Genomic DNA, 72,089 nt, shown 5'->3' on the forward strand with positions numbered 1-72,089 from the left:
ACGCCAGTGCTATTGTTCCTGAGATTGTTCATCCACATCAACACCAGGGCTATTGTTCCTGAGAATGTTCATCCACATCAACACCAGGGCTATTGGCCCTGAGACTGTACATCCACATCAGTACCAGGGCTGTTGTTCCTGAGAATGTTTATCCTCATCAACACCAGGACTAATGTTCCTGAGATTGTTCATCCACATCAACACCTGGGCACTTGTTCCTGAGACTGTTCATCAACATCAACATCAGGGCTATTGTTCCTGAGAAGGTTCATCCATATCAACAGCAGGGTTATTGTTTCTGAGTCAGTTCATCAACATCAACACCAGGGCAATTGTTACTGAGACTGTTCATCCACTTCAACACCAGGGCTATTTTTCCTGAGAATGTTTATCCTCATCAACACCAGGCCTATTGTTCCTGAGACTGTTCATCCACATCAACACCAGGGCTGTTGTTCCTGACAATGTTTATCCTCATCAACACCAGGACTAATGTTCCTGAGATTGTTCATCCACTTCAACACCAGGGCTATTTTTCCTGAGAATGTTTATCCTCATCAACACCAGGCCTATTGTTCCTGAGACTGTTCATCCACATCAACACCAGGGCTATTGTTCCTGAGACTGTTCATCCACATCAACACCAGGGCTATTGTTCCTGAGAATGTACATCCACATCAACAGCAGGGTTATTGTTCCTGAGTCTGTTCATCCACATCAACACCATGGCAATTGTTCCTGAGACTGTTCATCCACTTCAACACCAGGGCTATTGTTCCTGAGACTGTTCTTCCACATCAACACCAGTGCTATTGTTCCTGAGAATGTTTACCATCATCAAAACAAGGGCTTTTGTTCCTGAGACTGTTCATCCACATCAACACCAGGGTAATTTTTTCTCTGATTGTTCATCCACATCAACACCAGGGCTATTGTTCCTGAGATTGCTCATCCACATCAACACCAGGGCTATTGCTCCTGCGATTGTTCATCCTCATCAACACTAGGGCTATTGTTCCTGAGATTGTTCATCCACATCAACAACAGGGCTTTTGTTCCTGAGATTGTTCATCCACATCAACACCAGGGCTATTGTTCCTGAGATTGTTTATCCAGATCAATATCCGCGCTATTGTTCCTGAGACTGTTCATCCACATCAACACCAGGGCTGTTGTTCCTGAGATTGTTCATCCACATCAACACCAGGGCTATTGTTCCTGAGAATGTATATCCTCATCAACACCAGGACTAATGTTCCTGAGACTGCACATCAACATCAACACTTTGGCTCTTGTTCTCAGAACGTTCATCGACATCAACACCAGGGCTATTGTTCCTGAGATTGTTCATTAACATCAACACCAGGGCTATTGTTCCTGAGATTGTTCATCCACATCAACACCAGTGCTATTGTTCCTGAGAATGTTCATCAATATCAACACCCGGGCGATTGTTTCTGAGATTGTTCATCCACATCAACACCAGGGCTATTGTTCCTGAGACTGATCATCAACATCAACACCAGGGTTATTGTTCCTGAGACTGTTCATCCACATCAATACCAGGGCTATTGTTCCTGACAATGTTTATCCTCATCAACACCAGGACTAATGTTCATGAGATTGTTCATCCACATCAACACCAGGGCAATTGTTCCTGTGACTGTTCATCCACATCAACACCAGGGCTATTGTTCCTGAGATAGTTCATCAACATCAACACCAGGGCTATTGTTCCTGAGATTGTTCATCCACATCAACAGCAGGGCTATTGTTCCTGAGAATGTTCATCCGCATCAACACCAGGGCTATTGCTCCTGACAATGGTTATCCACATCAAGACCAGGGTAATTGTTCCTGAGTCTGTTCATCCACATCAACACCAGGGCAATTGTTCCTGAGACTGTTCATCCACTTCAACACCAGGGCTATTGATCCTGAGAATGTTTATCCTCATCAACACCAGGGCTATTGTTCCTGAGATTGTTCATCCACATCAACGCCAGGGCTATTGTTCCTGAGAATGTTCATCAACATCAACACCAGGGCGATTGTTCCTGGTATTGTTCTTCCACATCAACACCAGGACTAATGTTCCTGAGATTGTTCATCCACATCAACACGAGGGCAATTGTTCCGGAGACTGTTCATTCACATCAACACCAGGGCTATTGTTCCCGAGATTGTTCATCCACATCAACACCAGGGCTATTGTTCCTGAGACTGATCATCAACATCAACACCAGGGTTACTGTTCCTGAGACTGTTCATCCACATCAATACCAGTGCTATTGTTCCTGAGAATGTTTATCCTCATCTACTCCAGAACTAATGTTCCTGAGATTGTTCATCAGCACCAAACCAGGGCAATTGTTCCTGAGACTGTTCATCCACATCAACACCAGGGCTATTGTTCCTGAGATTGTTCATCCACATCAACACCAGTGCTATTGTTCCTGAAAATGTTCATCCACATCAACAGTTGTGCTATTGTTCCTGAGAAAGTTCATCCGCATCAACACCACGCCTATTGTTCCCGGCAATGTTTATCCACATCAACACCAGGGTTATTGTTCCTGAGTCTGTTCATCCACATCAACACCAGGGCAATTGTTCCTGAGACTGTTCATCCCTTCCAACCAGGGCTATTGTTCCTGAGAATGTTTATCCTCATCAACACCAGGGCTACTGTTCCTGAGACTTTCATCCACATCAACACCAGGGCTATTCTTCCTGAGACTGTTCATCCACATCAACACCAGGGCTATTGTTCCTGAGACTGTTCATACACATAAACCCCAGGGCTATTGTTCCTGAGAATGTTTTCCATCATCAACACCAGGGCTATAGTTCCTGAGACTGTTCATCCACATCAACACCAGGGTAATTGTTCCTGTGATTGTTCATCCACATCAACACCAGGGCTATTGTTACTGAGATTGCTCATCCACATCAACACCAGGGCTATTGTTCCTGAGATTGTTCATCCTCATCAACACCAGGGCTATTGTTCCTGAGATTGTTCATCCACATCAACACCAGTGCTGTTGTTCCTGAGAATGTTCATCCACATCAACACAAGGGCTATTGTTCCTGAGATTGTTCATCCACATCAACACCAGGGCAATTGTTCCTGTGACTGTTCATCCACATCAACACCAGGGCTATTGTTCCTGAGATAGTTCATCAACATCAACACCAGGGCTATTGTTCCTGAGAATGTTCATCCACATCAACAGCAGGGCTATTGTTCCTGAGAATGTTCATCCACTACAACAGTTGGGCTATTGTTCCTGAGAATGTTCATCCGCATGAACACCAGGGCTATTGTTCCTGACAATGTTTATCCACATCAACAACAGGGTTATTGTTCCTGAGTCTGTTCATCCACATCAATACCAGGGCAATTGTTCCTGACACTGTTCATCCACTTCAACACCAGGGCTATTGTTCCTGAGAATGTTTATCCTCATCAACGCCAGGGCTATTGTTCCTGAGATTGTTCATCCACATCAACACCAGTGCTATTGTTCCTGAGAATGTTCATCAACATCAACACTTGGGCGATTGTTCCTGAGATTCTTCTTCCACATCAACACCAGGGCTATTGTTCCTGAGACTGATCATCAACATCAACACCAGGGTTATTGTTCCTGAGACTGTTCATCCACATTAATACCAGGGCTATTGTTCCTGAGAACGTTTATCCTCATTAACACCAGGACTAATGTTCCTGAGATTGTTCATCCACATCAACACGAGGGCAATTGTTCCGGAGACTGTTCATCCACATCAACTCCAGGGCTATTGTTCCCGAGATAGTTCATCAACATCAACACCAGGCTATTGTTCCTGAGATTGTTCATCCACATCAACACCAGGGCTATTGTTCCTGAGACTGATCATCAACATCAACACCAGGGTTATTGTTCCTGAGACTGTTCATCCACATCAATACCAGAGCTATTGTTCCTGAGAATGTGTATCCTCATCAACACCAGAACTAATGTTCCTGAGATTGTTCATCCACATCAACACCAGGGCAATTGTTCCTGAGACTGTTCATCCTCATCAACACCAGGGCTATTGTTCCTGAGACTGTTCATCCACATCAACACCAGGGCTATTGTTCCTGAGATTGTTCATCCACATCAACAGCAGTGCTATTGTTCCTGAAAATGTTCATCCACGTCAACAGTTGGGCTATTGTTCCTGAGAAAGTTCATCCTCATGAACACCAGGCCTATTGTTCCCGGCAATGTTCATCAACATCAACACCAGGGTTATTGTTCCTGAGACTGTTCATCCACATCAATACCAGGGCTATTGTTCCTGACAATGTTTATCCTCATCAACACCAGGACTAATGTTCATGAGATTGTTCATCCACATCAACACCAGGGCAATTGTTCCTGTGACTGTTCATCCACATCAACACCAGGGCTATTGTTCCTGAGATAGTTCATCAACATCAACACCAGGGCTATTGTTCCTGAGATTGTTCATCCACATCAACAGCAGGGCTATTGTTCCTGAGAATGTTCATCCGCATCAACACCAGGGCTATTGCTCCTGACAATGGTTATCCACATCAAGACCAGGGTAATTGTTCCTGAGTCTGTTCATCCACATCAACACCAGGGCAATTGTTCCTGAGACTGTTCATCCACTTCAACACCAGGGCTATTGATCCTGAGAATGTTTATCCTCATCAAAACCAGGGCTATTGTTCCTGAGATTGTTCATCCACATCAACGCCAGGGCTATTGTTCCTGAGAATGTTCATCAACATCAACACCAGGGCGATTGTTCCTGGTATTGTTCTTCCACATCAACACCAGGACTAATGTTCCTGAGATTGTTCATCCACATCAACACGAGGGCAATTGTTCCGGAGACTGTTCATTCACATCAACACCAGGGCTATTGTTCCCGAGATTGTTCATCCACATCAACACCAGGGCTATTGTTCCTGAGACTGATCATCAACATCAACACCAGGGTTACTGTTCCTGAGACTGTTCATCCACATCAATACCAGTGCTATTGTTCCTGAGAATGTTTATCCTCATCTACTCCAGAACTAATGTTCCTGAGATTGTTCATCAGCACCAAACCAGGGCAATTGTTCCTGAGACTGTTCATCCACATCAACACCAGGGCTATTGTTCCTGAGATTGTTCATCCACATCAACACCAGTGCTATTGTTCCTGAAAATGTTCATCCACATCAACAGTTGTGCTATTGTTCCTGAGAAAGTTCATCCGCATCAACACCACGCCTATTGTTCCCGGCAATGTTTATCCACATCAACACCAGGGTTATTGTTCCTGAGTCTGTTCATCCACATCAACACCAGGGCAATTGTTCCTGAGACTGTTCATCCCTTCCAACCAGGGCTATTGTTCCTGAGAATGTTTATCCTCATCAACACCAGGGCTACTGTTCCTGAGACTTTCATCCACATCAACACCAGGGCTATTCTTCCTGAGACTGTTCATCCACATCAACACCAGGGCTATTGTTCCTGAGACTGTTCATACACATAAACCCCAGGGCTATTGTTCCTGAGAATGTTTTCCATCATCAACACCAGGGCTATAGTTCCTGAGACTGTTCATCCACATCAACACCAGGGTAATTGTTCCTGTGATTGTTCATCCACATCAACACCAGGGCTATTGTTACTGAGATTGCTCATCCACATCAACACCAGGGCTATTGTTCCTGAGATTGTTCATCCTCATCAACACCAGGGCTATTGTTCCTGAGATTGTTCATCCACATCAACACCAGGGCTATTGTTCCTGAGATAGTTCATCAACATCAACACCAGGGCTATTGTTCCTGAGAATGTTCATCCACATCAACAGCAGGGCTATTGTTCCTGAGAATGTTCATCCACTACAACAGTTGGGCTATTGTTCCTGAGAATGTTCATCCGCATGAACACCAGGGCTATTGTTCCTGACAATGTTTATCCACATCAACAACAGGGTTATTGTTCCTGAGTCTGTTCATCCACATCAATACCAGGGCAATTGTTCCTGACACTGTTCATCCACTTCAACACCAGGGCTATTGTTCCTGAGAATGTTTATCCTCATCAACGCCAGGGCTATTGTTCCTGAGATTGTTCATCCACATCAACACCAGTGCTATTGTTCCTGAGAATGTTCATCAACATCAACACTTGGGCGATTGTTCCTGAGATTCTTCTTCCACATCAACACCAGGGCTATTGTTCCTGAGACTGATCATCAACATCAACACCAGGGTTATTGTTCCTGAGACTGTTCATCCACATTAATACCAGGGCTATTGTTCCTGAGAACGTTTATCCTCATTAACACCAGGACTAATGTTCCTGAGATTGTTCATCCACATCAACACGAGGGCAATTGTTCCGGAGACTGTTCATCCACATCAACTCCAGGGCTATTGTTCCCGAGATAGTTCATCAACATCAACACCAGGCTATTGTTCCTGAGATTGTTCATCCACATCAACACCAGGGCTATTGTTCCTGAGACTGATCATCAACATCAACACCAGGGTTATTGTTCCTGAGACTGTTCATCCACATCAATACCAGAGCTATTGTTCCTGAGAATGTGTATCCTCATCAACACCAGAACTAATGTTCCTGAGATTGTTCATCCACATCAACACCAGGGCAATTGTTCCTGAGACTGTTCATCCTCATCAACACCAGGGCTATTGTTCCTGAGACTGTTCATCCACATCAACACCAGGGCTATTGTTCCTGAGATTGTTCATCCACATCAACAGCAGTGCTATTGTTCCTGAAAATGTTCATCCACGTCAACAGTTGGGCTATTGTTCCTGAGAAAGTTCATCCTCATGAACACCAGGCCTATTGTTCCCGGCAATGTTTATCCACATCAACACCAGGGTTATTGTTCCTGAGTCTGTTCATCCACATCAACACCTGGGCAATTGTTCCTGAGACTGTTCATCCACTTCAAACCAGGGCTATTGTTCCTGAGAATGTTTATCCTCATCAACACCAGGGCAACTGTTCCTGAGACTGTTCATCCACATCAACACCAGGGTTATTGTTCCTGAGACTGTTCATCCACATCAATACCAGGGCTATTGTTCCTGAGACCGTTTATCCTCATTAACACCAGGACTAATGTTCCTGAGATTGTTCATCCACATCAACACGAGGGCAATTGTTCCGGAGACTGTTCATCCACATCAACACCAGGGCTATTGTTCCCGAGATAGTTCATCAACATCAACACCAGGCTATTGTTCCTGAGATTGTTCATCCACATCAACAGCAGGGCTATTGTTCCTGAGACTGATCATCAACATCAACACCAGGGTTATTGTTCCTGAGACTGTTCATCCACATCAATACGAGAGCTATTGTTCCTGAGAATGTGTATCCTCATCAACACCAGAACTAATGTTCCTGCGATTGTTCATCCACATCAACACCAGGGCAATTGTTCCTGAGACTGTTCATCCACATCAACACCAGTGCTATTGTTCCTGAAAATGTTCATCCACATCAACAGTTGGGCTATTGTTCCTGAGAAAGTTCATCCGCATGAACACCAGGCCTATTGTTCCTGGCAATGTTTATCCACATCAACACCAGTGTTATTGTTCCTGAGTCTGTTCATCCACATCAACACCAGGGCAATTGTTCCTGTGACTGTTCATCCACTTCAAACCAGGGCTATTGTTCCTGAGAATGTTTATCCTCATCAACACCAGGGCAACTGTTCCTGAGACTGTTTATCCACATCAACCCCAGGGCTATTGTTCCTGAGAATGTTTTCCATCATCAACACCAGGGCTACAGTTCCTGAGACTGTTCATCCACATCAACACCAGGGTAATTGTTCCTGTGATTGTTCATCCACATCAACACCAGGGCTATTGTTCCTGAGATTGTTTATCCACATCAACAGCAGGGCTATGGATCCTTAGAACGTTCTTCCACATCAACAGTTGGGCTATTGTTCCTGAGATTGTTCATCCACATCAACAGCAGGTCAATTGATCCTGTGACTGTTCATCCTCATCAACACCAGAGCTATTGTTCCTGAGATAGTTCATCAACATCAACACCAGGGCTATTGTTCCAGAGATTGTTCATCCACATCAACACCAGGGCTATTGTTCCTAAGATTGTTCATCCACATCAACAGCATGGCTATTGTTCCTGAGAACGTTCATCCACATCAACAGTTGGGCTATTGTTCCTGAGAATGTTCATCCGCATCAACACCAGGGCTATTGTTCCTGACAATTTTATCCAAATCAACACCAGGGTTATAGTTCCTGAGACTGTTCATCCACATCAATACCAGGGCTATTGTTCCTGAGAACGTTAATCCTCATCAACACCAGGACTAATGTTCCTGAGATTGTTCATCCACATCAACACCAGGGCTATTGTTCCTGAGAATGTTTATCCTCATCAACGCCAGGGCTATTGTTCCATAGATTGTTCATCCACATCAACACCAGGGCTATTGTTCCTGAGAATGTTCATCAACATCAACACTTGGGCGATTGTTCCTGAGATTCTTCTTCCACATCAACACCAGGGCTATTGTTCCTGAGACTGATCATCAACATCAACACCAGGGTTATTGTTCCTGAGACTGTTCATCCACATCAATACCAGGGCTATTGTTCCTGAGAACGTTTATCCTCATTAACACCAGGACTAATGTTCCTGAGATTGTTCATCCACATCAACACGAGGGCAATTGTTCCGGAGACTGTTCATCCACATCAACACCAGGGCTATTGTTCCCGAGATAGTTCATCAACAACAACACCAGGCTATTGTTCCTGAGATTGTTCATCCACATCAACACCAGGGCTATTGTTCCTGCGACTGATCATCAACATCAACACCAGGGTTATTGTTCCTGAGACTGTTCATCCACATCAATACCAGAGCTATTGTTCCTGAGAATGTTTATCCTCATCAACACCAGAACTAATGTTCCTGAGATTGTTCATCCACATCAACACCAGGGCAATTGTTCCTGAGACTGTTCATCCACATCAACATCAGGGCTATTGTTCCTGAGATTGTTCATCCACATCAACACCAGGGCTATTGTTCCTGAGAATGTTTTCCATCATCAACACCAGGGCTATAGTTCCTGAGACTGTTCATCCACATCAACACCAGGGTAATTGTTCCTGTGATTGTTCATCCACATCAACACCAGGGCTATTGTTCCTGAGATTGCTCATCCACATCAACACCAGGGCTCTTGTTCCAGAGATTGTTCATCCTCATCAACACCAGGGCTATTGTTCCTGAGATTGTTCATCCACATCAACACCAGTGCTGTTGTTCCTGAAAATGTTCATCCACATCAACACAAGGGCTATTTTTCCTGAGATTGTTCATCCACATCAACACCAGGGCAATTGTTCCTGTGACTGTTCATCCACATCAACACCAGGGCTATTGTTCCTGAGATAGGTTGTCAACATCAACACCAGGGCTATTGTTCCTGAGAATGTTCATCCACATCAACAGCAGGGCTATTGTTCCTGAGAATGTTCATCCACTACAACAGTTGGGCTATTGTTCCTGAGAATGTTCATCCGCATCAACACCAGGGGTATTGTTCCTGACAATGTTTATCCACATCAACACCAGGGTTATTGTTCCTGAGTCTGTTCATCCACATCAATACCAGGGCAATTGTTCCTGACACTGTTCATCCACTTCAACCCCAGGGCTATTGTTCCTGAGAATGTTTATCCTCATCAACGCCAGGGCTATTGTTCCTGAGATTGTTCATCCACATCAACACCAGGGCTATTGTTCCTGAGAATGTTCATCAACATCAACACTTGGGCGATTGTTCCTGAGATTCTTCTTCCACATCAACACCAGGGCTATTGTTCCTCTGACTGATCATCAACATCAACACCAGGGTTATTGTTCCTGAGACTGTTCATCCACATCAATACCAGGGCTATTGTTCCTGAGAACGTTTATCCTCATTAACACCAGGACTAATGTTCCTGAGATTGTTCATCCACATCAACACGAGGGCAATTGTTCCGGAGACTGTTCATCCACATCAACACCAGGGCTATTGTTCCCGAGGTAGTTCATCAACATCAACACCAGGCTATTGTTCCTGAGATTGTTCATCCACATCAACACCAGGGCTATTGTTCCTGAGACTGATCATCAACATCAACACCAGGGTTATTGTTCCTGAGACTGTTCATCCACATCAACAGCAGGGCTATTGTTCCTGAGAATGTTCATCCACTACAACAGTTGGGCTATTGTTCCTGAGAATGTTCATCCGCATCAACACCAGGGCTATTGTTCCTGACAATGTTTATCCACATCAACACCAGGGTTATTGTTCCTGAGTCTGTTCATCCACATCAATACCAGGGCAATTGTTCCTGACACTGTTCATCCACTTCAACCCCAGGGCTATTGTTCCTGAGAATGTTTATCCTCATCAACGCCAGGGCTATTGTTCCTGAGATTGTTCATCCACATCAACACCAGGGCTATTGTTCCTGAGAATGTTCATCAACATCGACACTTGGGCGATTGTTCCTGAGATTCTTCTTCCACATCAACACCAGGGCTATTGTTCCTCTGACTGATCATCAACATCAACACCACGGTTATTGTTCCTGAGACTGTTCATCCACATCAATACCAGGGCTATTGTTCCTGAGAACGTTTATCCTCATTAACACCAGGACTAATGTTCCTGAGATTGTTCATCCACATCAACACGAGGGCAATTGTTCCGGAGACTGTTCATCCACATCAACACCAGGGCTATTGTTCCCGAGGTAGTTCATCAACATCAACACCAGGCTATTGTTCCTGAGATTCTTCATCCACATCAACACCAGGGCTATTGTTCCTGAGACTGATCATCAACATCAACACCAGGGTTATTGTTCCTGAGACTGTTCATCCACATCAATACCAGAGCTATTGTTCCTGAGAATGTTTATCCTCATCAACACCAGAACTAATGTTCCTGAGATTGTTCATCCACATCAACACCAGGGCAATTGTTCCTGAGACGGTTCATCCACATCAACACCAGGGCTATTGTTCCTGAGATTGTTCATCAACATCAACAGCAGTGCTATTGTTCCTGAAAATGTTCATCCACATCAACAGTTGGGCTATTGCCCCTGAGAAAGTTCATCCACATGAACACCAGGCCTATTGTTCCCGGCAATGTTTATCCACATCAACACCAGGGTTATTGTTCCTGAGTCTGTTCATCCTCATCAACACCAGGGCTACTGTTCCTGAGACTGTTCATCCACATCAACACCAGGGCTATTGTTCCTGAGACTGTTCATACACATCAACCACAGGGCTATTGTTCCTGAGAATGTTTTCCATCATCAACACCAGGGCTATAGTTCCTGAGAGTGTTCATCCACATCAACACCAGGGTAATTGTTCCTGTGATTGTTCATCCACATCAACACCAGGGCTATTGTTCCTGAGATTGTTCATCCACATCAACAGCAGGGCTATGGATCCTGAGAACGTTCTTCCACATCAACAGTTGGGCTATTGTTCCTGAGATTGTTCATCCACATCAACAGCAGGTCAATTGATCCTGTGACTGCTCATCCTCATCAACACCAGGGCTATTGTTCCTGAGATAGTTCATCAACATCAACACCAGGGCTATTGTAACAGAGATTGTTCATCCACATCAACACCAGGGCTATTGTTCCTGAGATTGCTCATCCACATCAACAGCAGGGCTATTGTTCCTGAGAACGTTCATCCACATCAACAGTTGGGCTATTGTTCCTGAGAATGTTCATCAGCATCAACACCAGGGCTATTGTTCCTGACAATGTTTATCCAAATCAACACCAGGGTTATTGTTCCTGAGACTGTTCATCCACATCAATACCAGGGCTATTGTTCCTGAGAACGTTAATCCTCATCAACACCAGGACTAATGTTCCTGAGATTGTTCATCCACATCAACATCAGGGCTATTGTTCCTGAGAATGTTTATCCTCATCAACGCCAGGGCTATTGTTCCTGAGATTGTTCATCCACATCAACACCAGGGCTATTGTTCCTGAGAATGTTCATCAACATCAACACTTGGGCGATTGTTCCTGAGATTCTTCTTCCACATCAACACCAGGGCTATTGTTCCTGAGACTGATCATCAACATCAACACCAGGGTTATTGTTCCTGAGACTGTTCATCCACATCAATACCAGGGCTATTGTTCCTGAGAACGTTTATCCTCATTAACACCAGGACAAATGTTCCTGAGATTGTTCATCCACATCAACACGAGGGCAATTGTTCCGGAGACTGTTCATCCACATCAACACCAGGGCTATTGTTCCCGAGATAGTTCATCAACATCAACACCAGGCTATTGTTCCTGAGATTGTTCATCCACATCAACACCAGGGTTATTGTTCCTGAGACTGTTCATCCACATCAATACCAGAGCTGTTGTTCCTGAGAATGTTTATCCTCATCAACACCAGAACTAATGTTCCTGAGATTGTTCATCCACATCAACACCAGGGCAATTGTTCCTGAGACTGTTCATCCACATCAACACCAGGGCTATTGTTCCTGAGATTGTTCATCCACATCAACAGCAGTGCTACTGTTCCTGAAAATGTTCATCCACATCAACAGTTGGGCTATTGTTCCTGAGAAAATTCATCCGCATGAACACCAGGCCTATTGTTCCCGGCAATGTTTATCCACATCAACACCAGGGTTATTGTTCCTGAGTCTGTTCATCCACATCAACAGCAGGTCAATTGATCCTGTGACTGTTCATCCACATCAACTCCAGGGCTATTGTTCCCGAGATAGTTCATCAACATCAACACCAGGCTATTGTTCCTGAGATTGTTCATCCACATCAACACCAGGGCTATTGTTCCTGAGATTAATCATCAACATCAACACCAGGGTTATTGTTCCTGAGACTGTTCATCCACATCAATACCAGAGCTATTGTTCCTGAGAATGTGTATCCTCATCAACACCAGAACTAATGTTCCTGAGATTGTTCATCCACATCAACACCAGGGCAATTGTTCCTGAGACTGTTCATCCACATCAACACCAGGGCTATTGTTCCTGAGATTGTTCATCCACATCAACAGCAGTGCTATTGTTCCTGAAAATGTTCATCCACGTCAACAGTTGGGCTATTGTTCCTGAGAAAGTTCATCCGCATGAACACCAGGCCTATTGTTCCCCGCAATGTTTATCCACATCAACACCAGGGTTATTGTTCCTGAGTCTGTTCATCCACATCAACACCTGGGCAATTGTTCCTGAGACTGTTCATCCACTTCAAACCAGGGCTATTGTTCCTGAGAATGTTTATCCTCATCAACACCAGGGCAACTGTTCCTGAGACTGTTCATCCACATCAACACCAGGGTTATTGTTCCTGAGACTGTTCATCCACATCAATACCAGGGCTATTGTTCCTGAGAACGTTTATCCTCATTAACACCAGGACTAATGTTCCTGAGATTGTTCATCCACATCAACACGAGGGCAATTGTTCCGGAGACTGTACATCCACATCAACACCAGGGCTATTGTTCCCGAGATAGTTCATCAACATCAACACCAGGCTATTGTTCCTGAGATTGTTCATCCACATCAACAGCAGGGCTATTGTTCCTGAGACTGATCATCAACATCAACACCAGGGTTATTGTTCCTGAGACTGTTCATCCACATCAATACGAGAGCTATTGTTCCTGAGAATGTGTATCCTCATCAACACCAGAACTAATGTTCCTGCGATTGTTCATCCACATCAACACCAGGGCAATTGTTCCTGAGACTGTTCATCCACATCAACACCAGGGCTATTGTTCCTGAGATTGTTCATCCACATCGACAGCAGTGCTATTGTTCCTGAAAATGTTCATCCACATCAACAGTTGGGCTATTGTTCCTGAGAAAGTTCATCCGCATGAACACCAGGCCTATTGTTCCTGGCAATGTTTATCCACATCAACACCAGGGTTATTGTTCCTGAGTCTGTTCATCCACATCAACACCAGGGCAATTGTTCCTGTGACTGTTCATCCACTTCAAACCAGGGCTATTGTTCCTGAGAATGTTTATCCTCATCAACACCAGGGCAACTGTTCCTGAGACTGTTCATCCACATCAACCCCAGGGCTATTGTTCCTGAGAATGTTTTCCATCATCAACACCAGGGCTACAGTTCCTGAGACTGTTCATCCACATCAACACCAGGGTAATTGTTCCTGTGATTGTTCATCCACATCAACACCAGGGCTATTGTTCCTGAGATTGTTTATCCACATCAACAGCAGGGCTATGGATCCTGAGAACGTTCTTCCACATCAACAGTTGGGCTATTGTTCCTGAGATTGTTCATCCACATCAACAGCAGGTCAATTGATCCTGTGACTGTTCATCCTCATCAACACCAGAGCTATTGTTCCTGAGATAGTTCATCAACATCAACACCAGGGCTATTGTTCCAGAGATTGTTCATCTACATCAACACCAGGGCTATTGTTCCTAAGATTGTTCATCCACATCAACAGCAGGGCTATTGTTCCTGAGAACGTTCATCCACATCAACAGTTGGGCTATTGTTCCTGAGAATGTTCATCCGCATCAACACCAGGGCTATTGTTCCTGACAATTTTATCCAAATCAACACCAGGGTTATTGTTCCTGAGACTGTTCATCCACATCAATACCAGGGCTATTGTTCCTGAGAACGTTAATCCTCATCAACACCAGGACTAATGTTCCTGAGATTGTTCATCCACATCAACACCAGGGCTATTGTTCCTGAGAATGTTTATCCTCATCAACGCCAGGGCTATTGTTCCATAGATTGTTCATCCACATCAACACCAGGGCTATTGTTCCTGAGAATGTTCATCAACATCAACACTTGGGCGATTGTTCCTGAGATTCTTCTTCCACATCAACACCAGGGCTATTGTTCCTGAGACTGATCATCAACATCAACACCAGGGTTATTGTTCCTGAGACTGTTCATCCACATCAATACCAGGGCTATTGTTCCTGAGAACGTTTATCCTCATTAACACCAGGACTAATGTTCCTGAGATTGTTCATCCACATCAACACGAGGGCAATTGTTCCGGAGACTGTTCATCCACATCAACACCAGGGCTATTGTTCCCGAGATAGTTCATCAACAACAACACCAGGCTATTGTTCCTGAGATTGTTCATCCACATCAACACCAGGGCTATTGTTCCTGAGACTGATCATCAACATCAACACCAGGGTTATTGTTCCTGAGACTGTTCATCCACATCAATACCAGAGCTATTGTTCCTGAGAATGTTTATCCTCATCAACACCAGAACTAATGTTCCTGAGATTGTTCATCCACATCAACACCAGGGCAATTGTTCCTGAGACTGTTTATCCACATCAACATCAGGGCAATTGTTCCTGAGATTGTTCATCCACATTAACACCAGGGCTATTGTTCCTGAGAATGTTTTCCATCATCAACACCAGGGCTATAGTTCCTGAGACTGTTCATCCACATCAACACCAGGGTAATTGTTCCTGTGATTGTTCATCCACATCAACACCAGGGCTATTGTTCCTGAGATTGCTCATCCACATCAACACCAGGGCTCTTGTTCCAGAGATTGTTCATCCTCATCAACACCAGGGCTATTGTTCCTGAGATTGTACATCCACATCAACACCAGTGCTGTTGTTCCTGAAAATGTTCATCCACATCAACACAAGGGCTATTTTTCCTGAGATTGTTCATCCACATCAACACCAGGGCAATTGTTCCTGTGACTGTTCATCCACATCAACACCAGGGCAATTGTTCCTGAGAATGTTCATCCACATCAACAGCAGGGCTATTGTTCCTGAGAATGTTCATCCACTACAACAGTTGGGCTATTGTTCCTGAGAATGTTCATCCGCATCAACACCAGGGCTATTGTTCCTGACAATGTTTATCCACATCAACACCAGGGTTATTGTTCCTGAGTCTGTTCATCCACATCAATACCAGGGCAATTGTTCCTGACACTGTTCATCCACTTCAACCCCAGGGCTATTGTTCCTGAGAATGTTTATCCTCATCAACGCCAGGGCTATTGTTCCTGAGATTGTTCATCCACATCAACACCAGGGCTATTGTTCCTGAGAATGTTCATCAACATCAACACTTGGGCGATTGTTCCTGAGATTCTTCTTCCACATCAACACCAGGGCTATTGTTCCTCTGACTGATCATCAACATCAACACCAGGGTTATTGTTCCTGAGACTGTTCATCCACATCAATACCAGGGCTATTGTTCCTGAGAACCTTTATCCTCATTAACACCAGGACTAATGTTCCTGAGATTGTTCATCCACATCAACACGAGGGCAATTGTTCCGGAGACTGTTCATCCACATCAACACCAGGGCTATTGTTCCCGAGGTAGTTCATCAACATCAACACCAGGCTATTGTTCCTGAGATTGTTCATCCACATCAACACCAGGGCTATTGTTCCTGAGACTGATCATCAACATCAACACCAGGGTTATTGTTCCTGAGACTGTTCATCCACATCAACAGCAGGGCTATTGTTCCTGAGAATGTTCATCCACTACAACAGTTGGGCTATTGTTCCTGAGAATGTTCATCCGCATCAACACCAGGGCTATTGTTCCTGACAATGTTTATCCACATCAACACCAGGGTTATTGTTCCTGAGTCTGTTCATCCACATCAATACCAGGGCAATTGTTCCTGACACTGTTCATCCACTTCAACCCCAGGGCTATTGTTCCTGAGAATGTTTATCCTCATCAACGCCAGGGCTATTGTTCCTGAGATTGTTCATCCACATCAACACCAGGGCTATTGTTCCTGAGAATGTTCATCAACATCAACACTTGGGCGATTGTTCCTGAGATTCTTCTTCCACATCAACACCAGGGCTATTGTTCCTCTGACTGATCATCAACATCAACACCAGGGTTATTGTTCCTGAGACTGTTCATCCACATCAATACCAGGGCTATTGTTCCTGAGAACGTTTATCCTCATTAACACCAGGACTAATGTTCCTGAGATTGTTCATCCACATCAACACGAGGGCAATTGTTCCGGAGACTGTTCATCCACATCAACACCAGGGCTATTGTTCCCGAGGTAGTTCATCAACATCAACACCAGGCTATTGTTCCTGAGATTGTTCATCCACATCAACACCAGGGCTATTGTTCCTGAGACTGATCATCAACATCAACACCAGGGTTATTGTTCCTGAGACTGTTCATCCACATCAATACCAGAGTTATTGTTCCTGAGAATGTTTATCCTCATCAACACCAGAACTAATGTTCCTGAGATTGTTCATCCACATCAACACCAGGGCAATTGTTCCTGAGACGGTTCATCCACATCAACACCAGTGCTATTGTTCCTGAGATAGTGCATCAACATCAACACCAGGGCTCTTGTTCCAGAGATTGTTCATCCTCATCAACACCAGGGCTATTGTTCCTGAGATTGTTCATCCACATCAACACCAGTGCTGTTGTTCCTGAAAATGTTCATCCACATCAACACAAGGGCTATTTTTCCTGAGATTGTTCATCCACATCAACACCAGGGCAATTGTTCCTGTGACTGTTCATCCACATCAACACCAGGGCTATTGTTCCTGAGATAGGTTGTCAACATCAACACCAGGGCTATTGTTCCTGAGAATGTTCATCCACATCAACAGCAGGGCTATTGTTCCTGAGAATGTTCATCCACTACAACAGTTGGGCTATTGTTCCTGAGAATGTTCATCCGCATCAACACCAGGGCTATTGTTCCTGACAATGTTTATCCACATCAACACCAGGGTTATTATTCCTGAGTCTGTTCATCTACATCAATACCAGGGCAATTGTTCCTGACACTGTTCATCCACTTCAACCCCAGGGCTATTGTTCCTGAGAATGTTTATCCTCATCAACGCCAGGGCTATTGTTCCTGAGATTGTTCATCCACATCAACACCAGGGCTATTGTTCCTGAGAATGTTCATCAACATCAACACTTGGGCGATTGTTCCTGAGATTCTTCTTCCACATCAACACCGGGGCTATTGTTCCTCTGACTGATCATCAACATCAACACCAGGGTTATTGTTCCTGAGACTGTTCATCCACATCAATACCAGGGCTATTGTTCCTGAGAACGTTTATCCTCATTAACACCAGGACTAATGTTCCTGAGATTGTTCATCCACATCAACACGAGGGCAATTGTTCCGGAGACTGTTCATCCACATCAACACCAGGGCTATTGTTCCCGAGGTAGTTCATCAACATCAACACCAGGCTATTGTTCCTGAGATTGTTCATCCACATCAACACCAGGGCTATTGTTCCTGAGACTGATCATCAACATCAACACCAGGGTTATTGTTCCTGAGACTGTTCATCCACATCAACAGCAGGGCTATTGTTCCTGAGAATGTTCATCCACATCAACACCAGGGTTATTGTTCCTGAGTCTGTTCATCCACATCAATACCAGGGCAATTGTTCCTGACACTGTTCATCCACTTCAACCCCAGGGCTATTGTTCCTGAGAATGTTTATCCTCATCAACGCCAGGGCTATTGTTCCTGAGATTGTTCATCCACATCAACACCAGGGCTATTGTTCCTGAGAATGTTCATCAACATCAACACTTGGGCGATTGTTCCTGAGATTCTTCTTCCACATCAACACCAGGGCTATTGTTCCTCTGACTGATCATCAACATCAACACCAGGGTTATTGTTCCTGAGACTGTTCATCCACATCAATACCAGGGCTATTGTTCCTGAGAACGTTTATCCTCATTAACACCAGGACTAATGTTCCTGAGATTGTTCATCCACATCAACACGAGGGCAATTGTTCCGGAGACTGTTCATCCACATCAACACCAGGGCTATTGTTCCCGAGGTAGTTCATCAACATCAACACCAGGCTATTGTTCCTGAGATTGTTCATCCACATCAACACCAGGGCTATTGTTCCTGAGACTGATCATCAACATCAACACCAGGGTTATTGTTCCTGAGACTGTTCATCCACATCAATACCAGAGTTATTGTTCCTGAGAATGTTTATCCTCATCAACACCAGAACTAATGTTCCTGTGATTGTTCATCCACATCAACACCAGGGCAATTGTTCCTGAGACGGTTCATCCACATCAACACCAGGGCTATTGTTCCTGAGATTGTTCATCAACATCAACAGCAGTGCTATTGTTCCTGAAAATGTTCATCCACATCAACAGTTGGGCTATTGTTCCTGAGAAAGTTCATCCACATGAACACCAGGCCTATTGTTCCCGGCAATGTTTATCCACATCAACACCAGGGTTATTGTTCCTGAGTCTGTTCATCCTCATCAACACCAGGGCTACTGTTCCTGAGACTGTTCATCCACATCAACACCAGGGCTATTGTTCCTGAGACTGTTCATACACATCAACCACAGGGCTATTGTTCCTGAGAATGTTTTCCATCATCAACACCAGGGCTATAGTTCCTGAGAGTGTTCATCCACATCAACACCAGGGTAATTGTTCCTGTGATTGTTCATCCACATCAACACCAGGGCTATTGTTCCTGAGATTGTTCATCCACATCAACAGCAGGGCTATGGATCCTGAGAACGTTCTTCCACATCAACAGTTGGGCTATTGTTCCTGAGATTGTTCATCCACATCAACAGCAGGTCAATTGATCCTGTGACTGCTCATCCTCATCAACACCAGGGCTATTGTTCCTGAGATAGTTCATCAACATCAACACCAGGGCTATTGTAACAGAGATTGTTCATCCACATCAACACCAGGGCTATTGTTCCTGAGATTGCTCATCCACATCAACAGCAGGGCTATTGTTCCTGAGAACGTTCATCCACATCAACAGTTGGGCTATTGTTCCTGAGAATGTTCATCAGCATCAACACCAGGGCTATTGTTCCTGACAATGTTTATCCAAATCAACACCAGGGTTATTGTTCCTGAGACTGTTCATCCACATCAATACCAGGGCTATTGTTCCTGAGAACGTTAATCCTCATCAACACCAGGACTAATGTTCCTGAGATTGTTCATCCACATCAACACCAGGGCTATTGTTCCTGAGAATGTTTATCCTCATCAACGCCAGGGCTATTGTTCCTGAGATTGTTCATCCACATCAACACCAGGGCTATTGTTCCAGAGAACGTTTATCAACATCAACACTTGGGCGATTGTTCCTGATATTCTTCTTCCACATCAACACCAGGGCTATTGTTCCTGAGACTGATCATCAACATCAACACCAGGGTTATTGTTCCTGAGACTGTTCATCCACATCAATACCAGGGCTATTGTTCCTGAGAACGTTTATCCTCATTAACACCAGGACAAATGTTCCTGAGATTGTTCATCCACATCAACACGAGGGCAATTGTTCCGGAGACTGTTCATCCACATCAACACCAGGGCTATTGTTCCCGAGATAGTTCATCAACATCAACACCAGGCTATTGTTCCTGAGATTGTTCATCCACATCAACACCAGGGTTATTGTTCCTGAGACTGTTCATCCACATCAATACCAGAGCTGTTGTTCCTGAGAATGTTTATCCTCATCAACACCAGAACTAATGTTCCTGAGATTGTTCATCCACATCAACACCAGGGCAATTGTTCCTGAGACTGTTCATCCACATCAACACCAGGGCTATTGTTCCTGAGATTGTTCATCCACATCAACAGCAGTGCTATTGTTCCTGAAAATGTTCATCCACATCAACAGTTGGGCTATTGTTCCTGAGAAAGTTCATCCGCATGAACACCAGGCCTATTGTTCCCGGCAATGTTTATCCACATCAACACCAGGGTTATTGTTCCTGAGTCTGTTCATCCACATCAACAGCAGGGCTATGGATCCTGAGAACGTTCTTCCACATCAACAGTTGGGCTATTGTTCCTGAGACTGTTCATCCACATCAACAGCAGGTCAATTGATCCTGTGACTGTTCATCCTCATCAACACCAGGGCTATTGTTCCTGAGATAGTTCATCAACATCAACACCAGGGCTATTGTTCCAGAGATTGTTCATCCACATCAACACCAGGGCTATTGTTCCTGAGATTGTTCATCCACATCAACAGCAGGGCTATTGTACCTGAGAACGTTCATCCACATCAACAGTTGGGCTATTGTTCCTGAGAATGTTCATCCGCATCAACACCAGGGCTATTGTTCCTGACAATGTTTATCCAAATCAACACCAGGGTTATTGTTCCTGAGACTGTTCATCCACATCAATACCAGGGCTATTGTTCCTGAGAACGTTAATCCTCATCAACACCAGGACTAATGTTCCTGAGATTATTCATCCACATCAACACCAGGGCTATTGTTCCTGAGAATGTTTATCCTCATCAACGCCAGGGCTATTGTTCTTGAGATTGATCATCCACATCAACACCAGGGCTATTGTTCCTGAGAATGTTCATCAACATCAACACTTGGGCGATTGTTCCTGAGATTCTTCTTCCACATCAACACCAGGGCTATTGTTCCTGAGACTGATCATCAACATCAACACCAGGGTTATTGTTCCTGAGACTGTTCATCAACATCAATACCAGAGCTATTGTTCCTGAGAACGTTTATCCTCATTAACACCAGGACTAATGTTCCTGAGATTGTTCATCCACATCAACACGAGGGCAATTGTTCCGGAGACTGTTCATTCACATCACCACCAGGGCTATTGTTCCCGAAATAGTTCATCAACATCAACACCAGGCTATTGTTCCTGAGATTGTTCATCCACATCAACACCAGGGCTATTGTTCCTGAGACTGATCATCAACATCAACACCAGGGTTATTGTTCCTGAGACTGTTCATCCACATCAATACCAGAGCTATTGTTCCTGAGAATGTTTATCCTCATCAACACCAGAACTAATGTTCCTGAGATTGTTCATCCACATCAACACCAGGGCAATTGTTCCTGAGACTGTTCATCCACATCAACACCAGGGCTATTGTTCCTTAGATTGTTCATCCACATCAACAGCAGTGCTATTGTTCCTGAAAATGTTCATCCACATCAACAGTTGGGCTATTGTTCCTGAGAAAGTTCATCCGCATGAACACCAGGCCTATTGTTCCCGGCAATGTTTATCCACATCAACACCAGGGTTATTGTTCCTGAGTCTGTTCATCCACATCAACACCAGGGCAATTGTTCCTGAGACAGTTCATCCACTTCAAACCAGGGCTATTGTTCCTGAGAATGTTTATCCTCATCAACACCAGGGCTACTGTTCCTGAGACTGTTCATCCACATCAACACCAGGGCTATTGTTCCTGAGACTGTTCATACACATCAACCCCAGGGCTATTGTTCCTGAGAATGTTTTCCATCATCAACACCAGGGCTATAGTTCCTGAGACTGTTCATCCACATCAACACCAGGGTAATTGTTCCTGTGATTGTTCATCCACATCAACACCAGGGCTATTGTTCCTGAGATTGTTCATCCACATCAACAGCAGGTCAATTGATCCTGTGACTGTTCATCCTCATCAACATCAGGGCTATTGTTCCTGAGATAGTTCATCAACATCAACACCAGGGCTATTGTTCCAGAGATTGTTCATCCACATCAACACCAGGGCTATTGTTCCTGAGATTGTTCATCCACATCAACAGCAGGGCTATTGTTCCTGAGAACGTTCATCCACATCAACAGTTGGGCTATTGTTCCTGAGAATGTTCATCCGCATCAACACCAGGGCTATTGTTCCTGACAATGTTTATCCAAATCAACACCAGGGTTATTGTTCCTGGGACTGTTCATCCTCATCAATACCAGGGCTATTGTTCCTGAGAACGTTAATCCTCATCAACACCAGGACTAATGTTCCTGAGATTGTTCATCCACATCCACACCAGGGTAATTGTTCCTGTGATTGTTCATCCACATCAACACCAGGGCTATTGTTCCTGAGATTGCTCATCCACATCAACACCAGGGCTATTGTTCCTGAGATTGTTCATCCTCATCAACACCAGGGTCATTGTTCCTGAGATTGTTCATCCACATCAACACCAGTGCTATTGTTCCTGAGAATGTTCATCCACATCAACACAAGGGCTACTGTTCCTAAGACTGTTCATCCACATCAGCACCAGGGCAATTCTTCCTGAGACTGTTCATCCACATCAACACCAGGGCTATTGTTCCTGAGACTCTTCAAACATATCAACCCCAGGGCTATTGTTCCTGAGAATGTTTTCCATCATCAACACCAGGGCTATAGTTCCTGAGACTGTTCATCCACATCAACACCAGGGTAATTGTTCCTGTGATTGTTCATCCACATCAACACCAGGGCAATTGTTCCTGTGACTGTTCATCCACATCAACACCAGGGCTATTGTTCCTGAGATAGTTCATCAACATCAATACCAGGGCTATTGTTCCTGAGAAAGTTCATCCACATCAACAGCAGGGCTATTGTTAGAGAGAATGTTCATCCACTACAACAGTTGGGCTATTTTTCCTGAGAATGGTCATCCGCATCAACAACAGGGCTATTGTTCCTGACACTGTTCTCCACATCAATACCAGGGCTGTTGTTCCTGAGCATGTTTATCCTCATCAACACAAGGACTAATGTACCTGAGATTTTTCATCCACATCAACACCAGGGGAATTGTTCCTGAGGCTGTTCATCCACATCAACACCAGTGCTATTGTTCCTGAGATAGTGCATCAACATCAACACCAGGGCTACTGTTCCTGAGATTGTTCATCCATATCAACACCAGGGCTATTGTTCCTGAGATTGTTCATCCACATCAACACCAGGGCTATTGTTCCTGAGAATGTTCATCCACATCAACACCAGGGCTTTTGTTCCTGAGATTGTTCATCCACATCAACACCAGGGCTATTGTTGCTGAGACTGTTTATCCACATCAACACCCGGGCTATTGTTCCTGAGACTGTTCATCCACATCATCACCAGGGCTGTTGTTCCTGAGATTGTTCATCCACATCAACACCAGGGCTTTTGTTCCTGAGACTGTTCCTCAACATCAACACCTGGGCTATTTTTCCTGAGAATGTATATCCTCATCAACACCAGGACTCATGTTCCTGAGACTGTACATCAACATCAACACCTTGGCTCTTCTTCCTGAGAATGTTCATCGACATCGACACCAGGACGATTGTTCCTGAGACTGTTCATCAACATCAACACCAGGGCTATTGTTCCTGAGATTGTTCATCCACATCAACAGCAGGGCCATTGTTCCTGAGAATGTTCATCAACATCAACACCAGGGCGATTGTTCCTGAGATTGTTCATCCACATCAACACCAGGGTTATTGTTCCTGAGACTGTTCATCCACATCAATGCCAGGGCTATTGTTTCTGAGAATGTTTATCCTCATCAACACCAGGACGAATGTTCCTGAGATTGTTCATCCTCATCAACACCAGGGGAATTGTTCCTGAGGCTGTTCATCCACATCAACACCAGGGCTATTGTTCCTGAGATAGTGCATCAACATCAACACCAGGGCTATTGTTCCTGAGATTGTTCATCCATATCAACACCAGGGCTATTGTTCCTGAGATTGTTCATCCACATCAACAGCTGGGCTATTGTTCCTGAGAATGTTCATCCGCATCAACACCAGGGCTATTGTTCCTGACAATGTTTATCCACATCAACGCCAGGTTTATTGTTCCTGAGTCTGTTCATCCACATCAACACCAGGGCAATTGTCCCTGAGACTGTTCATCCACTTCAAATCCAGGGCTATTGTTCCTGAGAATGTTTATCCTCATCAACACCAGGGCTATTGTTCCTGAGAATGTTCATCCACATCAACACTTGGGCGATTGTTCCTGAGATTCTTCTTCCACATCAACACCAGGGCTATTGTTCCTGAGACTGTTCATCCACATCAACACCAGGGCTATTGTTCCTCAGAATGTTTACCATCATCAACACCAGGGCGATTGTTCCTGAGACTGTACATCAACATCAACACCACGGCTGTTGTTCCTGAGATAGTGCATCAACATCAACACCAGGGCTATTGTTCCTGAGATTGTTCATCCACATCAACACCAGGGCTATTGTTCCTGAGAATGTTCATCCACATCAACACCAGGGCTATTGTTCCTCAGAATGTTTACCATCATCAACACCAGGGCGATTGTTCCTGAGACTGTTCATCCACATCAACACCAGGGTAATTGTTCCTGAGAATGTATATCCTCATCAACACCACGGCTGTTGTTCCTGAGACTGTTCATCAACATCAACACCAGGGCTATTGTTCCTGAGAATGTTCATCCACATCAACAGCAGGATTATTGTTCCTGAGAATGTTCATGAAATCAACACCAGGGCTATTGTTCCTGAGATTGTACATCCACATCAACACCAGAGCTATTTTTCCAGAGAATGTTTATCCAAATCAACACCAGGGCTATTGTTCCTGAGAATGTTAATCAACATCAACAGCAGGGCTATTGTTCCTGAGATTGTTCATCCACATCAACACCAGGGCTATTGTTCCTTAGATTGTTCATCCACATCAACAACAGGGCTATTGTTCCTGAGATTGTTCATCCACATCAACACCAGGGCTATTGTTCCTGAGAATGTTCATCCACATCAACACCAGGGCTATTGTTCCTGAGATTGTTCATCCACATCAACACCAGGGCTATTGATCCTGAGACTGTGCATCCGCATCAAAACCAGTGATATTGTTCCTGAGATTGTTCATCCACATCAACACCAGGGCTATTTTTCCTGAGACTGTTCATCCACATCAACACCAGGGCTGTTGTTCCTAAGACTGTTCCTCAACATCAACACCTGGGCTATTGTTCCTGAGAATGTATATCCTCATCAACAACAGGACTAATGTTCCTGAGACAGTACATCAACATCAACACCTTGGCTCTTGTTCCTGAGAATGTTAATCGACATCAACACCAGGGCACTTGTTCCTGAGACTGTTCATCAACGTCAACACCAGGGCTATTGTTCCTGAGAATGTTCATCCACATCAACACCAGGGTTATTGTTCCTGAGAATGTTCATGAAATCAACACCAGAGCTATTGTTCCTGAGAATGTTTACCATCATCAACACCAGGGCTATTGTTCCTGAGACTGTTCATCCACATCAACACCAGGGTAATTGTTCCTGAGAATGTATATCCTCATCAACACCAGGACGCATGTTCCTGAGACTGGACATCAATATCAACACCTTGGCTCTTGTTCCTGAGAATGTTCATCGACATCGACACCAGGACTATTGTTCATGAGACTGTTCATCAACATCAACACCAGGGCCATTGTGCCTGAGATTGTTCATTAACATCAACACCAGGGTGATTGTTCCTGAGATTGTTCATCCACATCAACACCAGGGCTATTGATCCTGAGACTGATCATCAACATCAACACCAGGCTTATTGTTCCTCAGACTGTTCATCCACATCAATACCAGGGCTATTGTTCCTGAGAATGTTTATCCTCATCAACACAAGGACTAATGTTCCTGAGATTGTTCATCCACATCAACACCTGGGGAATAGTTACTGAGGCTGTTCATCCACATCAACACCACGGCTGTTGTTCCTGAGATAGTGCATCAACATCAACACCAGGGCTATTGTTCCTGAGATTGTTCATCCACATCAACACCAGGGCTATTGTTCCTGAGAATGTTCATCCACATCAACACCAGGGCTTTTGTTCCTGAGATTGTTCATCCACATCAACACCAGGGCTATAGTTCCTGAGACTGTTTATCAACATCAACACCCGGGCTATTGTTCCTGAGACTGTTCATCCACATCATCACCAGGGCTGTTGTTCCTGAGATTGTTCATCCACATCAACACCAGGGCTATTGTTCCTGAGACTGTTCCTCAACATCAACACCTGGGCTGTTGTTCCTGAGAATGTATATCCTCATCAACACCAGGACTCATGTTCCTGAGACTGTACATCAACATCAACAAATTGGCTCTTGTTCCTGAGATTGTTCATCGACATCGACACCAGGACTATTGTTTCTGAGACTGTTCATCAACATCAACACCAGGGCTATTGTTCCTGAGATTGTTCATCCACATCAACACCAGGGCTATTGTTCCTGAGAATGTTAATCAACATAAACACCAGGGCCATTGTTCCTGAGATTGTTCATCCACATCAACACCAGGGTTATTGTTCCTGAGACTGTTCATCCACATCAATGCCAGGGCTATTGTTCCTGAGAATGTTTATCCTCATCAACACCAGGACTAATGTTCCTGAGATTGTTCATCCTCATCAACACCAGGGGAATTGTTCCTGAGGCTTTTCATCCACATCAACACCAGGGCTATTGTTCCTGACATAGTGCATCAACATCAACACCAGGGCTATTGTTCCTGAGATTGTTCATCCACATCAACACCAGGGCTATTGTTCCTGAGATTGTTCATCAACATCAATAGTAGGGCTATTGTTCCTGAGAATGTTCATCCACATCAACAGTTGGGCTATTGTTCCTGAGAATGTTCATCCGCATCAACACCAGGGCTATTGTTGCTGACAATGTTTATCCACATCAACACCATGTTTATTGTTCCTGAGTCTGTTCATCCACATCAACACCAGGGCAATTGTTCCTGAGACTGTTCATCCACTTCAACACCAGGGCTATTGTTCCTGAGAATCTTTATCCACGTCAACACCAGTGCTATTGTTCCTGAGACTGTTCATCCACATCAACGCAAGGGCTATTGTTCCTGAGATTGTTCATCCACATCAACACCAGGGCTATTGTTCCTGAGACTGTTCATCCACATCAACACCAGGGTAATTGTTCCTGTGACTGTTCATCCACATCAGCAACAGGGCTAATGTTCCTGAGATTGCTCATCCACATCAAAACCAGGGCTATTGTACCTGAGATTGTTCATCCTCATCAACACCAGGGCTATTGTTCCTGAGATTGTTCATCCACATCAACACCAGGGCTATTGTTCCTGAGAATGTTCATCCACATCAACACCAGGGCTATTGTTCCTGAGATTGTTCATCCACATCAACACCAGGGCTATTGATCCTGAGACTGTGCATCCGCATCAACACCAGGGCTATTGTTCCTGAGATTGTTCATCCACATCCACACCAGGGCTATTTTTCCTGAGACTGTTCATCCACATCAACACCAGGGCTGTTGTTCCTGAGATTGTTCATCCACATCAACACCAGGGCTATTGTTCCTAAGACTGTGCCTCAACATCAACTCCTGGGCTATTGTTCCTGGGAATGTATATCCTCATCAACACCAGGACTAATGTTCCTGAGACTGTACATCAACATCAATACCGTGGCTCTTGTTCCTGAGACTGTTCATCCACTTCAACACCAGGGCTATTGTTCCTGAGAATGTTTATCCTCATCAACACCAGGGCTATTTTTCCTGAGACTGTTCCTCCACATCAACACCAGGGCTATTGTTCCTGAGATTGTTCATCCACAACAACACCAGGGCTATTGTTCCTGAGAATGTTTACCACATCAACACCAGGGCTATTGTTCCTGAGACTGTTCATCCACATCAAAGCCAGGGTAATTGTTCCTGTGATTGTTCAACCACATCAACACCAGGGCTATTGTTCCTGAGAATGTTCATCCACATCAACACCACGGCTGTTGTTCCTGAGACTGTTCATCAACATCAACACCAGGGCTATTGCTCCTGAGAATGTTCATCCACATCAACAGCAGGATTATTGTTCCTGAGAATGTTCATGAAATCAACACAGGGCTATTGTTCCTGAGATTGTTCATCCACATCAACACCAGAGCTATTATTCCTGAGAATGTTTATCCAAATCAACACCAGGGCTATTGTTCCTGAGAATGTTCATCAACATCAACAGCAGGGCTATTGTTCCTGAGATTGTTCATCCACATCAACACCAGGGCTATTGTTCCTGAGATTGTTCATCCACATCAACAACAGGGCTATTGTTCCTGAGATTGTTCATCCACATCAACACCAGGGCTATTGTTCCTGAGAATGTTCATCCACATCAACACCAGGGCTATTGTTCCTGAGATTGTTCATCCACATCAACACCAGGGCTATTGATCCTGAGACTGTGCATCCGCATCAAAACCAGTGATATTGTTCCTGAGATTGTTCATCCACATCCACACCAGGGCTATTTTTCCTGAGACTGTTCATCCACATCAACACCAGGGCTGTTGTTCCTAACACTGTTCCTCAACATCAACACCTGGGCTATTGTTCCTGAGAATGTATATCCTCATCAACAACAGGACTAATGTTCCTGAGACAGTACATCAACATCAACACCTTGGCTCTTGTTCCTGAGAATGTTCATCGACATCAACACCAGGGCACTTGTTCCTGAGACTGTTCATCAACATCAACACCAGGGCTATTGTTCCTGAGAATGTTCATCCACATCAACACCAGGGTTATTGTTCCTGAGAATGTTCATGAAATCAACACCAGAGCTATTGTTCCTGAGAATGTTTACCATCATCAACACCAGGGCTATTGCTCGTGAGACTGTTCATCCACATCAACACCAGGGTAATTGTTCCTGAGAATGTATATCCTCATCAACACCAGGACCCATGTTCCTGAGACTGTACATCAACATCAACACCTTGGCTCTTGTTCCTGAGAATGTTCATCGACATCGACACCAGGACTATTGTTCCTGAGACTGTTCATCAACATCAACACCAGGGCCATTGTGCCTGAGATTGTTCATTAACATCAACACCAGGGTGATTGTTCCTGAGATTGTTCATCCACATCAACACCAGGGCTATTGATCCTGAGACTGATCATCAACATCAACACCAGGGTTATTGTTCCTCAGACTGTTCATCCACATCAATACCAGGGCTATTGTTCCTGAGAATGTTTATCCTCATCAACACAAGGACTAATGTTCCTGAGATTGTTCATCCACATCAACACCAGGGCTATTGATCCTGAGACTGATCATCAACATCAACACCAGGGTTATTGTTCCTCAGACTGTTCATCCACATCAATACCAGGGCTATTGTTCCTGAGAATGTTTATCCTCATCAACACAAGGACTAATGTTCCTGAGATTGTTCATCCACATCAACACCAGGGGAATTGTTCCTGAGGCTGTTCATCCACATCAACACCACGGCTGTTGTTCCTGAGATAGTGCATCAACATCAACACCAGGGCTATTGTTCCTGTGATTGTTCATCCACATCAACACCAGGGCTATTGTTCCTGAGAATGTTCATCCACATCAACACCAGGGCTTTTGTTCCTGAGATTGTTCATCCACATCAACACCAGGGCTATAGTTCCTGAGACTGTGTATCCACATCAACACCCGGGCTATTGTTCCTGAGACTTTTCATCCACATCATCAGCAGGGCTGTTGTTCCTGAGATTGTTCATCCACATCAACACCAGGGCTATTGTTCCTGAGACTGTTCCTCAACATCAACACCTGGGCTATTGTTCCTGAGAATGTATATCCTCATCAACACCAGGACTCATGTTCCTGAGACTGTACATCAACATCAACACCTTGGTTCTTGTTCCTGAGAATGTTCATCGACATCGACACCAGGACTATTGTTCCTGAGACTGTTCATAAACATCAACACCAGGGCTATTGTTCCTGAGATTGTTCATCCACATCAACACCAGGGCTATTGTTCCTGAGAATGTTCATCAACATAAACACCAGGGCCATTGTTCCTGAGATTGTTCATCCACATCAACACCAGGGTTATTGCTCCTGAGATTGTTCATCCACATCAATGCCAGGGCTATTGTTCCTGAGAATGTTTATCCTCATCAACACCAGGACTAATGTTCCTGAGATTGTACATCCTCATCAACACCAGGGGAATTGTTCCTGAGGCTTTTCATCCACATCAACACCAGGGCTATTGTTCCTGAGATAGTGCATCAACATCAACACCAGGGCTATTGTTCCTGAGATTGTTCATCAACATCAACACCAGGGCTATTGTTCCTGAGATTGTTCATCCACATCAATAGCAGGGCTATTGTTCCTGAGATTGTTCATCCACAACAACAGTTGGGCTATTGTTCCTGAGAATGTTCATCCGCATCAACACCAGGGCTATTGTTCCTGACAATGTTTATCCACAGCAACACCATGTTTATTGTTCCTGAGTCTGTTCATCCACATCAACACCAGGGCTATTGTTCCTGAGACTGTTCATCCACATCAACCCAAGGCTATTGTTCCTGAGATTGTTCATCCACATCAACACCAGGGCTATTGTTCCTGAGACCTTTCATCCACATAAACACCAGGGCTATTGTTCCTGAGAATGTTTACCATCATCAACACCAGGGCGATTGTTCCTGAGACTGTTCATCCACATCAACACCAGGGTAATTGTTCCTGTGATTGTTCATCCACATCAACAACAGGGCTATTGTTCCTGAGATTGCTCATCCACATCAAAACCAGGGCTATTGTACCTGAGAATGTTCATCCACATCAACACCAGGGCAATTGTTCCTGAGATTGTTCATCCACATCAACACCAGGGCTATTGATCCTGAGACTGTGCATCCGCATCAACACCAGGGCTATTGTTCCTAAGACTGTGCCTCAACATCAACTCCTGGGCTATTGTTCCTGGGAATGTATATCCTCATCAACACCAGGACTAATGTTCCTGAGACTGTACATCAACATCAATACCTTGGCTCTTGTTCCTGAGACTGTTCATCCACTTCAACACCAGGGCTATTGTTCCTGAGAATGTTTATCCTCATCAACACCAGGGCTATTTTTCCTGAGACTGTTCCTCCACATCAACACCAGGGCTATTGTTCCTGAGATTGTTCATCCACAACAACACCAGGGCTATTGTTCCTGAGACTGTCCATCCACATCAACACCAGGGCTATTGTTCCTGAGAATGTTTACCACATCAATGCCAGGGCTATTGTTCCTGAGAATGTTTATCCTCATCAACACCAGGACTAATGTTCCTGAGATTGTTCATCCTCATCAACACCAGGGGAATTGTTCCTGAGGCTTTTCATCCACATCAACACCAGGGCTATTGTTCCTGAGATAGTGCTTCAACATCAACACCAGGGCTATTGTTCCTGAGATTGTTCATCCACATCAACACCAGGGCTATTGTTCCTGAGATTGTTCATCAACATCAATAGTAGGGCTATTGTTCCTGAGAATGTTCATCCACATCAACAGTTGGGCTATTGTTCCTGAGAATGTTCATCCGCATCAACACCAGGGCTATTGTTGCTGACAATGTTTATCCACATCAACACCATGTTTATTGTTCCTGAGTCTGTTCATCCACATCAACACCAGGGCAATTGTTCCTGAGACTGTTCATCCACTTCAACACCAGGGCTATTGTTCCTGAGAATCTTTATCCACGTCAACACCAGTGCTATTGTTCCTGAGACTGTTCATCCACATCAACGCAAGGGCTATTGTTCCTGAGATTGTTCATCCACATCAACACCAGGGCTATTGTTCCTGAGACTGTTCATCCACATCAACACCAGGGTAATTGTTCCTGTGACTGTTCATCCACATCAGCAACAGGGCTAATGTTCCTGAGATTGCTCATCCACATCAAAACCAGGGCTATTGTACCTGAGATTGTTCATCCTCATCAACACCAGGGCTATTGTTCCTGAGATTGTTCATCCACATCAACACCAGGGCTATTGTTCCTGAGAATGTTCATCCACATCAACACCAGGGCTATTGTTCCTGAGATTGTTCATCCACATCAACACCAGGGCTATTGATCCTGAGACTGTGCATCCGCATCAACACCAGGGCTATTGTTCCTGAGATTGTTCATCCACATCCACACCAGGGCTATTTTTCCTGAGACTGTTCGTCCACATCAACACCAGGGCTGTTGTTCCTGAGATTGTTCATCCACATCAACACCAGGTCTATTGTTCCTAAGACTGTGCCTCAACATCAACTCCTGGGCTATTGTTCCTGGGAATGTATATCCTCATCAAAACCAGGACTAATGTTCCTGAGACTGTACATCAACATCAATACCGTGGCTCTTGTTCCTGAGACTGTTCATCCACTTCAACACCAGGGCTATTGTTCCTGAGAATGTTTATCCTCATCAACACCAGGGCTATTTTTCCTGAGACTGTTCCTCCACATCAACACCAGGGCTATTGTTCCTGAGATTGTTCATCCACAACAACACCAGGGCTATTGTTCCTGAGAATGTTTACCACATCAACACCAGGGCTATTGTTCCTGAGACTGTTCATCCACATCAAAGCCAGGGTAATTGTTCCTGTGATTGTTCAACCACATCAACACCAGGGCTATTGTTCCTGAGAATGTTCATCCACATCAACACCACGGCTGTTGTTCCTGAGACTGTTCATCAACATCAACACCAGGGCTATTGCTCCTGAGAATGTTCATCCACATCAACAGCAGGATTATTGTTCCTGAGAATGTTCATGAAATCAACACAGGGCTATTGTTCCTGAGATTGTTCATCCACATCAACACCAGAGCTATTATTCCTGAGAATGTTTATCCAAATCAACACCAGGGCTATTGTTCCTGAGAATGTTCATCAACATCAACAGCAGGGCTATTGTTCCTGAGATTGTTCATCCACATCAACACCAGGGCTATTGTTCCTGAGATTGTTCATCCACATCAACAACAGGGCTATTGTTCCTGAGATTGTTCATCCACATCAACACCAGGGCTATTGTTCCTGAGAATGTTCATCCACATCAAAACCAGGGCTATTGTTCCTGAGATTGTTCATCCACATCAACACCAGGGCTATTGATCCTGAGACTGTGCATCCGCATCAAAACCAGTGATATTGTTCCTGAGATTGTTCATCCACATCCACACCAGGGCTATTTTTCCTGAGACTGTTCATCCACATCAACACCAGGGCTGTTGTTCCTAACACTGTTCCTCAACATCAACACCTGGGCTATTGTTCCTGAGAATGTATATCCTCATCAACAACAGGACTAATGTTCCTGAGACAGTACATCAACATCAACACCTTGGCTCTTGTTCCTGAGAATGTTCATCGACATCAACACCAGGGCACTTGTTCCTGAGACTGTTCATCAACATCAACACCAGGGCTATTGTTCCTGAGAATGTTCATCCACATCAACACCAGGGTTATTGTTCCTGAGAATGTTCATGAAATCAACACCAGAGCTATTGTTCCTGAGAATGTTTACCATCATCAACACCAGGGCTATTGCTCGTGAGACTGTTCATCCACATCAACACCAGGGTAATTGTTCCTGAGAATGTATATCCTCATCAACACCAGGACCCATGTTCCTGAGACTGTACATCAACATCAACACCTTGGCTCTTGTTCCTGAGAATGTTCATCGACATCGACACCAGGACTATTGTTCCTGAGACTGTTCATCAACATCAACACCAGGGCCATTGTGCCTGAGATTGTTCATTAACATCAACACCAGGGTGATTGTTCCTGAGATTGTTCATCCACATCAACACCAGGGCTATTGAACCTGAGACTGATCATCAACATCAACACCAGGGTTATTGTTCCTCAAACTGTTCATCCACATCAATACCAGGGCTATTGTTCCTGAGAATGTTTATCCTCATCAACACAAGGACTAATGTTCCTGAGATTGTTCATCCACATCAACACCAGGGCTATTGATCCTGAGACTGATCATCAACATCAACACCAGGGTTATTGTTCCTCAGACTGTTCATCCACATCAATACCAGGGCTATTGTTCCTGAGAATGTTTATCCTCATCAACACAAGGACTAATGTTCCTGAGATTGTTCATCCACATCAACACCAGGGGAATTGTTCCTGAGGCTGTTCATCCACATCAACACCACGGCTGTTGTTCCTGAGATAGTGCATCAACATCAACACCAGGGCTATTGTTCCTGTGATTATTCATCCACATCAACACCAGGGCTATTGTTCCTGAGAATGTTCATCCACATCAACACCAGGGCTTTTGTTCCTGAGATTGTTCATCCACATCAACACCAGGGCTATAGTTCCTGAGACTGTTTATCCACATCAACACCCGGGCTATTGTTCCTGAGACTTTTCATCCACATCATCAGCAGGGCTGTTGTTCCTGAGATTGTTCATCCACATCAACACCAGGGCTATTGTTCCTGAGACTGTTCCTCAACATCAACACCTGGGCTATTGTTCCTGAGAATGTATATCCTCATCAACACCAGGACTCATGTTCCTGAGACTGTACATCAACATCAACACCTTGGTTCTTGTTCCTGAGAATGTTCATCGACATCGACACCAGGACTATTGTTCCTGAGACTGTTCATAAACATCAACACCAGGGCTATTGTTCCTGAGATTGTTCATCCACATCAACACCAGGGCTATTGTTCCTGAGAATGTTCATCAACATAAACACCAGGGCCATTGTTCCTGAGATTGTTCATCCACATCAACACCAGGGTTATTGCTCCTGAGATTGTTCATCCACATCAATGCCAGGGCTATTGTTCCTGAGAATGTTTATCCTCATCAACACCAGGACTAATGTTCCTGAGATTGTACATCCTCATCAACACCAGGGGAATTGTTCCTGAGGCTTTTCATCCACATCAACACCAGGGCTATTGTTCCTGAGATAGTGCATCAACATCAACACCAGGGCTATTGTTCCTGAGATTGTTCATCAACATCAACACCAGGGCTATTGTTCCTGAGATTGTTCATCCACATCAATAGCAGGGCTATTGTTCCTGAGATTGTTCATCCACATCAACAGTTGGGCTATTGTTCCTGAGAATGTTCATCCGCATCAACACCAGGGCTATTGTTCCTGACAATGTTTATCCACAGCAACACCATGTTTATTGTTCCTGAGTCTGTTCATCCACATCAACACCAGGGCTATTGTTCCTGAGACTGTTCATCCACATCAACGCAAGGGCTATTGTTCCTGAGATTGTTCATCCACATCAACACCAGGGCTATTGTTCCTGAGACCTTTCATCCACATAAACACCAGGGCTATTGTTCCTGAGAATGTTTACCATCATCAACACCAGGGCGATTGTTCCTGAGACTGTTCATCCACATCAACACCAGGGTAATTGTTCCTGTGATTGTTCATCCACATCAGCAACAGGGCTATTGTTCCTGAGATTGCTCATCCACATCAAAACCAGGGCTATTGTACCTGAGATTGTTCATCCACATCAACACCAGGGCTATTGTTCCTGAGAATGTTCATCCACATCAACACCAGGGCAATTGTTCCTGAGATTGTTCATCCACATCAACACCAGGGCTATTGATCCTGAGACTGTGCATCCGCATCAACACCAGGGCTATTGTTCCTAAGACTGTGCCTCAACATCAACTCCTGGGCTATTGTTCCTGGGAATGTATATCCTCATCAACACCAGGACTAATGTTCCTGAGACTGTACATCAACATCAATACCTTGGCTCTTGTTCCTGAGACTGTTCATCCACTTCAACACCAGGGCTATTGTTCCTGAGAATGTTTATCCTCATCAACACCAGGGCTATTTTTCCTGAGACTGTTCCTCCACATCAACACCAGGGCTATTGTTCCTGAGATTGTTCATCCACAACAACACCAGGGCTATTGTTCCTGAGACTGTCCATCCACATCAACACCAGGGCTATTGTTCCTGAGAATGTTTACCACATCAACACCAGGGCTATTGTTCCTGAGACTGTTCATCCACATCAAAGCCAGGGTAATTGTTCCTGTGATTGTTCATCCACATCAACACCAGGGCTATTGTTCCTGAGATTGTTCATCCTCATCAACAACAGGGCTATTGTTCCTGAGATTGTTCATCCACATCAACACCAGGGCTATTGTTCCTGAGAATGTTAATCCACATCAACACCAGGGCTTTTGTTCCTGAGATTGTTCATCCAATCAACACCAGGGCTATTGTTCCTGAGACTGTTTATCCACATCAACACCCTAGCAATTGTTCCTGAGACTGTTCATCCACATTATCACCAGGGCTGTTGTTCCTGAGATTGTTCATCCACATCAACACCAGGGCTATTGTTCCTGAGACTGTTCCTCAACATCAACACCTGGGCTATTGTTCCTGAGAATGTATATCCTCATCAACACCAGGACTCATGTTCCTGAGACTGGACATGATCATCAACACCTTGGCTCTTGTTCCTGAGAATGTTCATCGACATCGACACCAGAACTATTGTTCCTGAGACTGTTCATCAACATCAACACCAGTGCTATTGTTCCTGAGATTGTTCATCCACATCAACACCAGGGCTATTGTTCCTGAGAATGTTCTTCAACATCAACACCAGGGCGATTGTTCCTGAGATTGTTCATCCACATCAACACCAGGGCTATTGTTCCTGAGACTGATCATCAACATCAATACCAGGGCTATTGTTCCTGAGAAAGTTTATCCTCATCAACACCAGAACTAATGTTCCTGAGATTGTTCATCCACATCAACACCAGGGGAATTGATTTTGAGGCTGTTCATGCACATCAAAACCAGGGCTATTGTTCCTGAGATTGTTCATCCACATCAACACCAGGGCTATTGTTCCTGAGATTGTTCATCCACATCAACACCAGGGCTATTGTTCCTGAGATTGTTCATCCACCTCAACAGCCGGGCTATTGTTCCTGAGAATGTTCATCCACTTCAACAGTTGGGCTATTGTTCCTGAGATTGTTCATCCACATCAACACCAGGGCTATTGTTCCTGAGACTGTTCATCCACATCAAAACCAGGGCTATTGTTCCTGAGAATATTTACCATCATCAACACCAGGGCTATTGTTACTGAGACTGTTCATCCACATCAACACCAGGGCTATTGTTCCTGTGATTGTACATCCACATCAACAACAGGGCTATTGTTCCTGAGATTGTTCATCCACATCAACACCAGGGCTATTGATCCTGAGACTGTTCATCCGCATCAACACCAGGGCTATTGTTCCTGAGATTGTTCATCCACATCCACACCAGGGCTATTTTTCCTGACACTGTTCATCCACATCAACACCAGGGCTGTTGGTCCTGAGGATTTTCATCCACATCAACACTCGGGCTACTGTTCCTAAGACTGTTCCTCAACATCAACACCTGGGCTCTTGATCCTGAGAATGTTCATCGACATCAACACCAGGGCTATTGTTCCTGAGACTGTTCATCAACATCAACACTAGGGCTATTGTTCCTGAGATTGTTCATCCACATCAACAGTAGGGCTATTGTTCCTGAGATTGTTCATCCACATCAACACCAGGGCTATTGTTCCTGAGATTGTTCATCCACATCAACAGAGGGTTATTGTTCCTGAGAATGTTCATGAAATCAACACTAGGGCTATTGTTCCTTAGATTGTTCATCCACATCAACACCAGGGCTATTGTTCCTGAGATTGTTCATCCACATCAATAGCAAGGGCTATTGTTCCTGAAAATGTTCATCCACATCAACAGTTGGGCTATTGTTCCTGAGAATGTTCATCCGCATCAACACCAGGGCTATTGTTCCTGACAATGTTTATCCACATCAACACCAGGTTTATTGTTCCTGAGTCTGTTCATCCACATCAACACCAGGGCAATTGTTCCTGAGACTGTTCATCCACTTCAACACCAGGGCTATTGTTCCTGAGATTGTTCATCCACATCAACAGAGGGTTATTGTTCCTGAGAATGTTCATGAAATCAACACCAGGGCTTTTGTTCCTGAGATTGTTCATCCACATCAATAGCAGGGTTATTGTTCCTGAGAATGTTCATCCACATCAACAGTTGGGCTATAGTTCCTGAGAATGTTCATCCGCTTCAACACCAGGGCTATTGTTCCTGACAATGTTTATCCACATCAAAACCAGGTTTATTGTTCCTGAGTCTGTTCATCCACATCAACACCAGGGCAATTGTTCCTGAGACTGTTCATCCACTTCAACACCAGAGCTATTGTTCCTGAGAATTTCTATCCACATCAACGCCAGGGCTATTGTTCCTGAGACTGTTCATCCACATCAACGCAAGGGCTATTGTTCCTGAGATTGTTCATCCACATCAACACCAGGTCTATTGTTCCTGAGACTGTTCATCCACATCTACACCAGGGCTATTGTTCCTGAGAATGTTTACCATCATCAACACCAGGGCGATTGTTACTGAGACTGTTCATCCACATCAACACCAGGGTAATTGTTCCTGTGATTGTTCATCCACATCAACAACAGGGCTATTGTTCCTGAGATTGCTCATCCACATCAAAACCAGGGCTATTGTTCCTGAGATTGTTCATCCTCATCAACACCAGGGCTATTGTTCCTGAGATTCTTCATCCACATCAACACCAGGGCTATTGTTCCTGAGAATGTTCATCCACTTCAACACCAGGGCTATTGTTCCTGAGATTGTTCATCCACATCAACACCAGGGCTATTGATCCTGAGACTGTTCATCCGCATCAACACCAGGGCTATTGTTCCTGAGATTGTTCATCCACATCCACACCAGGGCTATTTTTCCTGACACTGTTCATCCACATCAACACCAGGGCTGTTGTTCCTGTGGATTTTCATCCACATCAACACTCGGGCTACTGTTCCTAAGACTGTTCCTCAACATCAACACTAGGGCTATTGTTCCTGAGATTGTTCATCCACATCAACAGTAGGGCTATTGTTCCTGAGATTATTCATCCACATCAACACCAGGGCTTTTGTTCCTGAGATTGTTCATCCACATCAACAGAGGGTTATTGTTCCTGAGAATGTTCATGAAATCAACACCAGGGCTATTGTTCCTGAGATTGTTCATCCACATCAACACCAGGGCTATTGTTCCTGAGATTGTTCATCCACATCAATAGCAGTGCTATTGTTCCTGAGAATGTTCATCCACATCAACAGTTGGGCTATTGTTCCTGAGAATGTTCATCCGCATCAACACCAGGGCTATTGTTCCTGACAATGTTTATCCACATCAACACCAGGTTTATTGTTCCTGAGTCTGTTCATCCACATCAACACCATAGAACATAGAACATAGAACATACAGCACAGAACAGGCCCTTCGGCCCACAATGTTGTGCCGATCCTTTGTCCTCTGTCAAGGACAATTTAATCTATACCCCATCATTCTCCTTTATCCATATACCTATCCAAAAGCCTTTTGAAAGTCCCTAAAGTTTCTGACTTAACAACTTCCCCGGGCAAGGCATTCCATGCCTCGACCACTCTCTGGGTAAAGAACCTTCCCCTGACATCCCCCTTATATCTCCCACCCTTCACCTTAAATTTATGACCCCTTGTAACGCTTTGCTCCACCCGGGGAAAAAGTTTCTGACTGTCTACCCTATCTATTCCCCTGATCATCTTATAAACCTCTATCATGTCACCCCTCATCCTTCTCCTTTCTAATGAGAAGAGGCCTAGAATGTTCAGCCTTTCCTCGTAAGACTTATTCTCCATTCCAGGCAACATCCTGGTAAATCTCCTCTGCACCCTCTCCAAGGCTTCCACATCCTTCCTAAAATGAGGCGACCAGAACTGCACACAGTACTCCAAATGAGGCCTTACCAAGGTCCTGTACAGCTGCATCATCACCTCACGGCTCTTAAATTCAATCCCTCTGCTAATGAACGCTAACACCCCATATGCCTTCTTCACAGCCCTATCCACTTGAGTTGCAACTTTCAATGATCTATGCACATAGACCCCAAGGTCTCTCTGCTCCTCCACATGCCCAAGAACCCTACCGTTAACCCAGTATTTTGCATTCATGTTTGTCCTTCCAAAATGGACGACCTCACACTTTTCAGGGTTAAACTCCATCTGCCACTTTTCAGCCCAGCACTGCAACCTATCCAAGTCCCTTTGCAGACGACAATAGCCCTCCTCGGTATCCACAACTCCACCAACCTTTGTATCATCTGCAAATTTACTGACCCACCCTTCGACTTCCTCATCCAAGTCGTTAATAAAAATCACAAACAGGAGAGGACCCAGAACTGATCCCTGCGGCACGCCACTGGTAACTGGGCTCCAGGCTGAGTATTTACCATCTAAGACCACTCTCTGCCTTCTATCAGTTAGCCAATTCTTAATCCAACTGGCCACATTCCCCACTATCCCATGCCTCCTGACTTTCTCCATAAGTCTACCATGGGGGACCTTATCAAATGCCTTACTAAAATCCATGTACACCACATCCACTGGTTTACCCTCATCCACTTGCTTGGTCACCTGCTCAAAGAATTCAATCAGGCTTGTGAGGCAAGACCTACCCCTCACAAAACCGTGCTGACTGTCCCGAATCAAGCAGTGTCTTTCCAGATGCTCAGAAATCCTATCCCTCAGCACCTTTTCCATCAACTTGCCTACCACCGAAGTAAGACTAACTGGCCTGTAATTCCCAGGGTTGTTCCTATTCCCTTTCTTGAACAGGGGCACAACATTTGCCACCCTCCAATCACCTGGTACCACCCCCGTCAGCAGAGAAGATGAAAAGATCATTGCCAACGGCTCTGCAATTTCATCCCTTGCTTCCCATAACATCCTTGGATATACCCCGTCAGGCCCGGGAGACTTGTCTATCTTCAAGTTATTCAAAAACCCCAACACATCTTCCCTCCTCACGAGCACTTCCTCGAGCTTACCAGTCTGTTTCACACCGTCCTCTTCAGTAATACACCCCTTCTCATTCGTAAATACCGAAGAGAAGTACTCATTCAAAACCTCACTTATCTCTTCCGGCTCAACACACAGTCTCCCGCTATTGTCCTTGACCGGACCTATGGTCCCCCTGGTCATCCTCATATTTCTGACATACGCATAAAAGGCCTTGGGGTTTTCTTTTATCCTACCCGCCAAGCATTTTTCATGCCCTCTCTTAGCTCTCCTAATCCCTTTCTTCAGATCCTTCCTGGCCATCTTGTATCCCTCCAGAGCTATGCCTGTGCCCTTTTTCCTCAACTTTATATACGCATCCTTCTTCTTCCTAACAAGACTCTCAACCTCTCTTGTCAACCACGGTTCCCTCACATGACCATCCCTTCCCTGTCTGACAGGGACATGCTTATCAATGGCCCCTACTATCTGCTCCTTGAAAAAGTTCCACATTTCGACCGTGCCCTTCCCTGCCAGCATCTGCTCCCAACTTATGCTCCTCAGTTCCTGCCTGACAGCATCATATCTACCCTTCCCCCAATTGTAAACCTTGCCCTGTTGCACATACCTATCCCTCTCCATTACCACAGTGAATGCTACAGAATTGTGATCACTATCTCCAAAGTGCTCGCCCACCAACAGCTCTATCACTTGCCCTGGTTCATTACCTAGGACCAAATCCAATATTGCCTCCCCTCTGGTCGGGCAGTCTACATACTGAGTCAGAAAAGCTTCCTGGACATACTGCACAAACACTACCCCATCCAAACTATTCGATCTAAAGAGTTGCCAATCAATATTTGGGAAGTTGAAATCCCCCATAATTACTACCCTGTGACTTCTGCTCCTTTCCAAAATCTGTTTCCCAATCTGCTCTTCCACCTCCCTGCTGCTATTGGGGGGCCTATAGAAAACTCCCATCAAGGTGACTGCTCCTTTCCTGTTCCTGACCTCAACCCACAGTGCCTCAGTCGGCAGATCCTCCTCGAAAATTCTTTCAGCAGTTGTTACACTATTTCTAACTAACAATGCCACCCCCCCACCTCTTTTACCACCATTCCTAATCTTATGAAAACATCTATAACCAGGTACCTCCAAAAACCATTCCTCCCCCTCACCTATCCACGTTTCAGTGATGGCCACAACATCGTAGTCCCAAGTGCCCATCCACGCCTTCAATTCACTCACCTTATTCCTGATGCTTCTTGCGTTGAAGTATACGCACTTTAACCCTTCTCCGTGCCCATCTGTCCTCTGTGACAGTGCTACCTTCCCCAATACCTCACTACACTCTTTGTCTTTCTGAGTGGACCCACTGGTCCCTGGATTACAAGTCCGGTTCCCATCCCCCTCCCAAACTAGTTTAAACCCTCCCGAACAGTACTAGCAAACCTCCCTCCCAGGATATTGGTGCCCCTCTGGTTCAGATGCAGCCCGTCCTGTTTGAACAGGTCCCATCTTCCCCAGAATGCAGTCCAATTATCCAAGAACTGGAAGCCCTCCCTCCTACACCATTCCTGCAGCCACGTGTTCAGCTGTGCTCTCTCCCTATTCCTAGCCTCACTATCACGTGGCGCCGGCAACAAACCAGAGATAACAACTCTGTCCGTCCGAGCTTTCAGCTTCCAGCCTAACTCCCTAAACTCACTTCTAACATCTGTGCCACCCTTCCTTCCTACGTCGTTGGTGCCAATGTGCACCACGACCTCTGGCTGCTCCCCCTCCCCTTTAAGGATCCTGAAGGCGCGATCACAAACATCACGGACCCTGGCACCAGGGAGGCAACAAACCATCCGTGCGTCTCGCCTGCGCCCACAGAACCGCCTGTCCGTACTCCTCACCATCGAGTCCCCGATGACTAGTGCTCTCCCATTTTCCCTCCTTCCCTTCTGAGCCACAGTGCAGGACCCCGTGCCAGAGGCCCGGTCACTGCAGCCTGCCCCCGATAGGCCGTCCCCCCCAACAGTATCTAAAACTGTATACTTGTTGTTGAGGGGAACGACCACAGGAGATCCCTGCACTGACCTCTTCCCACCTCTAACTGTTACCCAGCTGCCTTTGATTTGTGGAGTAACGACCTCCGTGTAGCTTCTATCTATCAACCCCTCAGCTTCCCGAATGATCCTCAGTTCATCCAGCTCCAGCTCCAATTCCCTAACACGGTCTGATAGGAGCTGGAGACGGATGCACTTCCAGCAGGTGAAGTCGGCAGGGTCACCGGAGGTTCCCCTCACCTCGAACATTCTGCAGGAGGAGCAATACACTACACTGGCTGCCATTTCTTTTATTCAATTACCCCTTAGTTAAGTACAACTATAGATATTAACAAAAACAGTAAATAGCTTACCTGCTCAGTCCTTTTTGGTTAGAGGAGGAGGGTAAAAAGGGTCTTATTATTAGGTTAGATGAGGAGGATGGGTGGGAGACACTACATGTGTAGTGGCTCGGGTTTACTCAGCTCCGCACCTTTAAGGAAAATACCTACCCAGGAGTCCTCGCTGCCGACCAGCTTCCGGTTCCTCCGGCGCCAAAAGAAACTCAAAGACAAGGAAAACAGTAAGTAAAACAGTAAGTACTTACTTTTAAAACACAGCTCCTGATGCCTTCACTCACCCAACGAAGAGTCACTACCTTCTCCTGCTGCTCCGCCGGGAAATGAGGGCAATTGTTCCTGAGACTGTTCATCCACTTCAACACCAGGGCTATTGTTCCTGAGATTGTTCATCCACATCAACAGAGGGTTATTGTTCCTGAGAATGTTCATGAAATCAACACCAGGGCAATTGTTCCTGAGACTGTTCATCCAGTTCAACACCAGAGCTATTGTTCCTGAGAATGTTTATCCACATCAACGCCAGGGCTATTGTTCCTGAGACTGTTCATCCACATCAACGCAAGGGCTATTGTTCCTGAGATTGTTCATCCACATCAACACCAGGGCTATTGTTCCTGAGACTGTTCATCCACATCAACACCAGGGCTATTGTTCCTGAGAATGTTTACCATCATCAACACCAGGGCGATTGTTCCTGAGACTGTTCATCCACATCAACACCAGGGTAATTGTTCCTGTGATTGTTCATCCACATCAACAAGAGGGCTATTGTTCCTGAGATTGCTCATCCACATCAAAACCAGGGCTATTGTTTTTGAGATTGTTCATCCTCATCAACACCAGGGCTATTGTTCCTGAGATTGTTCATCCACATCAACACGAGGGCTATTGTTCCTGAGAATGTTCATCCACATCAACACCAGGGCTATTGTTCCTGAGATTGTTCATCCACATCAACACCAGGGCTATTGTTCCTGAGATTGTTCATGCACATCAACTCCAGGGCTATTGTTCCTGAGATTGTTCATCCACATCAACACCAGGGCTTTTGTTCCTGAGATTGTTCATCCACATCAACACCAGGGCTATTGTTCCTGAGTCTGTTCATCCACATCAGTACTAGGGCCGTTTTTCCTGAGTATGTTTATCCTCATCAACACCAGGGCTATTGTTCCTGAGACTGTTCATCCACATCAACCCCAGGGCACTTGTTCCTGTGACTGTTCATCCACATCAACATCAGGGCTATTGTTCCTGAGAATGTTCATCCACATCAACAGCAGGGTTATTGTTCCTGAGTCAGTTCATTCACATCAACACCAGGGCAATTGTTACTGAGACTGTTCATCCACTTCAACACCTGGGCTATTGTTCCAGAGAATGTTTATCCTCATCAAAACCAGGGCTATTTTTCCTGAGACTGTTCATCCACATCAACACCAGGGCTATTGTTCCTGAGATTGTTCATCCACATCAACACCAGGGCTATTGTTCCTGAGAATGTTTACCATCATCAACATCAGGGCTATTGTTCCTGAGACTGTTCATCCACATCAAAACCAGGGTAATTGTTCCTGTGATTGTTCATCCACATCAACACCAGGGCTATTGTTCCTGAGATTGTTCATCCTCATCAACACCAGGGCTATTGTTCCTGAGATTGTTCATCCACATCAACACCAGGGCTATTGTTCCTGAGAATGTTCATCCACATCAACACCAGGGCTTTTGTTCCTGAGATTGTTCATCCACATCAACACCAGTGCTATTGTTCCTGAGACTGTTCCTCAACATCAACACCTGGGCTATTGTTCCTGAGAATGTATATCCTCATCAACACCAGGACTCATGTTCCTGAGACTGTGCATCAACATCAACACCTTGGCTCTTGTTCCTGAGAATGTTCATCGACATCGACACCAGGACTATTGTTCCTGAGACTGTTCATCAACATCAACACCAGGGCTATTGTTCCTGAGATTGTTCATCCACATCAACATCAGGGCTATTGTTCCTGAGAATGTTCATCAACATCAACACCAGGGCGATTGTTCCTGAGATTGTTCATCCACATCAACACCAGGGCTATTGTTCCTGAGGCTGATCATCAACATCAACACCAGGGTTAGTGTTCCTGAGACTGTTCATCAACATCAATACCAGGGCTATTGTTCCTGGGAATGTTTATCCTCCTCAAAACCAGGACTAATGTTCCTGAGATTGTTCATACAAATCAACACCAGGTGAATTGTTCCTGAGGCTGTTCATCCACATCAACATCAGCGCTATTGTTCCTGAGATTGTTCATCCACGTCAACAGCAGGGCTATTGTTCCTGAGAATGTTCATCCACATCAACACCCGGGCTATTTTTCCTGAGACTGTTCATCCGCATCAACACCAGGGCTATTGTTCCTGACAATGTTTCTCCACATCAACACCAGGGTTATTGTTCCTGAGTCTGTTCATCCACATCAACACCAGGGCAATTGTTACAGAGACTGTTCATCCACATCAACACCAGGGCTATTGTTCCTGAGATTGTTCATCCACATCAACATCAGGGCTATTGTTCCTGAGAATGTTCATCAACATCAACACCAGGGCGATTGTTCCTGAGATTGTTCATCCACATCAACACCAGGGCTATTGTTCCTGAGACTGTTCATCAACATCAACACTAGGGCTATTGTTCCTGAGATTGTTCATCCACATCAACAGTAGGGCTATTGTTCCTGAGATTGTTCATCCACATCAACACCAGGGCTATTGTTCCTGAGATTGTTCATCCACATCAACAGAGGGTTATTGTTCCTGAGAATGTTCATGAAATCAACACTAGGGCTATTGTTCCTTAGATTGTTCATCCACATCAACACCAGGGCTATTGTTCCTGAGATTGTTCATCCACATCAATAGCAAGGGCTATTGTTCCTGAAAATGTTCATCCACATCAACAGTTGGGCTATTGTTCCTGAGAATGTTCATCCGCATCAACACCAGGGCTATTGTTCCTGACAATGTTTATCCACATCAACACCAGGTTTATTGTTCCTGAGTCTGTTCATCCACATCAACACCAGGGCAATTGTTCCTGAGACTGTTCATCCACTTCAACACCAGGGCTATTGTTCCTGAGATTGTTCATCCACATCAACAGAGGGTTATTGTTCCTGAGAATGTTCATGAAATCAACACCAGGGCTTTTGTTCCTGAGATTGTTCATCCACATCAATAGCAGGGTTATTGTTCCTGAGAATGTTCATCCACATCAACAGTTGGGCTATAGTTCCTGAGAATGTTCATCCGCTTCAACACCAGGGCTATTGTTCCTGACAATGTTTATCCACATCAAAACCAGGTTTATTGTTCCTGAGTCTGTTCATCCACATCAACACCAGGGCAATTGTTCCTGAGACTGTTCATCCACTTCAACACCAGAGCTATTGTTCCTGAGAATTTCTATCCACATCAACGCCAGGGCTATTGTTCCTGAGACTGTTCATCCACATCAACGCAAGGGCTATTGTTCCTGAGATTGTTCATCCACATCAACACCAGGTCTATTGTTCCTGAGACTGTTCATCCACATCTACACCAGGGCTATTGTTCCTGAGAATGTTTACCATCATCAACACCAGGGCGATTGTTACTGAGACTGTTCATCCACATCAACACCAGGGTAATTGTTCCTGTGATTGTTCATCCACATCAACAACAGGGCTATTGTTCCTGAGATTGCTCATCCACATCAAAACCAGGGCTATTGTTCCTGAGATTGTTCATCCTCATCAACACCAGGGCTATTGTTCCTGAGATTCTTCATCCACATCAACACCAGGGCTATTGTTCCTGAGAATGTTCATCCACTTCAACACCAGGGCTATTGTTCCTGAGATTGTTCATCCACATCAACACCAGGGCTATTGATCCTGAGACTGTTCATCCGCATCAACACCAGGGCTATTGTTCCTGAGATTGTTCATCCACATCCACACCAGGGCTATTTTTCCTGACACTGTTCATCCACATCAACACCAGGGCTGTTGTTCCTGTGGATTTTCATCCACATCAACACTCGGGCTACTGTTCCTAAGACTGTTCCTCAACATCAACACTAGGGCTATTGTTCCTGAGATTGTTCATCCACATCAACAGTAGGGCTATTGTTCCTGAGATTATTCATCCACATCAACACCAGGGCTTTTGTTCCTGAGATTGTTCATCCACATCAACAGAGGGTTATTGTTCCTGAGAATGTTCATGAAATCAACACCAGGGCTATTGTTCCTGAGATTGTTCATCCACATCAACACCAGGGCTATTGTTCCTGAGATTGTTCATCCACATCAATAGCAGTGCTATTGTTCCTGAGAATGTTCATCCACATCAACAGTTGGGCTATTGTTCCTGAGAATGTTCATCCGCATCAACACCAGGGCTATTGTTCCTGACAATGTTTATCCACATCAACACCAGGTTTATTGTTCCTGAGTCTGTTCATCCACATCAACACCATAGAACATAGAACATAGAACATACAGCACAGAACAGGCCCTTCGGCCCACAATGTTGTGCCGATCCTTTGTCCTCTGTCAAGGACAATTTAATCTATACCCCATCATTCTCCTTTATCCATATACCTATCCAAAAGCCTTTTGAAAGTCCCTAAAGTTTCTGACTTAACAACTTCCCCGGGCAAGGCATTCCATGCCTCGACCACTCTCTGGGTAAAGAACCTTCCCCTGACATCCCCCTTATATCTCCCACCCTTCACCTTAAATTTATGACCCCTTGTAACGCTTTGCTCCACCCGGGGAAAAAGTTTCTGACTGTCTACCCTATCTATTCCCCTGATCATCTTATAAACCTCTATCATGTCACCCCTCATCCTTCTCCTTTCTAATGAGAAGAGGCCTAGAATGTTCAGCCTTTCCTCGTAAGACTTATTCTCCATTCCAGGCAACATCCTGGTAAATCTCCTCTGCACCCTCTCCAAGGCTTCCACATCCTTCCTAAAATGAGGCGACCAGAACTGCACACAGTACTCCAAATGAGGCCTTACCAAGGTCCTGTACAGCTGCATCATCACCTCACGGCTCTTAAATTCAATCCCTCTGCTAATGAACGCTAACACCCCATATGCCTTCTTCACAGCCCTATCCACTTGAGTTGCAACTTTCAATGATCTATGCACATAGACCCCAAGGTCTCTCTGCTCCTCCACATGCCCAAGAACCCTACCGTTAACCCAGTATTTTGCATTCATGTTTGTCCTTCCAAAATGGACGACCTCACACTTTTCAGGGTTAAACTCCATCTGCCACTTTTCAGCCCAGCACTGCAACCTATCCAAGTCCCTTTGCAGACGACAATAGCCCTCCTCGGTATCCACAACTCCACCAACCTTTGTATCATCTGCAAATTTACTGACCCACCCTTCGACTTCCTCATCCAAGTCGTTAATAAAAATCACAAACAGGAGAGGACCCAGAACTGATCCCTGCGGCACGCCACTGGTAACTGGGCTCCAGGCTGAGTATTTACCATCTAAGACCACTCTCTGCCTTCTATCAGTTAGCCAATTCTTAATCCAACTGGCCACATTCCCCACTATCCCATGCCTCCTGACTTTCTCCATAAGTCTACCATGGGGGACCTTATCAAATGCCTTACTAAAATCCATGTACACCACATCCACTGGTTTACCCTCATCCACTTGCTTGGTCACCTGCTCAAAGAATTCAATCAGGCTTGTGAGGCAAGACCTACCCCTCACAAAACCGTGCTGACTGTCCCGAATCAAGCAGTGTCTTTCCAGATGCTCAGAAATCCTATCCCTCAGCACCTTTTCCATCAACTTGCCTACCACCGAAGTAAGACTAACTGGCCTGTAATTCCCAGGGTTGTTCCTATTCCCTTTCTTGAACAGGGGCACAACATTTGCCACCCTCCAATCACCTGGTACCACCCCCGTCAGCAGAGAAGATGAAAAGATCATTGCCAACGGCTCTGCAATTTCATCCCTTGCTTCCCATAACATCCTTGGATATACCCCGTCAGGCCCGGGAGACTTGTCTATCTTCAAGTTATTCAAAAACCCCAACACATCTTCCCTCCTCACGAGCACTTCCTCGAGCTTACCAGTCTGTTTCACACCGTCCTCTTCAGTAATACACCCCTTCTCATTCGTAAATACCGAAGAGAAGTACTCATTCAAAACCTCACTTATCTCTTCCGGCTCAACACACAGTCTCCCGCTATTGTCCTTGACCGGACCTATGGTCCCCCTGGTCATCCTCATATTTCTGACATACGCATAAAAGGCCTTGGGGTTTTCTTTTATCCTACCCGCCAAGCATTTTTCATGCCCTCTCTTAGCTCTCCTAATCCCTTTCTTCAGATCCTTCCTGGCCATCTTGTATCCCTCCAGAGCTATGCCTGTGCCCTTTTTCCTCAACTTTATATACGCATCCTTCTTCTTCCTAACAAGACTCTCAACCTCTCTTGTCAACCACGGTTCCCTCACATGACCATCCCTTCCCTGTCTGACAGGGACATGCTTATCAATGGCCCCTACTATCTGCTCCTTGAAAAAGTTCCACATTTCGACCGTGCCCTTCCCTGCCAGCATCTGCTCCCAACTTATGCTCCTCAGTTCCTGCCTGACAGCATCATATCTACCCTTCCCCCAATTGTAAACCTTGCCCTGTTGCACATACCTATCCCTCTCCATTACCACAGTGAATGCTACAGAATTGTGATCACTATCTCCAAAGTGCTCGCCCACCAACAGCTCTATCACTTGCCCTGGTTCATTACCTAGGACCAAATCCAATATTGCCTCCCCTCTGGTCGGGCAGTCTACATACTGAGTCAGAAAAGCTTCCTGGACATACTGCACAAACACTACCCCATCCAAACTATTCGATCTAAAGAGTTGCCAATCAATATTTGGGAAGTTGAAATCCCCCATAATTACTACCCTGTGACTTCTGCTCCTTTCCAAAATCTGTTTCCCAATCTGCTCTTCCACCTCCCTGCTGCTATTGGGGGGCCTATAGAAAACTCCCATCAAGGTGACTGCTCCTTTCCTGTTCCTGACCTCAACCCACAGTGCCTCAGTCGGCAGATCCTCCTCGAAAATTCTTTCAGCAGTTGTTACACTATTTCTAACTAACAATGCCACCCCCCCACCTCTTTTACCACCATTCCTAATCTTATGAAAACATCTATAACCAGGTACCTCCAAAAACCATTCCTCCCCCTCACCTATCCACGTTTCAGTGATGGCCACAACATCGTAGTCCCAAGTGCCCATCCACGCCTTCAATTCACTCACCTTATTCCTGATGCTTCTTGCGTTGAAGTATACGCACTTTAACCCTTCTCCGTGCCCATCTGTCCTCTGTGACAGTGCTACCTTCCCCAATACCTCACTACACTCTTTGTCTTTCTGAGTGGACCCACTGGTCCCTGGATTACAAGTCCGGTTCCCATCCCCCTCCCAAACTAGTTTAAACCCTCCCGAACAGTACTAGCAAACCTCCCTCCCAGGATATTGGTGCCCCTCTGGTTCAGATGCAGCCCGTCCTGTTTGAACAGGTCCCATCTTCCCCAGAATGCAGTCCAATTATCCAAGAACTGGAAGCCCTCCCTCCTACACCATTCCTGCAGCCACGTGTTCAGCTGTGCTCTCTCCCTATTCCTAGCCTCACTATCACGTGGCGCCGGCAACAAACCAGAGATAACAACTCTGTCCGTCCGAGCTTTCAGCTTCCAGCCTAACTCCCTAAACTCACTTCTAACATCTGTGCCACCCTTCCTTCCTACGTCGTTGGTGCCAATGTGCACCACGACCTCTGGCTGCTCCCCCTCCCCTTTAAGGATCCTGAAGGCGCGATCACAAACATCACGGACCCTGGCACCAGGGAGGCAACAAACCATCCGTGCGTCTCGCCTGCGCCCACAGAACCGCCTGTCCGTACTCCTCACCATCGAGTCCCCGATGACTAGTGCTCTCCCATTTTCCCTCCTTCCCTTCTGAGCCACAGTGCAGGACCCCGTGCCAGAGGCCCGGTCACTGCAGCCTGCCCCCGATAGGCCGTCCCCCCCAACAGTATCTAAAACTGTATACTTGTTGTTGAGGGGAACGACCACAGGAGATCCCTGCACTGACCTCTTCCCACCTCTAACTGTTACCCAGCTGCCTTTGATTTGTGGAGTAACGACCTCCGTGTAGCTTCTATCTATCAACCCCTCAGCTTCCCGAATGATCCTCAGTTCATCCAGCTCCAGCTCCAATTCCCTAACACGGTCTGATAGGAGCTGGAGACGGATGCACTTCCAGCAGGTGAAGTCGGCAGGGTCACCGGAGGTTCCCCTCACCTCGAACATTCTGCAGGAGGAGCAATACACTACACTGGCTGCCATTTCTTTTATTCAATTACCCCTTAGTTAAGTACAACTATAGATATTAACAAAAACAGTAAATAGCTTACCTGCTCAGTCCTTTTTGGTTAGAGGAGGAGGGTAAAAAGGGTCTTATTATTAGGTTAGATGAGGAGGATGGGTGGGAGACACTACATGTGTAGTGGCTCGGGTTTACTCAGCTCCGCACCTTTAAGGAAAATACCTACCCAGGAGTCCTCGCTGCCGACCAGCTTCCGGTTCCTCCGGCGCCAAAAGAAACTCAAAGACAAGGAAAACAGTAAGTAAAACAGTAAGTACTTACTTTTAAAACACAGCTCCTGATGCCTTCACTCACCCAACGAAGAGTCACTACCTTCTCCTGCTGCTCCGCCGGGAAATGAGGGCAATTGTTCCTGAGACTGTTCATCCACTTCAACACCAGGGCTATTGTTCCTGAGATTGTTCATCCACATCAACAGAGGGTTATTGTTCCTGAGAATGTTCATGAAATCAACACCAGGGCAATTGTTCCTGAGACTGTTCATCCAGTTCAACACCAGAGCTATTGTTCCTGAGAATGTTTATCCACATCAACGCCAGGGCTATTGTTCCTGAGACTGTTCATCCACATCAACGCAAGGGCTATTGTTCCTGAGATTGTTCATCCACATCAACACCAGGGCTATTGTTCCTGAGACTGTTCATCCACATCAACACCAGGGCTATTGTTCCTGAGAATGTTTACCATCATCAACACCAGGGCGATTGTTCCTGAGACTGTTCATCCACATCAACACCAGGGTAATTGTTCCTGTGATTGTTCATCCACATCAACAAGAGGGCTATTGTTCCTGAGATTGCTCATCCACATCAAAACCAGGGCTATTGTTTTTGAGATTGTTCATCCTCATCAACACCAGGGCTATTGTTCCTGAGATTGTTCATCCACATCAACACGAGGGCTATTGTTCCTGAGAATGTTCATCCACATCAACACCAGGGCTATTGTTCCTGAGATTGTTCATCCACATCAACACCAGGGCTATTGTTCCTGAGATTGTTCATGCACATCAACTCCAGGGCTATTGTTCCTGAGATTGTTCATCCACATCAACACCAGGGCTTTTGTTCCTGAGATTGTTCATCCACATCAACACCAGGGCTATTGTTCCTGAGTCTGTTCATCCACATCAGTACTAGGGCCGTTTTTCCTGAGTATGTTTATCCTCATCAACACCAGGGCTATTGTTCCTGAGACTGTTCATCCACATCAACCCCAGGGCACTTGTTCCTGTGACTGTTCATCCACATCAACATCAGGGCTATTGTTCCTGAGAATGTTCATCCACATCAACAGCAGGGTTATTGTTCCTGAGTCAGTTCATTCACATCAACACCAGGGCAATTGTTACTGAGACTGTTCATCCACTTCAACACCTGGGCTATTGTTCCAGAGAATGTTTATCCTCATCAAAACCAGGGCTATTTTTCCTGAGACTGTTCATCCACATCAACACCAGGGCTATTGTTCCTGAGATTGTTCATCCACATCAACACCAGGGCTATTGTTCCTGAGAATGTTTACCATCATCAACATCAGGGCTATTGTTCCTGAGACTGTTCATCCACATCAAAACCAGGGTAATTGTTCCTGTGATTGTTCATCCACATCAACACCAGGGCTATTGTTCCTGAGATTGTTCATCCTCATCAACACCAGGGCTATTGTTCCTGAGATTGTTCATCCACATCAACACCAGGGCTATTGTTCCTGAGAATGTTCATCCACATCAACACCAGGGCTTTTGTTCCTGAGATTGTTCATCCACATCAACACCAGTGCTATTGTTCCTGAGACTGTTCCTCAACATCAACACCTGGGCTATTGTTCCTGAGAATGTATATCCTCATCAACACCAGGACTCATGTTCCTGAGACTGTGCATCAACATCAACACCTTGGCTCTTGTTCCTGAGAATGTTCATCGACATCGACACCAGGACTATTGTTCCTGAGACTGTTCATCAACATCAACACCAGGGCTATTGTTCCTGAGATTGTTCATCCACATCAACATCAGGGCTATTGTTCCTGAGAATGTTCATCAACATCAACACCAGGGCGATTGTTCCTGAGATTGTTCATCCACATCAACACCAGGGCTATTGTTCCTGAGGCTGATCATCAACATCAACACCAGGGTTAGTGTTCCTGAGACTGTTCATCAACATCAATACCAGGGCTATTGTTCCTGGGAATGTTTATCCTCCTCAAAACCAGGACTAATGTTCCTGAGATTGTTCATACAAATCAACACCAGGTGAATTGTTCCTGAGGCTGTTCATCCACATCAACATCAGCGCTATTGTTCCTGAGATTGTTCATCCACGTCAACAGCAGGGCTATTGTTCCTGAGAATGTTCATCCACATCAACACCCGGGCTATTTTTCCTGAGACTGTTCATCCGCATCAACACCAGGGCTATTGTTCCTGACAATGTTTCTCCACATCAACACCAGGGTTATTGTTCCTGAGTCTGTTCATCCACATCAACACCAGGGCAATTGTTACAGAGACTGTTCATCCACATCAACACCAGGGCTATTGTTCCTGAGATTGTTCATCCACATCAACATCAGGGCTATTGTTCCTGAGAATGTTCATCAACATCAACACCAGGGCGATTGTTCCTGAGATTGTTCATCCACATCAACACCAGGGCTATTGTTCCTGAGGCTGATCATCAACATCAACACCAGGGTTAGTGTTCCTGAGACTGTTCATCAACATCAATACCAGGGCTATTGTTCCTGGGAATGTTTATCCTCCTCAAAACCAGGACTAATGTTCCTGAGATTGTTCATACAAATCAACACCAGGTGAATTGTTCCTGAGGCTGTTCATCCACATCAACATCAGCGCTATTGTTCCTGAGATTGTTCATCCACGTCAACAGCAGGGCTATTGTTCCTGAGAATGTTCATCCACATCAACACCCGGGCTATTGTTCCTGAGACTGTTCATCCGCATCTACACCAGGGCTATTGTTCCTGACAATGTTTCTCCACATCAACACCAGGGTTATTGTTCCTGAGTCTGTTCATCCACATCAACACCAGGGCAATTGTTACAGAGACTGTTCATCCACTTCAACACCAGGGCTATTGTTCCTGAGACTGTTCATCCACATCAACACCAGGGCTATTGTTCCTGAGACTGTTCATCCACATCAACACCAGGGCGATTGTTCCTGAGAATGTTTACCGTCATCAACACCAGGGCTATTGTTACTGAGAATGTTCATCCACATCAACAGCAGGGTTATTGTTCCTGAGTCAGTTCATCCACATCAGCACCGGGGCAATTGCTACTGAGACTGTTCATCCACTTCAACACCAGGGCTGTTGTTCCTGAGAATGTTTATCCTCATCAACACCAGGGCTATTTTTCCTGAGACTGTTCATCCACATCAACACCAGGGCTATTGTTCCTGAGAATGTTTACCATCATCAACTCCAGGGCTATTGTTCCTGAGACTGTTCATCCACATCAAAACCAGGGTAATTGTTCCTGTGATTATTCATCCACATCAACACCAGGGCTATTGTTACTGAGATTGTTCATCCTCATCAACACCAGGGCTATTGTTCCTGAGATTGTTCATCCACATCAACACCAGGGCTATTGTTCCTGAGAATGTTCATCCACATCAACACCAGGGCTTTTGTTCCTGAGATTGTTCATCCACATCAACACCAGGGCTATTGTTCCAGAGACTGTTTATCCACATCAACACCCGGGCTATTGTTCCTGAGTCTGTTCATCCACATCATCACCAGGGCTGTTGTTCCTGAGATTGTTCATCCACATCAACACCAGGGCTATTGTTCCTGAGACTGTTCCTCAACATCAACACCTGGTCTATTGTTCCTGAGAATGTATATCCTCATCAACGCCAGGACTCATGTTCCTGAGACTGTACAACAACATCAACATCAACACCTTGGCTCTTGTTCCTGAGAATGATCATCGACATCGACACCAGGACTATTGTTCCTGAGACTGTTCATCAACATCAACACCAGGGCTATTGTTCCTGAGATTGTGCATCCACATCAACACCAGGGATATTGTTCCTGAGAATGTTCATCAACATCAACACCAGGGCGATTGTTCCTGAGATTGTTCATCCACATCAACACCAGGGCTATTGTTCCTGAGACTGATCATCAACATCAACACCAGGGTTATTGTACCTGAGACTGTTCATCAACATCAATACCAGGGCTATTGTTCCTGATAATGTTTATCCTCATCAACACCAGGACTAATATTCCTGAGATTGTTCATCCACATCAACACCAGGGCTATTGTTCCTGAGATTGTTCATCCATATCAACAGCAGGCCTATTGTTCCTGAGAATGCTCATCCACATCAACAGTTGGGCTATTGTTCCTGAGATTGTTCATCCGCATCAACACCAGGGGTATTGTTCCTGACAATGTTTCTCCACATCAACACCAGGGTTATTGTTCCTGAGTCTGTTCATCCACATCAACACCAGGGCAATTGTTCCAGAGAATGTTCATCCACTTCAACACCAGGGCTATTGTTCCTGAAACTGTTCATCCACATCAACACAGGGGCTATTGTTCCTGAGATTGATCATCCACATCAACACCAGGGCTATTGTTCCTGAGACTGTTCATCCACATCAACACCAGGGCTATTGTTCCTGAGAATGTTTACCATCATCAAGACCAGGGCTATTGTTACTGAGACTGTTCATCCACATCAACACCAGGGTAATTGATCCTGTGATTGTTCATCCACATCAACAACAGGGCTAATGTTCCTGAGATAGCTCATCCACATCAAAACCAGGGCTATTGTTCCTGGGATTGTTCATCCTCATCAACACCAGGGCTATTGTTCCTGAGATTCTTCATCCACATCAACACCAGGTCTATTGTTCCTGAGAATGCTCATCCACTTCAACACCAGGGCTATTGTTCCTGAGATTGTTCATCCACATCAACACCAGGGCTATTGTTCCTGAGACTGTTCATCCGCATCAACACCAGGGCTATTGTTCCTGAGATTGTTCATCCACATCAACACCAGGGCTATTTTTCCTGAGACTGTTCATCCACATCAACACCAGGGCTGATGTTCCTGAGGTTTTTCATCCACATCAACACCAGGGCTACTGTTCCTAAGACTGTTCCTCAACATCAACACCTGGGCTATTGTTCCTGAGAATGTATATCCTCATCAACACCAGGACTAATGTTCCTGAGACTGTACATCAACTCAACACCTTGGCTCATTATCCTGTGAATGTTCATCGACATCAACTCCAGGGCTATTGTTCCTGAGACTGTTCATCAACATCAACACAAGGGCTATTGTTCCTGAGATTGTTCATCCACATCAACAGCAGGGCTATTGTTCCTGAGAATGTTCATCAACATCAATACCAGGGCTATTTTGCCTGAGATTGTTCAGCCACATCAACACCATGGCTATAGTTTCTGAGACTGATCATCAACATCAACACCAGGGCTATTGTTCCTGAGAATGTATATCCTCATCAACACCAGGACTCATGTTCCTGAGACTGTACATCAACATCAACACCTTGGCTCTTGTTCCTGAGAATGTTCATCGACATCGACAACAGGACTATTGTTCCTGAGACTGTTCATCAACATCAACACCAGGGCTGTTGTTCCGGAGATTGTTCATCCACATCAACACCAGGGCTATTGTTCCTGAGAATGTTCATCAACATCAATACCAGGGCGATTGTTCCTGAGATTGTTCATCCACATCAACACCAGGGGTATTGTTCCTGAGACTGATCATCAACATCAACACCAGGGTTATTGTTGCTGAGACTGTTCATCCACATCAATACCAGGGCTATTGTTCCTGAGAATGTATATCCTCATCAACTACAGGACAAATGTTCCTGAGATTATTCATCCACATCAACACCTGGGGAATTGTTCCTGAGGCTGTTCATCCACATCAAAAGCAGGGCTATTGTTCCTGAGACTGTACATCAACAGCAACACCTTGGCTCTTGTTCCTGAGAATGTTCATCGACATCAACACCAGGGCTATTGTTCCTGAGAATGTTCATGAAATCAACACCAGGGCTATTGTTCCTGAGAATGTTCATCAACATCAACACCAGGGCTATTGTTCCTGAGATTGTTCATGCACATCAACACCAGGGCTATTGTTCCTGAGATTGTTCATCCACATCAACAACAGGGCTATTGTTCCTGAGATTGTTCATCCACATCAACACCAGGGCTATTGTTCCTGAGATTGTTCATCCACATCAACACCAGGGCTATTGTTCCTGAGACTGTTCATCCACATCAGTACTAGGGCTGTTTTTCCTGAGAATGTTTATCCTCATCAACACCAGGGCTATTGTTCCTGAGACTGTTCATCCACATCAACACCAGGGCACTTCTTCCTGAGACTGTTCATCCACATCAACATCAGGGCTATTGTTCCTGAGAATGTTCATCCACATCAACAGCAGGGTTATTGTTCCTGAGTCAGTTCATTCACATCAACACCAGGGCAATTGTTAGTGAGACTGTTCATCCACTTCAACACCAGGGCTATTGTTCCTGAGAATGTTTATCCTCATCAACACCAGGGCTATTTTTCCTGAGACTGTTCATCCACATCAACACCAGGGCTATTGTTCCTGAGATTGTTCATCTACATCAACACCAGGGCTATTGTTCCTGAGACTGTTCATCCACATCAACACCAGGGCTATTGTTCCTGAGAATGTTTACCATCATCAACATCAGGGCTATTGTTCCTGAGACTGTTCATCCACATCAAAACCAGGGTAATTGTTCCTGTGATTGTTCATCCACATCAACACCATGGCTATTGTTCCTGAGATTGTTCATCCTCATCAACACCAGGGCTATTGTTCCTGAGATTGTTCATCCACATCAACACCAGGGCTTTTGTTCCTGAGAATGTTCATCCACATCAACACCAGGGCTTTTGTTCCTGAGATTGTTCATCCACATCAACACCAGGGCTATTGTTCCTGAGACTGTCTATCCACATCAACACCCGGGCTATTGTTCCTGAGACTGTTCATCCACATCATAACCATGGCTGTTGTTCCTGAGATTGTTCATCCACATCAACACCAGTGCTATTGTTCCTGAGACTGTTCCTCAACATCAACACCTGGGCTATTGTTCCTGAGAATGTATATCCTCATCAACACCAGGACTCATGTTCCTGAGACTGTACATCAACATCAACACCTTGGCTCTTGTTCCTGAGAATGTTCATCGACATCGACACCAGGACTATTGTTCCTGAGACTGTTCATCAACATCAACACCAGGGCTATTGTTCCTGAGATTGTTCATCCACATCAACATCAGGGCTATGGTTCCTGAGAATGGTCATCAACATCAACACCAGGGCGAATGTTCCTGAGATTGTTCATCCACATCAACACCAGGGCTATTGTTCCTGAGACTGATCATCAACATCAACACCAGGGTTAGTGTTCCTGAGACTGTTCATCAACATCAATACCAGGGCTATTGTTCCTGAGAATGTTTATCCTCCTCAAAACCAGGACTAATGTTCCTGAGATTGTTCATACAAATCAACACCAGGTGAATTGTTCCTGAGGCTGTTCATCCACATCAACACCAGCGCTATTGTTCCTGATATTGTTCATCCACGTCAACAGCAGGGCTATTGTTCCTGAGAATGTTCATCCACATCAACACCCGGGCTATTGTTCCTGAGACTGTTCATCCGCATCAACACCAGGGCTATTGTTCCTGACAATGTTTCTCCACATCAACACCAGGGTTATTGTTCCTGAGTCTGTTCATCCACATCAACACCAGGGCAATTGTTACAGAGACTGTTCATCCACTTCAACACCAGGGATATTGTTCCTGAGACTGTTCATCCCCATCAACACAGGGGCTATTGTTCCTGAGACTGTTCATCCACATCAACACCAGGGCTAATGTTCCTGAGAATGTTTACCATCATCAACACCAGGGCTATTGTTACTGAGAATGTTCATCCACATCAACAGCAGGGTTATTGTTCCTGAGTCAGTTCATCCACATCAGCACCGAGGCAATTGCTACTGAGACTGTTCATCCACTTCAACACCAGGGCTGTTGTTCCTGAGAATGTTTATCCTCATCAACACCAGGGCTATTTTTCCTGAGACTGTTCATCCACATCAACACCAGGGCTATTGTTCCTGAGATTGTTCATCCACATCAACCCAGGGCTATTGTTCCTGAGACAGTTCACCCACATCAACACCAGGGCTGTTTTTCCTGAGAATGTTTACCATGATCAACACCAGGGCTATTGTTCCTGAGACTGTTCATCCACATCAAAACCAGGGTAATTGTTCCTGTGATTATTCATCCACATCAACACCAGGGCTATTGTTACTGAGATTGTTCATCCTCATCAACACCAGGGCTATTGTTCCTGAGATTGTTCATCCACATCAACACCAGGGCTATTGTTCCTGAGAATGTTCATCCACATCAACACCAGGGCTTTTGTTCCTGAGATTGTTCATCCACATCAACACCAGGGCTATTGTTCCAGAGACTGTTTATCCACATCAACACCCGGGCTATTGTTCCTGAGACTGTTCATCCACATCATCACCAGGGCTGTTGTTCCTGAGATTGTTCATCCACATCAACACCAGGGCTATTGTTCCTGAGACTGTTCCTCAACATCAACACCTGGTCTATTGTTCCTGAGAATGTATATCCTCATCAACGCCAGGACTCATGTTCCTGAGACTGTACATCAACATCAACATCAACACCTTGGCTCTTGTTCCTGAGAATGTTCATCGACATCGACACCAGGACTATTGTTCCTGAGACTGTTCATCAACATCAACACCAGGGCTATTGTTCCTGAGATTGTGCATCCACATCAACACCAGGGCTATTGTTCCTGAGAATGTTCATCAACATCAACACCAGGGCGATTGTTCCTGAGATTGTTCATCCACATCAACACCAGGGCTATTGTTCCTGAGACTGATCATCAACATCAACACCAGGGTTATTGTTCCTGAGACTGATCATCAACATCAATACCAGGGCTATTGTTCCTGAGAATGTTTATCCTCATCAACACCAGGACTAATGTTCCTGAGATTGTTCATCCACATCAACACCAGGGCTATTGTTCCTGAGATTGTTCATCCATATCAACAGCAGGCCTATTGTTCCTGAGATTGTTCATCCACTTCAACACCAGGGCAATTGTTCCTGAAACTGTTCATCCACATCAACACAGGGGCTATTGTTCCTGAGATTGATCATCCACATCAAAACCAGGGCTATTGTTCCTGAGACTGTTCATCCGCATCAACACCAGGGCTATTGTTCCTGAGATTGTTCATCCACATCCACACCAGGGCTATTTTTCCTGAGACTGTTCATCCACATCAACACCAGGGCTGTTGTTCCTGAGGTTTTTCATCCACATCAACACCAGGGCTACTGTTCCTTAGACTGTTCCTCAACATCAACACCTGGGCTAATGTTCCTGAGACTGTACATCAACTCAACACCTTGGCTCTTTATCCTGAGAATGTTCATCGACATCAACTCCAGGGCTATTGTTCCTGAGACTGTTCATCAACATCAACACAAGGGCTATTGTTCCTGAGATTGTTCATCCACATCAACAGCAGGGCTATTGTTCCTGAGAATGTTCATCAACATCAACACCAGGTCTATTTTGCCTGAGATTGTTCATCCACATCAACACCAGGGCTATTGTTTCTGAGACTGATCATCAACATCAACACCAGGGCTATTGTTCCTGAGAATGTATATCCTCATCAACACCAGGACTCATGTTCCTGAGACTGTACATCAACATCAACACCTTGGCTCTTGTTCCTGAGAATGTTCATCGACATCGACACCAGGACTATTGTTCCTGAGACTGTTCATCAACATCAACACCAGGGCGATTGTTCCTGAGATTGTTCATCCACATCAACACCAGGGGTATTGTTCCTGAGACTGATCATCAACATCAACACCAGGGTTATTGTTCCTGAGACTGTTCATCCACATCAATACCAGGGCTATTGTTCCTGAGAATGTATATCCTCATCAACTCCAGGACAAATGTTCCTGAGATTGTTCATCCACATCAACACCTGGGGAATTGTTCCTGAGGCTGTTCATCCACATCAACAGCAGGGCTATTGTTCCTGAGAATGTTCATGCACATCAACAGTTGGGCTATTGTTCCTGAGAATGTTCATCCGCATCAACACCAGGGCTATTGTTCCTGACAATGTTTCTCCACAACAACACCAGGGTTATTGTTCCTGAGTCTGTTCATCCACATCAACACCAGGGCAATTGTTCCAGAGACTTTTCATCCACTTCAACACCAGGGCTATTGTTCCTGAGACTGTTCATCCACATCAACACAGGGGCTAATGTTCCTGAGAATGTTCATCCACATCAACAGCAGGGCTATTGTTCCTGAGACTGTTCATCCACATCAACACCAGGGCTATTGTTCCTGAGAATGTTTACCATCATCAACACCAGGGCTATTGATCCTGAGACTGTTCATCCACATCAACACCAGGGTAATTGTTCCTGTGATTGTTGATCCACATCAACAACAGGGCTTTTGTTCCTGAGATTGCTCATCCACATCAAAACCAGGGCAATTGTTCCTGAGATTGTTCATCCTCATCAACACCAGGGCTATTTTTCCTGAGATTGTTCATCCACATCAACACCAGGGCTATTGTTCCTGAGAATGTTCATCCACATCAACACCAGGGCTATTGTTCCTGAGATTGTTCATCCACATCAACATCAGGGCTATTGTTCCTGAGACTGTTCATCCACATCAAAACCAGGGTAATTGTTCCTGTGATTGTTCATCCACATCAACACCAGGGCTATTGTTCCTGAGAAAGTTCATCCTCATCAACACCAGGGCTATTGTTCCTGAGATTGTTCATCCACATCAACACCAGGGCTAATGTTCCTAAGACTGTTCCGCAACTTCAACCCCTGGGCTATTGTTCCTGAGACTGTACATCAACATGAACACCTTGGCAATTGATCCTGAGAATGTTTATCGACATCAACACCAGGGCTATTGTTCCTGAGACTGTTCATCAACATCAACACCAGGGCTATTGTTCCTGAGATTGTTCATCCACATCAACACCAGGTCTTTTGTTCCTGAGATTGTTCATCAACATCAACACCAGGGCTATTTTTCCTGAGATTGTTCATCCACATCAACACCAGGGTTATTGTTCCTGATACTGTTCATCCACATCAACACCAGGGCAATTGTTCCTGAGATTTTCCATCCACATCAACATCATGGCTATTGTTCCTGAGACTGTTCATCCACATCAACACCAGGGCTATTGTTCCTGTGACTGTTTCTCCTCATCAACACCAGGGCTATTGTTCCTGAGAATATTTTTCTTCATCAACACCAGGGCTATTGTCCTGAGATGGTTCATCCACAACAACACCAGTTCTATTGTTCCTGTGATTGTTCATCCACATCAACACCACTGCTATTGTTCTTGAGCCTGTTCATCCACATCAACACCAGGAGTATCGTTTCTGAGACTGTTCATCCACATCAACACCAGTGCTATTGTTCCTGAGAATGTTTATCCTCATCAACACCAGGACTAATGTTCCTGAGATTGTTCATCCACATCAACATCAGGGCTATTGTTCCTGAGATTGTTCATCCACATCAACAGCAGGCCTATTGTTCCTGAGAATGTTCAACCACATCAACAGTTGGGCTATTGTTCCTGAGATTGTTCATCCACATCAAAACCAGGGGTATTTTTCCTGACAATGTTTCTCCACATCAACACCAGGGTTATTGTTCCTGAGTCTGTTCATCCACATCAACACCAGGGCAATTGTTCCAGAGAATGTTCATCCACTTCAACACCAGGGCTATTGTTCCTGAAACTGTTCATCCACATCAACACAGGGGCTATTGTTCCTGAGATTGTTCATCCACATCAACACCAGTGCTATTGTTCCTGAGAATGTTTACCATCATCAAGACCAGGGCTATTGTTACTGAGACTGTTCATCCACATCAACACCAGGGTAATTGTTCCTGTGATTGTTCATCCACATCAACAACAGGGCTATTGTTCCTGAGATTGCTCATCCACATCAAAACCAGGGCTACTGTTCCTGAGATTGTTCATCCTCATCAACACCAGGGCTATTGTTCCTGAGACTGTTCATCAACAGCAACACCAGTGCTATTGTTCCTGAGATTGTTCATCCACATCAACACCAGGGCTATTGTTCCTGAGATTGTTCATCCACATCAACAGCAGGGCTATTGTTCCTGAGAATGTTCATCCACATCAACAGTTGGGCTATTGTTCCTGAGAATGTTCATCCGCATCAACACCAGGGCTATTGCTCCTGAAAATGTTTCTCCACAACAACACCAGGGTTATTGTTCCTGAGTCTGTTCATCCACATCAACACCAGGGCAATTGTTCCAGAGACTTTTCATCCACTTCAACACCAGGGCTATTGTTCCTGAGACTGTTCATCCACATCAACACAGGGGCTAATGTTCCTGAGAATGTTCATCCACATCAACAGCAGGGCTATTGTTCCTGAGACTGTTCATCCACATCAACACCAGGGCTATTGTTCCTGAGAATGTTTACCATCATCAACACCAGGGCTATTGTTCCTGAGACTGTTCATCCACATCAACACCAGGGTAATTGTTCCTGTGATTGTTGATCCACATCAACAACAGGGCTTTTGTTCCTGAGATTGCTCATCCACATCAAAACCAGGGCAATTGTTCCTGAGATTGTTCATCCTCATCAACACCAGGGCTATTTTTCCTGAGATTGTTCATCCACATCAACACCAGGGCTATTGTTCCTGAGAATGTTCATCCACATCAACACCAGGGCTATTGTTCCTGAGATTGTTCATCCACATCAACATCAGGGCTATTGTTCCTGAGACTGTTCATCCACATCAAAACCAGGGTAATTGTTCCTGTGATTGTTCATCCACATCAACACCAGGGCTATTGTTCCTGAGATTGTTCATCCTCATCAACACCAGGGCTATTGTTCCTGAGATTGTTCATCCACATCAACACCAGGGCTAATGTTCCTAAGACTGTTCCGCAACTTCAACCCCTGGGCTATTGTTCCTGAGACTGTACATCAACATGAACACCTTGGCAATTGATCCTGAGAATGTTTATCGACATCAACACCAGGGCTACTGTTCCTGAGACTGTTCATCAACATCAACACCAGGGCTATTGTTCCTGAGATTGTTCATCCACATCAACACCAGGGCTTTTGTTCCTGACATTGTTCATCAACATCAACACCAGGGCTACTTTTCCTGAGATTGTTCATCCACATCAACACCAGGGCTATTGTTCCTGATACTGTTCATCCACATCAACACCAGGGCAATTGTTCCTGAGATTTTCCATCCACATCAACATCATGGCTATTGTTCCTGAGACTGTTCATCCACATCAACACCTGGGCTATTGTTCCTGTGACTGTTTCTCCTCATCAACACCAGGGCTATTGTTCCTGAGAATATTTTTCTTCATCAACACCAGGGCTATTGTCCTGAGATGGTTTATCCACATCAACACCACTGCTATTGTTCTTGAGCCTGTTCATCCACATCAACACCAGGAGTATCGTTTCTGAGACTGTTCATCCACATCAACACCAGTGCTATTGTTCCTGAGAATGTTTATCCTCATCAACACCAGGACTAATGTTCCTGAGATTGTTCATCCACATCAACACCAGGGCTATTGTTCCTGAGATTGTTCATCCACATCAACAGCAGGCCTATTGTTCCTGAGAATGTTCATCCACATCAACAGTTGGGCTATTGTTCCTGAGATTGTTCATCCACATCAAAACCAGGGGTATTTTTCCTGACAATGTTTCTCCACATCAACACCAGGGTTATTGTTCCTGAGTCTGTTCATCCACATCAACACCAGGGCAATTGTTCCAGAGAATGTTCATCCACTTCAACACCAGGGCTATTGTTCCTGAAACTGTTCATCCACATCAACACAGGGGCTATTGTTCCTGAGATTGTTCATCCACATCAACACCAGGGCTATTGTTCCTGAAACTGTTCATCCACATCAACACCAGTGCTATTGTTCCTGAGAATGTTTACCATCATCAAGACCAGGGCTATTGTTACTGAGACTGTTCATCCACATCAACACCAGGGTAATTGTTCCTGTGATTGTTCATCCACATCAACAACAGGGCTATTGTTCCTGAGATTGCTCATCCACATCAAAACCAGGGCTATTGTTCCTGAGATTGTTCATCCTCATCAACACCAGGGCTATTGTTCCTGAGATTCTTCATCCACATCAACACCAGGGCTATTGTTCCTGTGAATGCTCATCCACTTCAACACCAGGGCTATTGTTCCTGAGATTGTTCATCCACATCAGCATCAGGGCTATTGTTCCTGAGACTGTTCATCCGCATCAACACCAGGGCTATTGTTCCTGAGATTGTTCATCCACATCCACACCAGGGCTATTTTTCCTGAGCCTGTTCATCCACATCAACACCAGGGCTGTTGTTCCTGAGGTTTTTCATCCACATCAACACCAGGGCTACTGTTCCTAAGACTGTTCCTCAACATCAACACCTGGGCTATTGTTCCTGAGAATGTATATCCTCATCAACACCAGGACTAATGTTCCTGAGACTGTACATCAACATCAACACCTTGGCTCTTGATCCTGAGAATGTTCATCGACATCAACTCCAGGGCTATTGTTCCTGAGACTGTTCATCAACATCAACACCAGGGCTATTGTTCCTGAGATTGTTCATCCGCATCAACACCAGGGCTATTGTTCCTGACAATGTTTCTCCACATCAACACCAGGGTTATTGTTCCTGAGTATGTTCATCCACATCAACACCAGGGCAATTGTTCCAGAGACTGTTCATCCACTTCAACACCAGGGCTATTGTTCCTGAGACTGTTCATCCACATCAACACAGGGGCTATTTTTCCTGAGACTGTTCATCCACATCAACACAAGGGCTATTGTTCCTGAGAATGTTTTCCATCATCAACACCAGGGCTATTGTTACTGAGAATGTTCATCCACATCAACAGCAGTGTTATTGTTCCTGAGTCAGTTCATCCACATCAACACCGGGGCAATTGTTACTGAGACTGTTCATCCACTTCAACACCAGGGCTATTGTTCCTGAGAATGTTTATCCTCATCAACACCAGGGCTATTTTTCCTGAGACTGTTCATCCACATCAACACCAGGGTAATTGTTCCTGTGATTGTTCATCCACATCAACACCAGGGCTATTGTTCCTGAGATTGCTCATCCACATCAAAACCAGGGCTATTGTTCCTGAGATTGTTCATCCTCATCAACACCAGGGCTATTGTTCCTGAGATTCTTCATCCACATCAACACCAGGGCTATTGTTCCTGAGAATGCTCATCCACTTCAACACCAGGGCCATTGTTCCTGAGATTGTTCATCCACATCAGCATCAGGGCTATTGTTCCTGAGACTGTTCATCCGCATCAACACCAGGGCTATTGTTCCTGAGATTGTTCATCCACATCCACACCAGGGCTATTTTTCCTGAGACTGTTCATCCACATCAACACCAGGGCTGTTGTTCCTGAGGTTTTTCATCCACATCAACACCAGGGCTACTGTTCCTAAGACTGTTCCTCAACATCAACACCTGGGCTATTGTTCCTGAGAATGTATATCCTCATCAACACCAGGACTAATGTTCCTGAGACTGTACATCAACATCAACACCTTGGCTCTTGATCCTGAGAATGTTCATCGACATCAACTCCAGGGCTATTGTTCCTGAGACTGTTCATCAACATCAACACCAGGGCTATTGTTCCTGAGATTGTTCATCCGCATCAACACCAGGGCTATTGTTCCTGACAATGTTTCTCCACATCAACACCAGGGTTATTGTTCCTGAGTCTGTTCATCCACATCAACACCAGGGCAATTGTTCCAGAGACTGTTCATCCACTTCAACACCAGGGCTATTGTTCCTGAGACTGTTCATCCAAATCAACACATGGGCTATTGTTCCTGAGACTGTTCATCCACATCAACACAAGGGCTATTGTTCCTGAGAATGTTTTCCATCATCAACACCAGGTCTATTGTTACTAAGAATGTTCATCCACATCAACAGCAGTGTTATTGTTCCTGAGTCAGTTCATCCACATCAACACCGGGGCAATTGTTACTGAGACTGTTCATCCACTTCAACACCAGGGCTATTGTTCCTGAGAATGTTTATCCTCATCAACACCAGGGCTATTTTTCCTGAGACTGTTCATCCACATCAACACCAGGGCTATTGTTCCTGAGATTGTTCAACCACATCAACCCAGGGCTATTGTTCCTGAGACTGTTAATCCACATCAACACAAGGGCTATTGTTCCTGAGAATGATTACCATCATCAACACCAGGGCTATTGTTCCTGAGACTGTTCATCCACATCAAAACCAGGGTAATTGTTCCTGTGATTATTCATCCACATCAACACCAGGGCTATTGTTACTGAGATTGTTCATCCTCATCAACACCAGGGCTATTGTTCCTGAGATTGTTCATCCACATCAACACCAGGGCTATTGTTCCTGAGAATGTTCATCCACATCAACACCAGGGCTTTTGTTCCTGAGATTGTTCATCCACATCAACACCAGGGCTATTGTTCCTGAGACTGTTTATCCACATCAACACCCGGGCTATTGTTCCTGAGACTGTTCATCCACATCATCACCTGGGCTGTTGTTCCTGAGATTGTTCATCCACATCAACACCAGGGCTATTGTTCCTGAGACTGTTCCTCAACATCAACACCTGGTCTATTGTTCCTGAGAATGTATATCCTCATCAACGCCAGGACTCATGTTCCTGAGACTGTACATCAACATGAACACCTTGGCTCTTGTTCCTGAGAATGTTCATCGACATCGACACCAGGACTATTGTTCCTGAGACTGTTCATCAACATCAACACCAGGGCTATTGTTCCTGAGATTGTTCATCAACATCAACACCAGGGCTATTGTTCCTGAGACTTATCATCAACATCAACACCAGGGTTATTGTTCCTGAGACTGTTCATCAACATCAATACCAGGGCTATTGTTCCTGAGAATGTTTATCCTCATCAACACCAGGACTCATGTTCCTGAGACTGTACATCAACATCAACACCTTGGCTCTTGTTCCTGAGAAAGTTCATCGACATCGACACCAGGACTATTGTTCCTGAGACTGTTCATCAACATCAACACCAGGGCTAATGTTCCTAAGACTGTTCCGCAACTTCAACCCCTGGGCTATTGTTCCTGAGACTGTACATCAACATGAACACCTTGGCAATTGATCCTGAGAATGTTTATCGACATCAACACCAGGGCTACTGTTCCTGAGACTGTTCATCCACATCAACACCAGGGCTTTTGTTCCTGAGATTGTTCATCAACATCAACACCAGGGCTATTTTTCCTGAGATTGTTCATCCACATCAACACCAGGGTTATTGTTCCTGATACTGTTCATCCACATCAACACCAGAGCAATTGTTCCTGAGATTTTCCATCCACATCAACATCATGGCTATTGTTCCTGAGACTGTTCATCCACATCAACACCTGGGCTATTGTTCCTGTGACTGTTTCTCCTCATCAACACCAGGGCTATTGTTCCTGAGAATATTTTTCTTCATCAACACCAGGGCTATTGTCCTGAGATGGTTCATCCACAACAACACCAGTTCTATTGTTCCTGAGATTGTTCATCCACATCAACACCACTGCTATTGTTCTTGAGCCTGTTCATCCACATCAACACCAGGAGTATCGTTTCTGAGACTGTTCATCCACATCAACACCAGTGCTATTGTTCCTGAGAATGTTTATCCTCATCAACACCAGGACTAATGTTCCTGAGATTGTTCATCCACATCAACACCAGGGCTATTGTTCCTGAGATTGTTCATCCACATCAACAGCAGGCCTATTGTTCCTGAGAATGTTCATCCACATCAACAGTTGGGCTATAGTTCCTGAGATTGTTCATCCACATCAAAACCAGGGGTATTTTCCCTGACAATGTTTCTCCACATCAACACCAGGGTTATTGTTCCTGAGTCTGTTCATCCACATCAACACCAGGGCAATTGTTCCAGAGAATGTTCATCCACTTCAACACCAGGGCTATTGTTCCTGAAACTGTTCATCCACATCAACACAGGGGCTATTGTTCCTGAGATTGTTCATCCACATCAACACCAGGGCTATTGTTCCTGAAACTGTTCATCCACATCAACACCAGTGCTATTGTTCCTGAGAATGTTTACCATCATCAAGACCAGGGCTATTGTTACTGAGACTGTTCATCCACATCAACACCAGGGTAATTGTTCCTGTGATTGTTCATCCACATCAACAACAGGGCTATTGTTCCTGAGATTGCTCATCCACATCAAAACCAGGGCTATTGTTCCTGAGATTGTTCATCCTCATCAACACCAGGGCTATTGTTCCTGAGATTCTTCATCCACATCAACACCAGGGCTATTGTTCCTGTGAATGCTCATCCACTTCAACACCAGGGCTATTGTTCCTGAGATTGTTCATCCACATCAGCATCAGGGCTATTGTTCCTGAGACTGTTCATCCGCATCAACACCAGGGCTATTGTTCCTGAGGTTTTTCATCCACATCAACACCAGGGCTACTGTTCCTAAGACTGTTCCTCAACATCAACACCTGGGCTATTGTTCCTGAGAATGTATATCCTCATCAACACCAGGACTAATGTTCCTGAGACTGTACATCAACATCAACACCTTGGCTCTTGATCCTGAGAATGTTCATCGACATCAACTCCAGGGCTAATGTTCCTGAGACTGTTCATCAACATCAACACCAGGGCTATTGTTCCTGAGATTGTTCATCCGCATCAACACCAGGGCTATTGTTCCTGACAATGTTTCTCCACATCAACACCAGGGTTATTGTTCCTGAGTCTGTTCATCCACATCAACACCAGGGCAATTGTTCCAGAGACTGTTCATCCACTTCAACACCAGGGCTATTGTTCCTGAGACTGTTCATCCACATCAACACAGGGGCTATTTTTCCTGAGACTGTTCATCCACATCAACACAAGGGCTATTGTTCCTGAGAATGTTTTCCATC

This window comes from Heterodontus francisci, chromosome 22 (assembly GCF_036365525.1).
Source record: "Heterodontus francisci isolate sHetFra1 chromosome 22, sHetFra1.hap1, whole genome shotgun sequence".
Lineage (NCBI taxonomy): Eukaryota > Metazoa > Chordata > Chondrichthyes > Heterodontiformes > Heterodontidae > Heterodontus > Heterodontus francisci.